Source organism: Camellia sinensis, chromosome 10, assembly GCF_055761805.1.
Source record: "Camellia sinensis isolate YWXY chromosome 10, ASM5576180v1, whole genome shotgun sequence".
NCBI lineage: Eukaryota > Viridiplantae > Streptophyta > Magnoliopsida > Ericales > Theaceae > Camellia > Camellia sinensis.
The window spans coordinates 183,283,720-183,355,808 of record NC_138970.1 but is presented as its reverse complement, the minus strand read 5'-3'; the positions used below and the strand labels follow the sequence as shown (position 1 = coordinate 183,355,808).

Sequence of the window (72,089 nt, the reverse complement as noted above, 5' to 3'; positions counted from 1 at the left end):
CTAGTTACAGGTGAGTACGTATCAAAGTAATCCAGGCCTTCTTGTTGCCTGTACCCTTTGATAACGAGCCTCGCCTTATACTTGTCAATAGACCCATCGGCCTTCATCTTTCGTTTAAAAATCCATTTGCAGCCTAAAGGCTTACAACCTGGAGGTAAATCTACCAACTCCCAGGTGTGGTTCTGTAAGATGGAGTCAATCTCACTTTTGATCGCTTCTTTCCATAAAGGACTCTTAGGAGAAGTCACAGATTCGTAGAAAGTTTGAGGTTCGTTCTCAACCATATATGTCAAGAAGTCTGGACCAAAAGATTTGGATGTCCTAGCCCTTTTACTCCGTCTGGGCTCATCTAAAACCTCAATTTGATCATCACCTGGATCATCAACATGATCATCCTCACTAGCAAGCTCATCAAATTGCTCCAAAGACCTTGGAACCCCTGCATGGGTTCGGCAAGGAAAAATGTCTTCAAAGAAACATGCATTCCTTGACTCCATGATGGTATTTCTGTGTATGTCTGGAATTTCAGACTTATGAACAAGAAACCGATATGCACTACTATTATGTGCATAACCAATGAATATACAATCCACAGATTTCGGGCCTATCCTAACCCGTTTGGGTGTAGGAATCGCCACTTTTGCAAGACATCCCCACATTCGTAAGAATTTATACGAAGGCTTAACACCTTTCCATAACTCATACGGCGTCTTGTCCACCTTCTTCTGGGGTACTTTATTCAGAATGTAATTTGCAGAGAGAATTGCTTCCCCTCACAAGTTCTGTGGCAATCCAGAACTTATCAACATTGCATTCATCATTTCCTTTAGCGTCCTATTCTTCCGCTCAGCAATCCAGGTAGCGGAGTTTTCCATAAACAACTTCTCACCGTTTGTAACCGGTTCGAAAGTTGTAAACAGTTTCTGCTCAGAGCAGATGTGGCGTGTAGCCCCAGTATCAATCCACCATTCTCTTGGGTTTGAACCCACCAGATTCACCTCAGAGACAATGGCAGACAAGTGCATATCATCCTCCTCATGGGAGTGCTCTTGTAAGTCTGCCATATGAGCACGAGGTTTGGTCTTGTATGGCTTCTTCTGCTTGCGGCAGTCACTAGCCCGATGCCCCTCGTTACCACAGTTGTAACACTTCCCAAAGAACCGATAACCAGGTTCCTGCGGCTTGTAAGCCGACTTCTTTGCAACACCACCCCTTGGCCCCAGCTTAGAGCTATTGTTCACAGGGGGCTTCTTCTTTATCCCAGAAGATTTGCCATGCTCAACGACATTGGCCTTTACTGAGGAGGTACTCCCTCCTTTCTTTCTATTATCCTCTTCAATCCGGAGTCAGACAACCAGCTCTTCAACAGACATTTCCTTGCGCTTGTGCTTCTAGTAATTCTTGAAATTCTTCCAACCATTAGGAAGTTTCTCAATGATCACAACAACTTGGAATGACTCGTTCAAAGGCATCCCCTCAGCATGAATTTCATGCAAGATCACTTGGAACTCCTGGACTTGGCTTATCACAGTTTTAGAATCTACCATTTTAAAATCAAGGAAACGGCCAACCACAAATTTCTTTGCCCCGGCATCCTCAGTCCTGTACTTTTTGTCCAGAGATTCCCATAATTCTTTTGCTAAGCTCTTGGAACAAAACACACTATAGAGTGAGTCTGCCAAGCTGTTGAATACATAGTTCCGGTAAAAATAGTCTGTCTGCTTCCATGTGTCAAGCGCCATGACTTTCTGCCTGTCAGGCTCATTCTCTGCCACGGCTGGAGGATCCTCACTCAAAACCTTGGCAAGGTTTAACGTGGTCAAGTAAAACAACATCTTTTGCTGCCATCTCTTAAAGTTTTCCCCAGCAAATTTTTCTGGGCGCCCATGGTGACTAAGCGGTCCTCCCGAAATAGCCGGAGTAACACCAGGGTTGACCACAGAGGTCACAGCAGTAGGGGTTGGCAATCCAGTTGCCCCGGGGTTCAAATCCCCACTAACATTAGCAGTAGCAGCAGCATCAGTGATAGTTTCCATTTCGAAAATTACACCAGAATATCACTTCTGTGTTTCCAGAAATTAAACTTAACCCTTAGAAAATCCCTTAGAAGAAAAATTAATTCAAAAATTAGTCTCACCACAAAACCTAGAATCGAACATGGTCAAGATAGTTCCCAGGAAGACTGGAGGGGTCACATCGGTCCCACTTAAAACCCAGTTAACCTTTTGACAAAACTTTTAAGAGCATGTTGACTCCTAGTCCGTGATAAACAAATTAAGAATTAAATTTTCTTAGGGATGAACTAGGTTAAAGCAAACCAGGGTCCAAAACTTTTACAAGCAATGTAAAACCATTGCTACAACAATATAAGCAAATAAAACTTGCTACTACAAATTGGTAAACAAATCAATTACATCTCAAGCAAAACATGCTTCAAACATTTTTGTTTTTACATCCCAAATTCTATTCATTTGGTTTTATATTTGTTTTTCACATTGGTATCCCTACAAAGAAAGTTAGTAGCAAACCACAACAAAATACAAACAAATAATCTAAAAAAAATTTAATTATAATAAATAATTGAAACCATCTAGCCAACTATTAATTATATAAGTAACCAACTAATATAAGGTACCAAAACAAAAAACAATTTGTAACTTCAAAATTAAATTACAACTTTAAAATAAAGTTCAATACTCATGAGTCATGAATAAAATTAATTCATAATAAACATTTAAACTAATAACTCCAAATAGATAAGTCAAATTCAAAGTTAATGCACCCAATTAAATAATTCAGATTAATGCACCTAATTAAATAATTTAGATTAATGCACCCAAATAAATAATTTAGATTAATGCACCTAATTAAATAACTCAGATTAATGCACCCAATTAGATAATTTAGATTAATGCACCCAATTAAATAATTCATATTAATGCACATAATTAGATAATTTAGATTAATCATGTACACAATTCATAAAACTCTATAACTCCAAATACATTAAATTATGTAATCTAGCCTAGAAAATAATAAGCATGTAACAAATTGAGACTAGAATAGAATTAGCATGTCAAAATTGCAACATCCATAAATTATATTTTATAACCTTAAAATTCATGCAAATCATGGTAGGGAAATGATGAACCATACGCATAAAACATACAATTAAGTATGCAAATTATAATAGAGCATTCTAATTAAACTAAGCAACTAGAGAGTACCATTGCATAATTTACAATTATTGAAATAGTGAGCAATTCCGCAATAATTCTTAGTAACATTATACAAAGCTAACCTAATAGTCTATATAAATCTATTCGATCAATTTCATAGAAAAGATATATAAAATTTGTTTTAAGCTTGTTGTTCAAAATTGTGAAATTAAATAAATAGATTTATGAAGAAAACAAATTATATACCAAGAACATATGCTGATAATTACAACTAATTTTCAACAGAAATACACAAAAAAACAATAAAGGGTAAAGAGACAAAACCGAAGCCTGCACGGAAGCAGTTTCCTTAAAACAGATTTCGCCGCCTCACGGGTCGAGTGCTTGAGGAAACCCGGCGCCTGTCTCCCAAGATACGACGGTCAAAACCAGCTACGGCAGAAGCACTATCTGTCTAGCTTAGCGAACAAAGCAATGGCAGCACTCTCTCACAATAGGAACTATCAAGCAAACTGACATGTAAAATGGAAGCAAAAATTTCTATATTGAAACTTGACAGGAGGGTCTCAATTTATACATGTATAGGGAAGAGAGGAAAAGCCTCTAGCCTTTAAGGCTAGTCATTAAAACACCAAGCATCCATAGCCCCTTCCACAAAATGAAAAGTATGGATGCCCCAATGATTCACACCCTTTAGCCAAGAAAAAAGATTTAAATACTCTTTAAAATCCTATTCATAAATCTAACATCATGAAGCAATTTATTGGCAATTTCTTATTCAAAACCTAATGATTTTTGGCTCACTTGGACCCATTTTAATATTTAATTAAAGTCACCATACTTTAATATTAAATTAAAGTCCTCAAAAATCATTTTTTCCAAGAAACAAAACAAAACAAAAACGTGGGTGCATGTGAAGTGTGTTTGGATAAAATTGAGATTGTGGTGTATAGGAGGGACATGACTGTATATAAGCTAAAACCCAAAACAAAAACAAAAAAAAATTGAAAAGTCAAGGGGGGCACGTGACCCGCCCTGCCCGCCCCGCCCCGCCGCTCTCCTATGTCCCTCTACCTATGTATGAGTTATTTGTCATTTATTTTGTAGAAAATTCGATATTCCTAACATTACTCTTTTTTAACCAATTAATTAAATAAATTGAGTTTGGAAATGCTACAAGCAATTCAAACTGCCCGATAATAATATATTAGTACATATATACATTTGTAATTTGTTTAATTTGATCTCTTTGTTTGACTAAGTTGGTTAGAATTAAAAAAAGCACAAAACAATAAAAAAATGCTAGATAAATAAATAAAATAAAATATTATATCTAAATCGTAATCTTTTTTTTTTTTTCACAATCATTTTTTTTTTTTAACAAAGGTCAAAAAAGTCCAAAAAAGTTTATCCAACGAATTTTTTATTCCTAAACTAAAAAAATTTCAACACCAAAAATCCAAAAAAAAAAAAAAAAAGGTTTGGCAAACGGGGTCAAAAAAGTTGCACTAGAAGGAAAAATATATGTACTTAAGTCTGTACCTAAGATGTAATAGCTAAATATTAAACTTTTGGCCCAACTAAATTACATAATTATTAAATTTTAATTTTAAGTATTTATTTTTATTTAATATATGAATTTATTGGGCAAGATTAGAATTTTAATATGACCTAGTCTTTGTCTATCCCTCCTTACCATTAGGGTTGTAAATAAACAGAATCGTTCATAAACAAACTCCAGCTTCGCTCAATAAGGACTTATTTGAATCCGATTTGTTAAATTTTTATTAAGTTCAAGTTTAAACTTGTTAAAATCTTAATAAACAAATCCATAAATACTAAAACTCGGCTTGTTAGCCCATATGTTTAACATTATTTAAATAATATAATAAATATATTATTTATATATTGAATAATATAAATATATATAATATGATAAATAAGTTATTTATATATTTAAATAATATAAATAATAGGTAGATTTATTTATATGTAAATAATAACTGATTATATATAATACATTTATATAATAGTGGTGATAAATATTATTATTTTGGTAAGATATTAACTTTTCTTTTAGTATGTTCATGTATGTTGTATATATAATTGTATAATGAAAATTTTAATTGTAAATTTAGTCTCATACATCAGTATAAATTTATAATTTTGTTGACTCGTAAATAAGTTCGAGTTCGAGTCAAACCTAAGTCAACTCAACTTGAATTCAATTCATTAAATTTTTATTGAGTTTGAACTCAATTCTTTATAATCTTAATAAACAACTCAAAACATACTAAAATTCGTTTGCAGTTATACTTATTGTTAGTGAAAATACTAGAAAAAATTATATTTTATTGATAAATAATGCAAAGAAAATGAGATATAAATAGATCAGACTGAGGCACGGATATCTCGTTTTCTTTAAGGAGATCAAGCCCACTGCGGTAGGAAGAACCCGAATGCCGATGCAGCAGTGTAACAACCCTCATCACCGTTTACCGATAATTACCAATTACTGCTAAACTGAGACTGATTGTGATTGATAACTGAAGTAATTGAACTGATTGAAATACTGAACTGACTGACTGAAATCTGGAACTGAATTGATTAAGTATATCTGTTTAATTGTATGTCTATCTGTTGACTGTTTGATTATCTGTTCATGCCTTTGTGTTTAAATTGCGAATTGAAGGCCTTATCGGCGGCCGAATCTGAAATTGATTGATGATTTGTGATCCTCAGAATTAATAGGATTTTATGGCATATTTATCTGAAAACTGGTTAGGTATGATTAAATTAGATTAAATATTGATAAATTGCATAGTTGGCCTTATTTACATTGGTGCCACCTAGTGGCCCACTACTTGGACTATTGTTGAGCCTTATTACACTCTATACAAAACATTTTCATCAGCCTTTCCTTGTCTCAACCGACCAAGAGAGAGAGAGGGAGAGAATTGATTTGTTCTTGAGAGAATTGCTTGGAAATTAGGAAGATTAAAGGAGTTCTTGCAACATTGAGCCTCCATACCTCTAATTCAAGACTTAGGTAAGGAAATTCAACCTTTTGTTGTTGTGTTTATGAATGTTCATCCAAGGTTCTTGTGTTCTTAGTGATCTAAGCCTAGAACTAACTCAAGTTGTTGAATTAAGAGCTCATTCCATGCATGCATGCCTATATTGTTGAATTTTGAGTTGATTCTATGGAGAATTGTCACATGCATGCTCATGGTTTTGTTAAGTCAATGTTTTCATCTTGTTTTTGTAAGAGTTAGCTCATTAGAGCATGAAATTGAAGCTTTGAAATGGTTTAAACTCATGCATGTTTGCATGTTCTTTATGTTCATGAAAATGTGGTTCGAATTGAGTTGTTTGAAACATCCTTGGGCTTTGATTTTACAATTGAGCTTTGGAATCATGTTAAAGTATGAGTTTTGATGTGTTTTCTGGAAAATTGGTCCAAGAGGATCGAAATTTATGGTTTAAAAGTTGAATTTGAGCTTGAGGTTCAAATATGGGAATTCCAGATTTTGAACTCACGCTCGAGCGGGGTGACTGGCGCTCGAGCGTGAAATTCGTGCTCCCAGCATTTTGTTCTGTTTTGAAGTCCGCTCGAGCGGAATAATTAACGCTCGAGCGGGACATTGTGTCTCATGCTCGAGCGGGTGTCGAGCGCCCAATCGAGCGTGATTTTAACCTATCCAGCACTTTTGATTGTTTTGCAGAACGCTCGAGCGGGTAAGTCTACGCTCGAGTGGAAACCTTTGTCTGCATGTCCGCTCGAGCAGAGTAACCTACGCTCGAGTGTGACCCCTGTTTTCTGAAACTTCTGAAAATGTTTTTAAAGTGCATCTTTGCATCCTCATCTCATCCTAGGCATTATTAGGCCTAGTTTAAGGCATATTAATGAGGATATAGATGTAGAACACACCAAGGCAAATTAGGGATTAAGTTATTATTTTCCCAACTGTGTAGCTTAGTGTGTGTTCAATCTGTAACTGTGTAGGGTTGGCGACTGGGGACGCACTCTAGCTTTACTGTAGCCCAGAACTCTGTGAGTAACAACTGTGTAAAGATATGTTCAAAATGATTATCTTCTGAACAATTGCACTGTACTGTTTTCTGAACTGATACTGTTAATTGGATGAATGCATGTCCTATATTCTGAACTGTATTGTGGCATCCTTAGCAACTACTGTTTACTGTTACTGTTACAGAGATCTCTGTCGGTTCCCTTGTTGGAACCACTACTGTTACTGATTGATGGCCATCATTTACTGTTCGGTCTTTTAAGACCTACTGTTTACTGTACTGTTATGCTAATGGATGTACCACATATGACTGAATGACTGATATACTGAATTAATGAACTGTTTTCATTACTGTAAGGACATTCATTCTCAAACCCTTTACGCATTGTGTTATTCACTGGGCTTTAGCTCACTGCTCATATATATATGTAGGTGTACAAGCACCAGACCGCAGCTAGAAGCGTCGGGATAAACTCCAGTTTTGTCGAGCCAACCTATGTGCCTCAATGCGAGGTTCCGAGCCTGTCAAGCTACGGCTTAGGGGTGTTTTTAAATTTCCTGTCTGTCTCTATATCTGATTTGTACGACTGTATAGACTGTTACGGTACTGTTTAATAGGGATTAGGTCCCTGAACTGAATGATTGTATATATGTACATACTGTTTTGTCTGACTGTATATATTTGAATGAATGAAAAGTCTTTTTGCATACAGACTGTCACAGCTCATTGGACATTGTTTATTTACCGTATTGGCTTCCGCCAGCCCCTGTACTCTATATTACTGTGTTACTGTTAAGCAGGCCTTCGGTAATCTTGGATTACTGGCCGGTTACGGTGCTAAACCTATAGGGGCGGGTTTGGGTCGTGACAAGCAATCACAAAACTATGACTTATCCCCTTTAGGATATAACAGCCCGATCACTTGTCGTATGGTTTAGGCTAACTCTGCACAAGATGGTGAACCTAAAACTCCACCAAGAAAAACACCCTTCTTTGCTAGTAATCTCTCTTGTATAAAAAATAGTTGGTGTGTTGGTATAGAAAAGAATAGATGATAGGAACTATTTATAGGCTACTAGGACTTTTCAAAATACACCAAAAAATAATAATGACCATGAACCTAGAGAAAAGAAAGAGTGAACCTAAATATTAACTCACCACCAAGTTCATGAATTCTAATTAATCTTCATTCATGAACAAGATGAGATTCACGAATAAAACAAAAGAAGATTCATGAACAAAAATATATAAATAAATAAATAAAAGATATTAAAATGGTCTAACAATCCCCCACTCATTTTAATATCAACAAGGACAAAAGAGATTACCAAACAAAGATAAACTAGTATGCATCATGAAGGTGTGCTCTGCATTGAACCTTCATTAGTGAAACAACAACCTCTACTCCAGAGTCAGTAGTGGTCTCAGACTTGAACTATAATTACTTAGGGGAAATAAAGTATTACTGCTCACACATAATAATCTAGGTGTTGACATGAGCTTTAATAGCCAGCACATTACGACCTTGTGTTTATCTCAGTTTTCATAAGCATATTTGAAAATAAGCTGTGTTCTCATAGAAAACGGCCCCACTTTCATGCTCACATAGATGAAATCTGTCAAGGATGTTCCTGTAATTTACACATCCCACTCAATAAGAGCTACAGAATTTCATTAGGAGTATCAAAAACTCAACCCTCCAACATTACAAGACAAATGCATTTACATCATAGGGATGGATAACAAAATATTAAAGGGTGCATTTTTACAACCACCATATGATTCGTTCTTCCCGTTGAACCTAGTTATAGGATCTCTGGTCCCCAGGTTCGGTGTCCTCATACATGGTTTATGATTCTATAGGCTTCAAACCCATCCCCCTCGATGTATTCCAGACCCTATCTCTCGCCAAAGCTTTGGTTAATGGATCCGCAAGATTAAAGGTACCTTCCAACCATCACCTTCAAGTTAAATACATAAGAAGAATTCGTTACTATCACGCCCCAAAATTTGGACAATTAAATATTAAATTACGACTAAACCCCAATTAATATTCCATCATCCAAATCCTAGGGGTGAAACAAAAAAAACTAAAACGCCAACCAAACCATCCACCATAAATTCATAACTAACAAATACCTCAACATTAAAGTAGCAACAACTAGTCAAAATAACTTAAATAAAGTACGGTTACAAGCCATGCCAAATTATTCTAATACGAAAGTCATAAAAAAATAATAATAATAATAATAAATACATAAACTACTAACAAGCCTAAGCTCAAAAAAACAAAAAGAAATCCAAGAGATATGCCCAACAACTTTAGTTACTTCTCGTCACCACCGTAGTCTCAACTAATCCTGCAAAGGAAGCTCAGTTGCGCTCCAACAGAATACACCCGAGTTGCCAAGAGACAAAACGGGTCAGTATACAGGTATACTGGTATGAGTACAAGAATTGACACCCACGTGTCCACCAGACACAAACAAAAAGTACATTATTTCTTATCACGGGACAAGACAAGTAGTTCCAACCGCACCGAGACAAATGGGTAGTTTCCCGAGATACGGTGGCATTTAGTTTCTTGTCCGTGTACAACGAAATATAAATTGATTATAGAATAGACAATATAGAAATAAAAATATGGTGGGTCAGCCCTGCATAAAAAGTTAGTAAGACTCACCATCCTGCAAAACAAATAAAGTTAGTATAATTTAATCATAAGTAGCTTATCGAAATAAATATAAAATTACACTGTTTCATACTTAAATAATTCGAATTGATCAAAACTCAAAGAACGAAAGTTGTACAGAATCAAATTTCCTAAAAGACAACGTGAACGAATTTAACATAAACTGAACAGGTTAAGAGAAAAACTTGATCTAAAAATCTAGACGGAATTCAATCGAAAAATATGAAGCTGAAAATGAACAAAAACTGCCATAAGATGATTTTTTTTCGAAAAAGTTCAAAACATGAAAAGTGTGCAGAATAATGTTTTACTTCAGTTTACGCGAAACCAATAAAAATGAACTCGTTTCGTGATTAAAACAGCCTATAAAAATTTGCATTACCAGAGTGAATCAAACCGACAATAGCCAAGGTCATCCGATTATAAGTTCTAATCGATCTTTTAATAAAAAACTACAACACAAAAGTTGTCCAAAATCACGAATACATGCTTCTGCTCAAATTTCATAATTTATCAAGATCGTTTACTATTTTTTTTTTCCATGTACATAACAGTACCATACACACTATACTAATAAATTCATAATTAAATTCTTTGTTCCTTAACTCCACCACTTCGGCTCTCCCCTTCTGGCCTACACATATATCCCATGTGCCTCCCGTATACCTAACACCGCTCCGAAGCCAAACTTGCACGGGGATATCGTCCCGAGTTTGACTCACACTCCCCGAATGGTTAGCATATACGTACGCGCGCAAATCAAAGCACTCGTCTACTCATGAGAACGAGGCAACAATATATATATACACAACATCTCACACATGAGAATAAACATAACAATGCCGAGCCTAAGGCACTCAAATAAATCTCATAATCCTCACTTTTTTTTTTATACACTCTTTCTCACCATCACTCAAATAAAACAACAATCCATGGAGTCATGGTGGAGTATAAGGAATTTATCTATATGTTCTTAATTAATATTAATTTCATATAACCATGAGTGTAATTACAATCATAAAATAAATTCATATAAAAATCCTAAACATGGCATACACAACTAATCAAACTAATTAAAATCAATTCATCATCTACATGCAAATACAAAATCAATCCAACATCAAATAAAAATAAATAAGTAAATAAAAACAATGAATCAATCTATCCTCTAATCAATATCTATGGATTCTAAATTTATTTTAATTTTATATAATCATGAGTATGATTACAATTATAAAATCAATCCATATAAAAACCATAAATCTTGCATATACAATTAATCAAAAAAATTAAAATCAATCAATTATCTAAAAACCCTAAACCTTACATAAACAACTAATCAAAATAATTAAAATTAATCAATCATCTAAAAACCCTAAACTTTACCTACACAACTAATCAAAGTAATTAAAATCAATCAATTATCTAAGAACCCTAAACTTTACATACACCACTAGTCAAAATAATTAAAATCAATCTATCATCTTTATGTGAATACAAAATCAAACTAATATCAAATAAATAAATAAAAACAAAGAATTAAATATAAATCAAGGGAAGTGGATTTTGTACTTACAATTATTTTTGAAGATCAAAGAATCACTCAAAGAATTAATAAAGTCACCCAAAATAAAACCCTAAACCTTGCATACCCAACAAATGCAAATAATTAAAATCAATCAATCATCCAAAAACTCTAAACCTTACACACACGTCTAATCAAAATAATTAAAAATTAGTCAATCATTTAAAAATTCTAAACCTTACATATCCAACTAATTAAAATAATTACAATCAATTAATTATCTAAAATCTTAGACCTCACATATACATCTAATCAACATAATTAAAATTAATCAATCATCTAAAAATCCTAAACCTTACATACTCAATTAATTAAAATTATTACAATCAATTAATCATCTAAAACCTTAAACCTTACATATACATCTAATCAACATAATTAAAATTAATCAATCACCTAAAAAAAAAAATCTCAAACCTTACATACCCAACTAATTAAAACTATTACAATCAATTAATCATCTAAAAATCCTAAACCTTACATATATGTCTAATCAACATAATTAAAATTAATCAATCATCTAAAACAATCCCAAACCTTACATACCCAACTAATTAAAATTATTACAATCTATTAATCATCTAAAAATCCTAAACCTTACATATACGTCTAATCAACATAATTAAAATTAATCAATCGTCTAAAAAATCCCAAACCTTTCATACCCAACTAATTAAAATTATTACAATCTATTAATCATCTAAAAATCCTAAACCTTACATATACGTCTAATCAATATAATTAAAATTAATCAATCATTTAAAAAATCTCAAACCTTACATACCCAACTAATTAAAATTATTACAATCAACTAATCATGTAAAAATCTTAAACCTTACATATACGTCTAATAAACATAATTAAAATTAATCAATCATCTAAAAATCCTAAACTTTACATATACATCTAATCAAAGTAAGTAAAATTAATCAATCATCTAAAAACCCTAAAGTTTACCTACACAACTAATCAAAGTAATTAAAATCAATCACTTATCTAAGAACCCTAAACTTTACATATACTACTAGTCAAAATACTTAAAATCAATCTATCATCTATAAGCCCTAAATCTTATATCCGCAACTAATCAAAATAATTAAAATTAATCTATCATCTTTATGTAAAACAAAATCAAACTAACATCAAACAAATAAAAATAAATAAATAAATAAAACAGCGAATTAAACATAAATCAAGGAAAGTGAGTTTTGTACTCACAATATTATTTTGAAGGTCAATAAAATATTTAGAGAACTAAAGAAACCACCAAAACAAAACCCTAATTTTTTTTTTTCTTTTTTCTTTTTCTTTTTTTTTCTTCTCTTTCCACGCCACACACACAGCACAACACACTATTTTGATTTCTCTCTCTCTCTCTCTCTCGGCTCTCTCTCACGGCGGCCTCCTCTCTGATTCACTTTTCTAATCTTTATTTTCTTATCAACTCCTATACCTAGTTGATTACTTATATAATATATATATATATAATAACCTAATTTCCTTTTCTAATCTAATATGGTTATTATAATATATTATATTATATAATACACATAATTACAATATATATAAATATAAATATAAGATAAAATATATATATATATATATACCTATATGTATAACACCTCCTTTTCTTATATAATAAATATAAATATATAAATATTTAGATTAATTATATATAATTAAATAACAAATTTAATTAATTAATCACCACATTAAATTCATTAAATATCACATTAAATTTTCATGTGGCCACACAATTAATAAAGTCAAAAATAAAATAAGATAATAATAATCATAATAATAAATAAATGACTTAAGAAAATTAAGGTCGCTACAAAAGTCCGATTTTTAAGATATGACATCTACCAGAATACAATCTTACCTATTAGTAGATCCATTGAATTTGCTTCTAAATTTCCTGATGAAATCTTAGATAAAACCCAGTTACAAAGATTCTTAAGATCATTTAATTATATTGCTGAATTTTACAAAGACCTTTGAAAAATTTGTCAATCGCTTTTTGATCAGTTGAATTATAATCCTCCTCCTTGGTCTTCTACTCATACTGATATTGTTAAGCAAGTCAAAAAATAAGTCAAGTCTCTTCCATGCCTTGGTATTCCTACTAAAAATTCATTTAAAATTATTCAAACTGATGCTTCTGATATTGGTTATGGTGGTATTCTTCTACAGAAAATCACTCATCAGTCATCTAAACAGATTGTTCATTACCATTTTGGTGTCTAGAATAAAGCACAAAAAAATTATAGTACTATTAAAAAATAAATTTTATCTACTGTTTTATGTATTAGTAAATTTCAAGATGATATTTTAAATCAAAATTTTTTACTCCGTGTTGATTGCAAATCTGCTAAATATGTTCAAAATCTTGCTAGTAAACAAATTTTTACACGTTGGCAATCAATATTAAGTATTTTTTATTTTGATATTGAATACATACCTGGCTGTCAAAATTCTATTCCTGATTTCCTTACCAGAGAATTTTTACAGGGGGGATAGAGGATGGCAACTCCTTTTATTTCCTACCATAAATCCCAAGTTACCTATTATAAAAACCTCATTCACCAAACTGTTTACCATATTGTTTGCCTCAAATTAGCCAAAAAGTCTACTAAACGTGCTCAATTTATTCGATTTCACACAATTCGCAGTCGCCGTCATCTTCTTGCTCACTATATTAACTGTGTTGATTATCATATGAGCAAATTAGATATCCTTAGTGGATGCTAATTTCAGTCCACCTATTTTACAGATGTCTGCTCAGAGACCTTTGAGACCTTCTAGTAAGGCTCTTGTTCCTTCTAGTCCTCCAGTTCCTCCTTTGGAATTAGTCACCAGATATCATCCTACTGAATTAGTCAATCGTTACCAAGTTCTTGGTAATATTCCTAAACGTAGTTATACATCTACTTTGGCTACTGACCCCTTTGCCTCTTCCTCTCAGTCAGTTACTCCTTACTCTCCTAACCCTATTAAATCAGCCTGTTCTGATTATGTAAAATCCCATATAACTAATCTTTTTTTCAAAGAACCCAGTCACTCAAAAAATCATACCGTTCTTGATCTAGTAAAATCCTATTTTCCTCTTGGATGACATTTTGTTCCTCTTTATCCAGAAAAGTCAATTACCTACTACAAAGACATCTTGTTTAACCGTCAGTCCATTGTTATTAAACCTATTTATGCTCGGACTTACACTAGTAAAATTGTGTACCATTCATTATATATTCACAATATAGTCTCTTTGAATGAATGGGGTCCTCATTTTCAACTCCGAGATTTACCTGGTCATACAATTCAATATAGTTATTATGATTATATTAATGCTTGATTCAAAGTTCTCCTGTATCAAAATGAGTCAAACAGTCACTCTTGGTTCCTCCAGTTTGATCATAAACTCAAGTTAGAATTCCCCACTTGGTTTCTCCGTTGGTGGACTTAGTATGGGGCTATTAATGATGTCTTCCCTTCTATTTTGATTGAACAAATCAACTATTTTTCCACTGTTTTTTCTTTCAGTCCACAGCAAAAGAAATTCCCTACATTGCTCATTTTTATGTCCAAATACAAAGTCCCATGGATATTTAAATGGCTATATGCTATTTCTGATGACATAATAATTCACCAACACTCTGTTAAATGGTGGGATAATTTCAAAATTCCACGCATTATTGAACAAGTTTAGGCAGAATTTCCAGTCAACCTTCATGCTCCCACACTCGCCATGGTTAATGCTCAGTCGAACCCAACTGCTTCATTAAGTCAAGGAAGCCAACTTCCTCTAGTCAATCTTGGAAGCCCAACTTCTAGTTCTTCCAAGCCCAAGTCAGTAAAACCCAAATCTGATTCAACAAAGTCCAAGGCTAAGTCTAAGCCCTTATCATCTCAGGCTAAGCCCAAAGTCAAATCCAAGTCATCTAAAGATGAGCTTCTTCAAATAGCCCGTCTACTCATGGCCCAAGCCAAGTCAGAATCTGATGAAGCCAGTTCAGAAGAAGGTTCAAATGGTTCACACTCTTCTTCAAGTTCAACTAATCAGAATCCTTATGGGCCCCAGTTTCAAGATGCTCAGGACCCATATGCCTGATACAGTTATTAGAGTCTATACATATATTATTATCAGCTTCAATCAATACTCTTCTTTTGAGAAAAGCTGCTGATATATATATATATATATATTGATTCCCTTAGTCACACGTCTCCACCGAAAGCAATGAATAGTAAAAAAAGTCAAATTTATTATTCACTATTCATCAAGAAAGTCAACTTTACTATTCACTATTCAGCAATCAAACAAATTCAACACAGCCAAAAGCAGCCATCATTTCTAGTCACTCATCGAAAGTTGCAGACAGCTCCATGTGCTCCTTTCAAAGTCAGATTCCTTCACAAGGCTCACAGTAATTCCTTTCATCCATAAAAGAGCCTCATCAGTCAAGAATAAGGCAGAGTTAGAAAAAATTGAGGGTGCTCATTCCTCAAGAAAATAGCTATCTCTGTAATTTTATATTTTCAAATTTGTTTCAAGTCATGTATTTTGAAGAACTGTTTGATTCATTCTAGTAAACGATTGTAAGTTTTATTATTATAATAGTATTGTAATATTATTTTGAAGAACTGTTTGATTCATTCCGGTAAACAATTGTAAGTTTTATTATTATAATAGTATTGTAATATTATTTTTATTGTGTACTTCTATTTAGTAATAATTTCTTCCCTTGCAGGAAAAAAACTATAATAATTGGTTTGGTTGGTTTTGTTGGTAGATATTATAAAATTGTGAGTTCAGTAGAGAACTATGCAGCAATATTATCAAAGTTACATGATGAAGGAATAATTTTTGAACCTAATAATGGATTTGGGCTACTTCTGATAACTTTTGCAAGTGTTAAAAATTTTAATTATTGAATGTATTAAGAAATTTCCATGTTCGGGATTGTATTCCCGAACTTGAAAAAATGAAAACTTTTGCAAATGTTAACAATTTTGACAGTTCAATGTGTTAAAAAAATTTCATATTCGGACCTGCATTGCTGAACATTATTTATTTGTTCGGGAATGCCTTCTTGAACAAATAAACAATGTTCGAGCATGTGTTCCCGAATTTCAATCACATGTTCCGGAGTTCAGTTCCAAAAAAATAACAAACATATTTTATTATTTTTGTCATTTTTTTCAAGAAACTTACCCTCACAAGACCAATCTCCTCTAAGCTAAGAATAATATCAAGGTTATGAACCTCCTCTAAACTTTTATTGTTGTACTTCTCTCGTCTTATGGGGTTGTGGTTAGCAAAAAAACTTCCACTCATTGTCATTATCAGAGAAGTGTAGGTAGTCAAATGGTTGTCATTGTTACTACCGAAATATTGCTGCCGAAGGGTTTTCAAGGTTTTAAGGGTTGGTAGGTGTGGGGACATATTTTTTGGGTAGTCCACGTGGCCGAGGTTGTTAGCCGAGGTGCTACGTGGGCAGATCATGTTTATCGAGATATTTGGGGCACTGCCGAGGTATTCTGCGGCAATACCAGAATCTGAGATAAGCAGATAAGGGACAAGAGTTCTAGAATGGGAGAAGACTTCAGTTTGGATAAAGATAAGACTCTTAGAGAGTTTATCCTAATCCTCCTGGGAGTCCAAGATTAGCAGTAATCCTAAGTCCATTAGAGCTAGGCTTCTATTAGGACTAGGATTGAGTTTACTATAAAAGAGAGGCACCCCCATGGGTCTAAGGTATGTCTTTTATGCTCTGTCTAGTGAGTTAAACACTATTGGCTATCTTTGAGAGATATTGAGTACTGACTTGATCGTCGGAGTGCCCCCGGGTGGACAAGCCACCGTCGGAATCTCTTCTTTCTGTTGCAGGTTGTTCGGGCTTAACCTGTTCTGCCGGTGTTCTCCAGTTGAGTACTAAGTTGGCAGTGTGGCCGGAAATTGACACACACAATTTGGCGCCGTCTGTGGGAAAGAAAGGAGAATAGATGGCCAATGACGGACAAAAAGAGAAGGTTGGGGACGACACCCCTACTGAGAGTGGGAAACATATTGACCTTGACGTCGAAGAAGACAACTACAACAAAAAGACTCGCGATAAGAATCACGGAGGAAAGGACGTCGGCCAGAAGGACGGCATACCGAAGAAATCGGACCGAAACGGGTATTATAACGAGGACGACCTCCAGGTATAGAAAGATAGATGCCTGCGGAGGGATAAAGAGGTGAAAGAGATGGCGAATAAATTGGTAGACCTGCAATCAATCATCAATTTTGTGATGCAAAACAACGTCATGCAGCCACCGTTCCCGCTGCAGGACATGCCGATTCCAGCGGCCAATGCCCAGAAAGGAGGGCAGAAAACAGTCCCTGCAGTCCCCCAACACACCAGGAGGGAAGAACACTCTCGCCGACCTTCAAGGGAGGTCGGGCGAGGAGGGTCGAGAAGAGAAGAATCTCAAAGGATACACCGCACCAAGGAAGAAGACCCCAAAGAACATCGGCATGTTTAAGGGCAGGAGCTGTGCTTCAACACAACTAATGAAGAAAGGTCAAAAAAGGCTTACAACGATGCTGAGAACAGTGCACCGAAAAGATTAAAATCAGGAGATAGCCGAGCTCTTGGGCGGACCAAGGAGGACTTGAGAAATCACCTAAAGAAGAAGCAACAAGATGCCGAGGTAATCTCCCCGGTCAAGCCGAGAACGCCGTTCTCGGTAGAATTGGACAAATTGGAAGCCCCGAAGAGGTTTAGCATGCCAAGATTCCAGATCTACGACGGTAAGTCAAACCCGAACTTACACGTTGGCTTGTACCTAAACTCGATGGCATTATACACCGAGAACGAGCCGTTGCTCTACAAGGTGTTCCCCTCGTCCTTTGGGGAAATTGCATTAAATTGGTTTCACAAGTTGCCGAAAGGAACTGTGAAAACCTAGGAAGGCCTGGCCGAGATGTTTGTGGCCAGGTTCGTGAAAAACAAACGATAGCCATTGAGGGTAGACGCCTTAATGGACCTGAAGATCGGCAAGGATGAAAGTCGTAGGGCCTACGCCAAAAGGTATTATGAGGTATTCAACCGAATATCAGGATGCAACCAAGAGGTGGCGGTCATGTCATTTAAAAATGGCTTGAAAGATGACAGTCTGCTTCGAAAATCATTGGCAAAGACATTACCAAAAAGCATGGAGGAGCTGATGGCCAGGATAGAAAAGTATTCCAGAGCCGAGGAAGACACGCCGGGAACAAAGGCGTCTAAACGAGAGAAGAGAAATGGTTCGCCGAAGCAAAGCCGAGATAATACTGGACACGAGAAGACAAGAGCTTAGCCTAAGTGAGCAGATCCCAGATTCCAGATCTGGAATCCTAGATCCGAGAAGACAAGATATCGGCTTAGATGATTAAGTCCGAGAAGAGAAGAGCATGGCCTAAGTAAAAGAATTTTTTCCACAAAGGAGTATGTGGAAGCCATGCAGGGGGCAGATCCCCTGCCCATAGAGCAATATCAAGGTCAAAGCCACGTGCCTAATGAGAACTCAAGTGGAAATTAAGTTCACATTAGGGGGCAAAGGGCTAAAGAATGGTGCTTGGGAGTTGGAATTTCACAAGCCGAAATGCTGTTTAACACTTGTTGAAACTTAAAAAAAGTTTACAAGTTGAAGTTAAACCGAAATGATGTTTAACACTTGTTGAAATTCTAAGAGAATTTATAAGTTGAAGTTAAACCGAAATGATGTTTAACACTTGTTGAAACTTGAGAAAAGTTTACAAGTTGAAGTTAAACCGAAATGATGTTTAACACTTGTTGAAATTTTGAGAGAATTTACAAGTTGAAGTTAAACCGAGAAAAAAGATTGATTTAACACTTGTTGAAATTTTGAGAAAATTTACAAGTTCAAGTTAATTCCAAGGTGATGAGTGAAAGAAGTATCTATACACGTGCCGAGGTGACTATGTTACCAAGACTTGGAAGATAATGGAAGACAAAAGTCTTAAGAAGTAAAAGCAACACTTGTGAAAATATTTGTTATAATGTTTTCAAGTGTTAAACCAAGGCCGAGATAAACAAGACTAGAAGTTGTGTCCGAGGTATTTTACCTCAAAGAGATTACACAGTGAAGGTGTACCTTGAAGACATGCAAATTATTTTAAGTATAGAATGCATTCAGAAAAGGAAATAAGGCACTTTGGCCTAACATTAAAGAATAAATTGTTTGAGTAACAAAAAAAGTACAAGGTACAAAGACAATACATGTTCAGTACATGGTGAAGATCAAGATACAAGTTAAATGATCAAAAGACATGAACGAGTAAAGCAATGAAGCCGAAGTAAAGTTTGCCGGGATCAGACGGTGGCCATAAGCAAGGAAGTGCAGCAGAAGCCTCGCCAGAGGGGAAAGTGAAACTGGTTGCAGAAAGCTTCGCAAAAGCAGCAATAGAGGATTTGAAAGAGAAAGTTTAAACAAAAACGAAGATGCAGAAGTGAAAAGACGGAGAGAGTGAAGAGATTTTGATCAAATACGCAGATGCAAGGCGACTTAATGACGCATATCAGACACGGCTCAGTAAAGGAAAGATGCGTGGCAGAAATGGTTGAAAAATTGTACGTACCAGCTCATACGCATGAAGAAAACTCTTGAAGTTCTTAATTTAATACCTTGGCTAGAAGGACAGTTTCCGCTGAGAAACTTGAATGAATTTGGTTGTTGGTTCCAAAGCCTTGATGAAAGCAGACTATAGGTCTGGGACATATTGAGTCGACGAGTTCTGACTTCGGCAATAAATGATGAAGCAAGCTTAGCCGATGTGCTAGATGAAAGAGATAATATAGGTTCCATCACCTCAGTTTGCCGAGGTAATAGAACCTAGGAGGCAGTTGTGGGGACATATTTTTTGGGTAGTCCACGTGGGTGAGGTTGTTAGCCAAGGTGCTACGTGGGCAGATCATGTTTACCGAGATATTTGGGACACTGCCGAGGTATTCTGCGGCAATACCGGAATCTGAGATAAGCGGAGAAGGGACAAGAGTCCTAGAATGGGAGAAGACTTCAGTTTGGAAAAAGATAAGACTCTTAGAGAGTTTATCCTAATCCTGCTGGGAGTCCAAGATTAACAGTAATCCTAAGTCCATTAGAGCTAGGCTTCTATTGGGACTAGGATTGAGTTTGCTATAAAAGAGAGGCACCCCCATGGGTTTAAGGTATGTCTTTTATGCTCTGTCTAGTGAGTTAAGCATTATTGGTTATCTTTGAGAGATATTGAGTACTAACTTGATCGTCGGAGTGCTCCTGGGTAGACGAGCCACCGCCGAAATCTCTTCTTTCTGTTGCAGGTTGTTCGGGCTTAACCTATTCTGCCGGTGTTCTCCAGTTGAGTACTAAGTTGGCAGTGTGGTCAGAAATTGACACACACAGTAGGTTTTAAAGGTGGAATTTGGGGAAGATGGATGGGTGGTGGTGATGGAGATGGGTGTTCTCATAAACCCTAATTCATGCTGTAGTGGGTGTGTAGGTTTAATTGTGAGATGGTGTGTCCCAAATTAATGATGTCCTTTTTAGTAATTTTATTTGAGATTATTATTGTAATAAAAAAAGAGTTAAAAATTAGGGGATTCAAAATAATTTATGAAGTACTAATAGTAACACTCTTAGTCAGCATAAAACTGAATTATATGGGCTCAACTCATGATCAATGTAATTAAAACTTGTTTGAGATACCCTCAAAAGGTAACCAAATAAAGTTTACGTAAAGTTTGACAATTATTATAGTAGTTTCGTTTTATTACTTTTTTCATAAAAAAATTGAGTAATGTTACAAATTTCAAAATTTCTATCAAATATCTCACATAGGTATGGTAAAAATTTTGGTAAAACTTTTGAGATCTCTAGCATTTTTGAAAAAATTTACTCCATCAGTTAAATATTAGTCTCTTTTAGATGATCTAACTTTTTTTAGTAGTATAATTATTACATTTCAAAATTATCTTTGACTTTTTTTTGGGAATATCAATTATCATAATTAATAAACTTAAAAGAAAGGCAAAATAAAAAATTATTTTAGTCCTTGTTTTTAAAAAAATGGTTTGATATTCTGGAACAATAAAAAATAGAATAAGAGACTAATATTTTAGAACAAAAATATTACTTATTTAGGAAGTGCTAGATTAGTATATTTTTTGATTTTTTATGAAAAAAATGAGAAATGTGGGTTGGGGTTGAAGTGATATAGTAGATAAATGATGTGACCCATATAAGAGGTGATATAATCTACATAAAATGATTGTAACTTAAATAAGATAATGTGCTAAAACAGCATGTCATGCCAAACAAGCTCCTAAGAAATACAAAGTAGAACTTTAAAAAACATTCTAAATTTATGTTTGGAACATTTAGAGCATCTTCAATGGGTTAGCTAAAAGTGACAAAAAGTAATAAAAATGGGACTTATTTGTGTGTACACTACAAGAAATAACACATTTGCCGACCAAAAAATTAGTCGATAAAAGCCCATTTTTAGTCGGCAAAAGTTATTTGCGACCAATTTTTTTGGTTGCCACTTTGGTCGCCAATTGAGGGTCGGCAAAAGTAATTAGCGACCAAAACTTTTGTTAGTCGGGAAAAGTTAGATTTGCCGACTAAATTTTTGTTCGCTAAATATATCATTATTGCGACTAATCCATTTAGTTGCTAAGACACTTTAGTCGTGAAAAGTAACATATTCCCGACCAAACATGTTAGTCGCCAATTGTCACATTCCACGACCAAAAAATTCGATCGCCAACTATCACATTCCACGACTAAAAAGTTTTGTCGCCTATTGTGACATTCAACAACCAAAAATTTTAGTCGCCAATTGTAATATTCCACGACCAAAAATTTTGGTCGCTAATTGTGACATTCTACGACGTCTTAGTTTAGTTGCCAATTGTCACATTCCACGACCAAAAAGTTTGGTCGCCAAAAGGAATGTTTGCGCCAATATACAACAAAATAAACCTATAATTTATAATAATCTATCCAATCCATTCAATACAATCTATAATTTACAAAAATCAATCAAACCAACAATTCACCTGAATCATGAACATTTAACAAAATATATAAATCATTAAATTCTGAACTTGTTTAATTAAAGTTAGCAACTATTACAAATTTTCTTCCACAAGTAATTCCAAACTACATATTCCTTCAATTAAAAATCCACTTGTAATCATATAATCATCCAATTCACATCCATCTAGCATTAAAATTTAAAACATATTTCCTAAGTGCAGAGTAGAACTCCTTTTCTAGAGCATCAATAGCTTTCATTGATTGAGCAGAAAGAAAATTCTTCTAGCAGTATTCATATCTAGCTACGTCTCTTTCAGCTTCTTTCCAGCCCTCATAAGCCCGGACAAGAGCAAGGTGATCATTGTAATCACATGAAAATTGTGCTTTTGGTGCTTCTGCTAGCTGCAAAGAGAAAGACACACAAATCAATTAGTGAAACAGATAAGATAAGATACTCAATTTTCCAACAAAAGCTATCTATTAGTGAAACCACAATGCCTTGTTACACGTCACTCTAAATAATCTAGACAGGAGTTACAAGTTAAAAACTAGATAAATTATAGAATGGATTGGGAGGCAAAAAAACACAAAATTAAGGATATGGTAAAAATAGATAAAGTTGTATCTCTATAGAGAGAGAGATAAATTATAGAATAAAATGTCCATAGACAGAAAAAGAAAGATAAATTATGGAATAAAATGTCAATAGACTAGTGCGATAACAAAGATGTATAAATAGGTCTCTTTTATGTGCACAAAGGCATCACCCACTTCACAACCATTTGGTCCCCACACCATCTAACTACAGACTGTGGTAAGTCTTAGTTCATTCTAATTCTCTCTCATCTTTTTCTCTTTATTTAGTTATGTTATCAACACAGAAACCAAATACAAAATACATATGGATAAATTTTTAAGTGTTAGGAGAGCCCACTTTTAAAAAATCTTATATAAAATTTTGTGATCGGTTTCTGTGTTTCTGGACTTGTTCCTGTGTTACAGACAAAAATAAACACATAATACATATAAATAGACAAGAATTTAAAAGGTTGGTTTGTCAAAAAACTTGTCCATTCACATATATTGTGTTCGATTTTGTGATCGGTTTTTGTATTCCTAAACTTATTCATATATCAATTGTTGACCCTACATCAACCAAAGAGTATCTGAAAAAGAACAGAGCTAACGTGCAGTGTGTTTATTCGTATTCCTAAACTATTTGTCAGACCCCTGTTCAGAACTGCATCCACTCAAGGGATGTAAGATTCCCAATAGTGCATCAGCAAGGCCTGTCCAGGAAGCTCCTGCAAGCTGCAATTCTACATTCTGGTTCAACTTTTTAGGTGCAACACCCTCATCTAGATTATCGTCTATTCCTTTTCTCTTGTCTAAGAACTTAAGACGAACATGTTTTGGTTTCAGTTTGTCTATACCTCTTGGAGAAAATGGGATTGGTTCCGACTCTTCAATGGTATTTTTGACATGCAAGCTCGAGAATGTGATGGCCAATGCCTTCAAATTAACGCAACCTCATCACCAATAGCAATCAATACTTCCAAGAGCTTCTCCATGTCCAGAAAAAAAAGAACATAATGTCTAAAACTTCTAATAGGATAAAGTTGGTTGTTCATGAGAAACCAAAATCCAAAAATAAATAAATAAAATGCTTACAGTTGTTGGGGCTGCAAAAGAGTCCCTGTTCAAATGCCCATCGCGAGGTACTCAGTAAGCCCATTGTGCTCAAATATGATTTGAGCAAACTTAAAGTCTTCAATGTGACTAACCGGCACAAGAATTTTCAGCTTTATCAAATAACCACAAATATTTGCTGCTAGCCAAAATCTTCAATCATGAGAAGTTTCAAGAGGAAATGGTTTCATCAAATTAATGAGATGACAAGTAAATTAAGAAATTTCAATACAACCATATTCAAGATAATATGATGTGTGCATTGGAGCATAAAAACATAACTCAATGTCAGAAGCCTCAAAAAAACACAACCACCCCTCAAATTCAACAAGAACAATATTATGGAATTGCAATGCATCAGGGAAATAGAAAAATAGCAAAAACCATGACATTAACACACACCTTATCTTCCCAAATGCAGAAAAAATCGTGTGAGTGACCAGCATTGAAGGCTTAGATGAAACTCTTGGCTCAGCAAACCAGCGAGATGGAACACCTTTCAACACAATTGTATCAGGCAGCTGTTGCCGCCCACCTCTTGAATATCCTACAACCAAACAACACATACATACATCCATTATTATCAGTAGTTCTCACAAAATTATTAAGCATTTAGAAGAAAAAATATTGCGTTAGATTACAGAATCCATTATTGTAGACAGCAAGACCAGTAAGCATAAAAAATTCAAGACTATGGATAGAATCAAGAACAAACCTCGATTACCAAACGCATTACGCTCTTCCCACTCTTTCCTCATTCCAAAATCATCCGATTCCGGAATTGAAGCAGTCAATCTAAACTTAACACCTTCAAGATTCAACTCAATCCCGTCGGTCTTACCAACAACCGATCTTCTCCAGTCCAGAAACTTCTTTTCGAGTTCCTTAACATCGTCTTCTCCATCTATACCATGAAGAATTTCTGATCTGGAAAACTTGGATAGAAACCCTAGGTCGCGGATGAAGCGAGCGCCGTGAGCGACAAGATCATCGCGCTTGCGCTTCTTGAGGTCCTTGAATTTGCGAACAACGATGTCGTCTTCGAGAACGGTGAGAGAGAAGGAGGATTTGAGGAAGTCGGTGAGGGAGCGCTTGAGTTGCCACTCATCGAAGGGCTTAATGGAGTGGTCTGCATAGTGGATAGTGAAGAGGAGCTGAAGAGGGAGTGTGTTTTTAGAGAGAGAAATGGGAGGAAAACTAATAAAAACACAAAAAATGGGGGAAAATTAGTAGCCAATTTTTTTTTCATTACTTGCTCAATATTTCAAAATTCCCCCTCTAAAATTTGTGACAAAATAATTTTTCCACCAAAAGATCTCAAAATATTAAAAATTATAGGCCATGAAAACATACTCCTCACCAAATGATATCAAAATATTTAGACTCATTGGTGACGAAAATATATTCCTCACTAATAATTTTATAATTTGTGACATATTTTTTCCTCACCAAAAGTCTCAAAATTTTAGCACCATCCGAACAAATTTAGACAAAATTTTTTTTATGATGAAACTTAATTTTTTTCTCACCTAAAAAGAAGTATTTATTGACGAAATTAAATTTCCTCACCTTTTACTTTTTTTTATTTTTATTATATATGACAAAATTTATAATTTGTCACAAATTAATCTTATTTCGCGACGAAAATTAGAAGGACAAGGGGTGCTAAACAAAGAGAGCTAACTTGTGTTTTGTTTTGTGTGTGTGTGTGTGAGAGAGAGAGAGAGAGAGAGAGAGAGAGAGATAAGAGGAAAACTGATAAAAACAAAAAAAAAAGAAAAATTAGTAGTCTATTTTTTTTAATTACTACCCAATATGTCAAAATTCTCTCTTCAAAATTAGTGACAAAATAATTGCTTACCAAAAAGACTCAAAATATTAAAAATTTCAATTCTCGATCGACAACTGATGTGATGTTAGATGTTAGATCCTTGTCAACTGATATTCACCGGAGAGAGATGAAAGAGATGAAGAGAAAGAGGGCGGTAGGATGTCGACTATGAGAGACCGATCGACAACAAGAAGAGAGAAAGTGAAGGGGATCGGCGACGAGAAGAGACCCCTGCTATAGTCCCTTTTTCATCGAAGAGAATAATGAAGAGAGAGAGAGAGAGAGAGAGAGAGAGAGAGAGAGAGAGTCTCACCGTCGTTGATGAGAGAGTGTGAGGGGGTCGGTGATAAGAAGCTTTTGGATCGAGAGAGCACAAATGAAGGAGAGATGAGAGAATGAAAATGATGGAGAGAGAGAGAGAGAGAGACCAAGTGGTCTGATGATCCCCAAAAAAATAATTATTAAACAATAATCTCAAGTGATTTTTATTTTTTTAATAGTGGAGTGAATTATATATATATTTTTAAATTTTTGATTTTTGTTTAGTTAGGTATAATATAAATATTTAATTCTTTTTATAAAAAAAATTTAAAACTCATAAAAGACAAAAAAAAAAAGAAAAGTGCGTGACGTCGTTTAACAATCGGCGACCAAAATTTTTTTGTCGCAAAAAAATTTCAATTCCCGTCCCCACATTTCAAATTTCCCTCCCAAACTTTTGGCAACCAAAAGACCAGATTAGTCGCAGAAAAGGTATCTTCGCCGACAAACTTTTTTAGTCGCCAAATCTCAATCAACAGCGACCAAAATATTAGTCGCTAAATGTACTAATTTGGCGACTAAATTTTTTTGGTTGCTGAAAATAAGTTTTTGGTGACCAAATTTTTGGTCGCCAAAGAAAAAAAAAAATTTTATTTTCCATTTGGCGACTAAATTGTTTTAGTAGCCAAAACTCAATATACGACGACTAAAATATTTTTAGTCGCTAAAAATAAGCCAAAAGATAAAAAATAATTTTTTATTTTCCATTCGGCGACTACATTGTTTTAGTAGCTAAAACTCAATATACGGCTACTAAAATATTTTTAGTCGCTAAAAATCAGTTTTTTTGCGACCAAAATTTTGGTCGCCAAAAGATAAAAAATAAATTTTTATTTTCCATTCGGCAACTACATTGTTTTAGTAGCCAAAACTCAATATACGGTGACTAAAATATTTTTTGTCGCTAAAAATAAGTTTTTGGCGACCAAACTTTTGGTCGCCAATTCCACAACCAACTTATTTTTGATCTTCTGTGACCAACTTATTTTTTGGTCGCCAAAATGTGACCTTCCGCGGTCAAATTTATAGTTGGTCGCCAAAACCATACCACTTTCTGCAACCAACTCATTTTTCAGTCGCCAAAATATGACCTTTTGCGACCAATTCATATTTGGTCGCCAAAAATAATGATCATTCACGACTAATTAATATTTGGTCGCCAAAAGGTAACTTTTAGCTACCAACTTTTATATTGGTCACGGAAAGTGGTCGCTAAAAGTGCAGATTCTTGTAGTGGTATCAAGTGTTTATTAGTTTAGAGGGTGAGGGTGTGCTTCAATGGTGTAGCTAAGATTAGAGCTAGGCATAAAAATAGACGACCCACAAAACTAGCCCGATCCAACATTACCTGTATTGAATTGGGTGGTTTTGACAGAAGCTTAGGATTGGATGTGGGTCTAGTTTTAAGAAGAAATTTTGGTTCGAGTCCGATCTGACCCGACCCGCACTAAGCCGACCCACTTTTATATCAATTTAAAAAGAATGTATATTTCTTTTTATTATTTGAACCCTAACAATAGCAGCCCAGTAGCCACTTACTCTTTTCTTATATTTCCTCTCTCTATTTTGCCGGCTACTAAAAGCATAACAAGAGGAACAACTTTTTTATATTTTTTCTTTATCTTCTCTCACCCTCCTCTCTCTCTTTGCTCACAGTCTCTCTTCCCCTGTCGCCTTTCGTACATCAGCCATGTCGTTGGCCATACCCTGCTCGCTATTGGCGTCTCCTCTTTCCCTCATCGCCATTACCCCCTATTCCAATCATCATTGCCTAATTGTGAACTAGATTTGAAGATTTCCAGATTTGGAAGATGTAGAAAGAGGAGAAGAAATTTGGAAGAAAGTCAAAAGGAGAAGAGTTCCAGATCTAGAAAGAGGATAAGACTTGATGTGTTTTCTTCTTCCGAAGCCCAAAAAAATAGCAAAACATTCACAACTTTTATTTTGTTGGAGTGAAGCCAATTGATCCGAGACAACACGAAGTTCTGCGTAAATATTTTTCTCTACATTTTTCTTCACATAAATTTTCTCTTATAGCATATACTAGTTTGAATAGATGGATCGTGATTAATTGCTTTTAGGGTTGGGAAATCTTACTTTCTTGTTGTGGCTATAGAGATTGTTGTAGCATGTAAGAGCAGAAATATTCATTCCTGATTGATAAGTGTTTTGTTGTTGTAAATGTTTTCTTCATCTACATTAAGAATATATATACATTATAATATTTGATGAGAAAAGCTTTTATTTTATTTTATTTTATTTTTCATAGAATTCCATTAGATCAAAGTGTTTTCTTATTTGCCTTATTTGTCAACTATACATTTTAGCCAAAAAGTTAAAAGGTCACTATGAGTTGTCACATCACTTTCTCCATTTTTGTACATATCTTTTCATAAAAAGATAAAAAGTTACTAAAATAGTATGTTCCTAAACGAGGCTTGAAGCCCTAAAAAGACATTTTGAATAGACAATAAGCCAAAAAAATAAATAAAGAAATAAAATGAAGAAAACAGATGACTAACCCGCTTAATCCACCTACATAACCAATTGACTGATACACACAAACTGCATTCGCAATTCAGGCAGCTACATGTCCATTTTTCACAACCCGCTCTACTATGGGCTTGGTGAAAATTGACCTGAACCCAGATAGAACAGGTCTGTGGCCAACCCTAGTCAAGATGTGTGTTATTAAGTAAATAATCTGTATATATAAGGCTCGCTTGAAAAATTGGCTATTTTAGTTGGCTTTTTAATTTTTTGACTATTTTCTTATTAAAAAAATTGTGTTTGGAAAGTTAATTGGCATTTTTTTATAGTTGATTTGATAGTTGTAAGAGAAAAAGTAAAATAATTATGGTTTAGATGTGATATTTTATCTTATTGACTATTTTAACCAAAAAAAGGTCACCAAACTCACTTCTCAAACAGTCCTATAGTGACTTTTACTAATTTCTCTTATCTGTTTGTCATTTTTCTTCTTCTCATTCTTCTTTTTACTCATTATTTTTCTTGTACGGCTACACAATAGAATTATTAACTTTTTACCAATTTTCTAAAATACTGCATAACTTTTTGTGGACTACTCATAGTCTTAGCAAAGTTGTTAACTCATTTATAAAAGTGAAATAAATGAATACTTCTTTATTAACCGTGCAAATCAATTAGTAACTGACACAAATGCAAGATTTAGAGATAACATTGGAGATGCTCTTTAAGACTTGGATGGACACAACTTGCTATAGGGCCACTGGTTAGTGTAATTTCAAGAATTTGAAGGAAAATTGTGTAATTATATGAAACACTGAGGACAGTCTGTGTAATTATGGCATTGACTTTTGGATCCGGAGCGTTTTTAGACAGTGCTGCGGAGAAGTAGTAGGGAGGGGGAGTAGTGTATGTGTGTAGTAGTGGGAAATCAAAATAATCCACCAAAAATTTCAATTCAAATTTCAAACCCCCCCGCCCCCCAACCTTATTCCCATTCCTCGAAAACTCTATTATTTAAATAAACATTAAAATCTATTATCTCACATCACACCCTAAATCCAAAAGTTGAATTGGATTGAATTGAAGGGTCTCCTTCTGTATCTTCATCTCCATCTTCTTATTATAAAAGTTATATATCACTCGAGTCGAGTCGAGTCGAGTCGAGTCATCGCCGTCTCTCTCTCTCTCTCTCCGCTTAACCTTCACTTCACTCCAATGGCGCACTCTAGCAACCTCCCCTGCGACGGAGACGGCATTTGCATGATCTGCAAGAAGAAGTCGGCGGACGACGAGACCATCACCTGCAAGACATGCGTCACACCTTGGCACGCCACTTGTCTCTCCACTCCCCCTCAAACCCTAGCCGATACTGTCCAGTGGGAGTGCCCCGATTGCTCCGTCATCGCCGATCCTAATCTCATCGACAAGCCGGCCGCTGGATCTGAATCCTCCGGCGATCTGATCGCGGCAATTCGAGCGATTGAGTCCGATCAGTCCTTGACTGTGCAAGAGAAGGCTAAGCGAAGGCAACAGCTCATGAGCGGAGGCCCCAATTCGACAGATGCTGAGGACTCCAGTCCCAAGGACAAGCTCAATGCTGGGGATAACGATGTTCTACAACTTCTCGATCGGAGTTTGAACTGCTCCTTTTGCATGCAGCTCCCTGAGAGGCCCGTCACGGTATGTGCCTGATTCATCCATCTTGATTGTTTTGCCTTATCGTTGACTTCGAAAATCGCATTATCATCAACTTCTTCAAATATTCTCACCAAGCAAGCATTGGTTATATGTATTCTGTCAGTTGCAATTTGTCGTGGTGCTTCTGGGATAGTGATTCACTAATACACCTATGATTTAGAGAGGCTTGATATATATGTCAAAACACAATTGCATTCTATCATCTCTGTATTTTTGTTAATATGCATAAAATTTATGAATATTTGGAAGATTTTTGCATCTGAATATTTAGATGATTCGTCTTGATGATAAAAATGTCACGTCTACACAAGCAATAACACCTTCTTCTGTATTGGTTTAGGTTGTTCATCTTGCTATTTTTGGAGCTTGATATAATTCCACCATTTAATTGGAAAAATATGTAATTATAATTCTACATTGCAATCTGAAAGAAATTGCTTGAAGCTGATTTTTTTGGGTATAATGGTTGATGTGGTCTGGCTTCATTCAGTGACCCATGGCATGACCAAGTTATAAAGCCCTTCTACACTGTTGCCCTGCAGTAATTGCAAAAAAAGTACTCATCTTGGAAGAAAAAAGGACTTGTCTAAATAGGAATTTGTAGTTGAACGCAGTTCTTATTCAAATGTATTTGGTTTTTTTGTTTTTATTTTTTGTTTTCTTGTATTTATAATTTATTGACTGTAATCTGAAGAGTAATTTTACTGGAGAGATTATCAGCTGGCTAACTTTCATGGGTTTTCCTGTTGTTTCAGACACCCTGCGGTCATAATTTCTGCTTGAAGTGCTTCCAGAAATGGGTTGGGCAGGGAAAGCGTACCTGTGCAAATTGCCGTAATGTAATCCCAGCCAAGATGGCAAGCCAACCTCGAATCAACTCTGCACTTGTCATTGCCATCAGAATGGCTAAGATATCAAAGTGTAACGCTATGGGGGCTCCATCAAAGGTCTACCATTTTGTCCACAACCAAAACCGACCTGACAAGGCTTACACCACTGAGCGGGCAAAGAAAGCAGGAAAGGCTAATGCTTGTAGTGGGAAGATTTTTGTCACAGTCCCACCTGATCATTTTGGACCAATTCTAGCAGAGAATGACCCAGACAGAAATCAGGGTGTGTTGGTGGGTGAGACTTGGGAGGATCGAATGGAATGCAGACAATGGGGAGCTCACCTTCCTCATGTTGCAGGGATTGCTGGGCAAGCAGATTATGGGGCTCAGTCTGTGGCACTCTCTGGAGGCTATGAAGATGATGAGGATCACGGTGAATGGTTCCTCTACACAGGAAGGTATGCTCATGGGTGCATTAGATATGTCATTGTTTAAGTAATGGCCATTATAGGTAATGTGTATATTTTCACTGGCATCCCTATACATTGGGTTTTGGTGTCAAAGTTGCTCCTTGTTGAACATTTTATCTAACAAGCTGTTGTTGTTAAGTCATACATATTTGTCATTAGTGGCGCATTGTCACTTGATTTGATCTTTACATTGATGCTTATCTTGTAAAAAATTTGCAGAGTAAGATTTATCTAAATGGTAGTACTAAGTCAGGCTATTCATTGATGAACAATCCAATTTTGTATGGCTGGGCATAAACATCATTCCTTTGCTACTATAAATGCTTTCTATTTCTGTTGTTCTTTTCATGCATGCATTGAGGTTGATCTATTTTCTATTTCTTTATCTATCTAAACCCTATCTATCTATACATATATATTTGTGGACAGTGGTGGAAGAGACCTCAGTGGAAATAAAAGGACGAGCAAGACACAGTCATTTGATCAGAAGTTTGATAAAATGAATGAGGCATTACGGGTCAGTTGCCGAAAAGGTTATCCCGTCCGAGTTGTGAGGTGAGTTTTGTCAATATTCTTAATATTGCATCTTCTAGTGAAATTGAATATTGAGTCTATGTTCTTGAAATTTCCATGGGATGGACAAGGATAGAGGAGTTCTGACCATAGTATATAATTCATTGCTTTTGGAGATTGGTGATGGGTAGCTCAGTTATGGCGTTAGCAGTTTACATGATATGTGGGTGTACAGTTTGTTTTCATTCTCACTCTGCAGGCACCTGATATTTTGCTGGGTTTAGAAGAAATGCTCTTTCAATTACAAGAATGTCATGCTACTTATCATCTGGCTAATAGTTCTGACCATAGTATATAATTCATTGCTTTTGGAGATTGGTGATGGGTAGCTCAGTTATGGCGTTAGCAGTTTACATGATATGTGGGTGTACAGTTTGTTTTCATTCTCACTCTGCAGGCACCTGATATTTTGCTGGGTTTAGAAGAAATGCTCTTTCAATTACAAGAATGTCATGCTACTTATCATCTGGCTAATTTTTATGACTCTGGGTCAATCTTGAGTGATGTATCCAAAATTGATAATTAATTGTTGGATGCATTGCAGAGTCTTATTTGTTAATTTGATCTTGTTGAAAATCTGCCTATATTTTTGACCGGGGCATTCTCTGATTGACAGGTCTCATAAGGAGAAACGTTCCTGCTATGCACCAGAAACAGGAGTACGATATGATGGGATTTACAGGATTGAAAAATGCTGGCGCAAAGCTGGAATTCAAGTAGGATAATTGCTAGTAATTGTAATTGCATAAATAAAAATGAAAAATAAGGCCTGGCTCTTCCAAATTTGTTCTGACAGTTCTCCTGCATCAGGGATTTAAGGTATGCCGATACCTTTTTGTTCGATGTGACAATGCACCAGCCCCATGGACAAGGTTTGTCATTGTCATTATTGCTATCATTATTACTTTTCCTGTGTGTGTGTATGTGGATGTTCAACTTTTTGCATTCGATCTGCAGTGATGAGCATGGTGACCGCCCGAGGCCTTTGCCAACCATTAAAGAGTTGAAGAATGCAACTGATATTTCTGAAAGAAAGGGAGTTGCCTCTTGGGATTATGATGTGAGCTGCCTCTCCCACCTTCTTTGACTAGACTTTCTTTTAGGCCTATTCTTAGGAAAACTGATTATATTATCTGGAAACAATCAAAGTACCCAATCTTTCCTTCCTGGTATGGTGGTACTGCTAGACATTGTGTTACGGATATTTTTGTTATTCATATGCCCTTTTTTTGACAAGTAGGAGGAAAAAGGTTGCTGGATGTGGAAGAATCCTCCACCAGAAAGTAGAAAACAAGTGAACAATGAATATTTAGAGGATGGAAAGAGAACACCCAGAGTTAGACGTCAAACAGCAGCCCTGTCCATACGAGAAAAGCTTCTAAAGGGTATAATTTCTTATTTGATCGTTGCTTCTAACATGGATTTCCCTCAAATTTCAAATTCCAATTATGCATGATTACAAATGAGGTACTTCACTGTGCAGAATTCAGCTGTCTTATCTGCCGAAAAGTGATGACTCTTCCCATTACTACTCCATGTGCTCATAATTTCTGCAAGGCCTGTTTGGAGAGTGCCTTTGCTGGTCAAACTTTCATGAAAGAGAGGACACGTGAAGGCGGACGGACATTACGAGCACAGAAGAATATTAGGAAATGCCCATCTTGCTCAATTGACATCAGTGACTTCCTTCAGAATCCGCAGGTAAGCATAGCAAACCTGTTCCACAATATGCTGTACCTAATGAGAAGTTCATGGCAATAAATATGACTATTTGTTAATTGCTCTAAAAATTTTATTTTATGGCTGCCCTTGATGACACTTTTATTATTCAATCACAGGTTAATAGAGAGTTGATGGGTGTGATAGAATCACTACAGGAGCAGAGTAAAGAGACAGAGGAAAATGTGTGCGAAGAAGCTGACGGCACTGATGAGAAATCTGACGTGGTTTCTAGCGATACAGAGCTTTGCAATACAAATGCTGACATTCCAGAAGACAAAGAAGGCATAGATAATTCTCCATCCAAAGTCCAACCGGAGCAAACTGACAAGCTAAAGAAAGAAAGTGGTGCTGAACAAATACTACTGGAAAACCCTTTTGAGAATGATGCAGCCAATGATGTTGAAATCTCTGGTGAAAAAGAATTAAAAGAAACTGCAGTTGATGCTAAACCTAAGAGAACTTTGAAGCGAAAGAAGGCAAATGATGGGATTTCCTCATCAATGCTGGATAAGGGAGCAAAGACCAGAAGCCAGAAGGCTAAACTAATGATGGATGATGATGACTTTGCATGACTTACATTTGATTTGCAAGGATTTTTGCCCAGTTGTTCAACATTTTGGATTTTGTATTATGATGTTTAAAAGTTGAGGTGGCATTTTTATTTTTTGTGGAATGCTTAGAAACACAAGTAATTTGGTTCATTTTGGAAGACAATTTTGTCAGAACCAATAGATAATTGGGCAATGTTTCAAAACTGCATTAGTTTATATATATAATCACATTAAGGGCAATTACTTTGTTTATCTTTGTTTTTGGTGATGGCTTTGAACTTGAAGTTTTTTTTGTCCATTTTACTTTTGTTTTCCTCATCTTCATCAAATGATTTTGATATTGGAAAAGATAAAATTACAGGAAAATATTTTACTTATGTTTTCCTCATCTTCATCAAATGATTTTGATATTAGAAAAAGATAAAATTATAGGAGAATATATTTGCCGAAGAAAAATGCTATGAACCCACCAATATGAACCCATAATTTAACCTAAATGTATTTGTGTGGTAGAGATCAAATTCATGAAATGTGAAGTCCATGAGCAAAATGAATTTAAATGATTGATTTCTTTTTCTAGATAAATTTTGGTTTGATAAGGGTGGATTTGTAATATAATTGTTGTTTGCCTAAAGTCATAATAAGCAAAGGTCAAAGTTTAAACTCGTGTTACCCATGGCTTCATAAATTTATATTAAGCTGGAATTTTGAGTCAAGGGGGCTTAGTCCATGAGTGGTCACACTATTTTCTCAACCTGCACAGACCGATGCCAACCCTTACATTTATAGAAATCATTCTCCATTGCTTCCACTTGAGTAGACTATTTTATCCGGACCAAAATACAAAATGCTTTATACAAAATTGTAATGCACTAATGCAAAATGGTGTGTGCTAGCAATTATAAACTTTTGTCAAGGGATGGTTTTCACTTGTATTTAGAGTTAACTTCTCAATCTGTTATATATATGTAAGTTAACAGCCAACAAATTCGGACAAACTCAACTTGAAGCAGCTGATCCTCTAAACAAAACAGAAGTTTTGTGTCTTTTTTCTTTACCATAAATAAACATACATACAAATTTATATATACAAAGAAGCACGTCTCTCTTCTATGTTTCTTTTTACACGCTCTAAAGCTTATTAGAACTACTCTCCCAGACAACATTACCTGTACCTGAAAATGTTCAGCCAAGCGTTTAACAATTTCCCAAGTGAACCAACAGATCATTCTCATTTCTGCCTAATTAAGATTCCGACTGAACTTTTGATTGCTCAAGTTTCTCAATTAAAGCCTTCTTTTGCTCCTCTGGCAGAGCATTGAACATGAAAACAGACTTGTCTCCAATATCGTCCTGGAAAGTAAGCAACAGAATATCAGAAATGCCATAGATATCTTACATGAAATACAAAGATATTAGCTAGACAGAAGATTATTCCTCGAATTCAATGAATGAAAAAGGTCTACCTTAATAGGCTGAGTGAACTTCCTCCCTGCAAAAATCACGAAAAGTGCCATCCACATACCCAGTAGAGTTACTTTTACTCCATCATCCATCAAACCAGTCTGTGGATTCCAAATGAAGCTCATAAGGGTCTAGATGAAGAATTTTCAATCCAGGAATAGAAGTCTATTGCATAATACATCAACCAAAGAGCAGAGTTCTGAAGTAAAACTACAAAAGGTTTTCATGAAGCTCGTTTTTGACATAGCAACCAAATGCATTTATAGGAGTTCTGAAAGTCCAATAGTTTGATAATCTCAATGTCTAGTGAAAGAATTGCATGATGACAACAATCCATTTTAATATTTTTACGGGCAGTTTCCTTATCTTCCAGCTAGTGCTTCAAAATAAAAAACATACATGCCTTGACATTGCCATTTGGTCTGAAAGAGACATCTGATTGTTAGGATTTCCTCTAATAGATCAGTCAAATTTTACCAAACTTTTCATTCTAAACCTTAGGTATAGAACTTCCAGTTTTGTAACATAAACTACCCACAGAGGAGTTGTTAATTGATAAAATTAAAGAGCGTTAAAAGGGGCTTTGAATAGTTGAAATATTTAAGAAGAGTACCAGGTGCCCAAGAAGAACTGAGGGAATGACAAAAGTCAGGATACCAGCTTCCAACTTTCCATAGCAGAGGCCTGTTTCAAGAATACCAGTAACCACATGTAAGGATTCCCACATGAAATTGTGAGGGTTTCTTAATAAAAAATATATGACACAACAGGATTTCCTGATTCATTTATAAACAGCATCTCCGATAAGAAAGGAATGTTGAATAAATAGGGTTTTATAAGATACCTCCTCGACAGATTACAAAACAAAAGTATGGTTGTGCTACTGGTTTGATGGATCCTCTTGTGGCACAAAGATTGAAAAATGATGGATGATGGAGTAATCAACAAGGATTTGACAAGATCTTCGATTCTCCAACAACAATCAACAAGGATTTAACAAAATCTTCCTATTTTTTAACTCACCATCTTAACTAGATAAAACTAAGACCTACATTTGGAGGAATTCCTGCCCAATTAAACATTCTCCTACAATCAATGGCTAACCGTGTCTTCACAAATGGTTAAATTATACATACGTGTGTGTATATACACAATACACACATCATGTTCACACAAATTCCCCACATACCACATCTAGTTCATATATAAGGTATTACTGCCTTCTTCCATTGTTCTATATAGTATTTTGTTTTGGTAAGTTTTCTAGGTAGTATTTGTCCTAAAACATGAATAAAGGACATATCCATCCTAAAGCTACCGGCAGTTATTAGGTTCAGTAAACGGAATTCCTTCTAACCACAAAGAGATGAAGGAAACATCTTAGTTATCTTCTCATGAACTTGTTTTGTAAAATTTTGATGGAGACAAGTATAAGATTTCTACATTCCATACATCATCTTCGCAACTATGGCCATCAAAATTTATACCAAATCAAATTTTATGGAATAATTCCTTTACTAGGGCCAATAGCTCATAGGATTAGAGCACATGGAAAATCCCTCCTTGCACACAATTGTTCCAAAAGGGAAGGAGTAGAAAAATCATGATTGGCATAGCAGAACAAAAACTACGGAACTTGGGTGTGGATCTTTTGTCGAAATGGAATGGCACGGGTTTTTCATCCAAATATAACATTACAGGGAATGAGTGTGAATATGCATATCAAAATATCTAAGTGGAAAGTGGAAAGTAGTGATTCATTCATTCATGACTGAACCATGAAAGAAAGAAAGAAAGAAAGAAAGAAAGAAGGAAGCATTAAACATGTTTGAAAATTGTACCTTCCTTGAGGACAAGTCCGGTGAGGGATGCAAAGAGTGGACCAACAAACCAGACAGCGGTTGGGTTGTCAATAACATATTGTATTAAGTTATGACCAGTGGGTTGAGCAAGGCTGAGATAGGTTGCCAAGGATCCTAAAACACCAAGTGCCCACAATGCTTGAAGAGTGCGCTTAATCTCAGTGACATAGATGTGAATCAACAACAATGATAGACCTAACCCAGTAGCTCCAAGGGCATAAAAGAAATCAAGATTCTGCTTTATTAAATCAGTGAATGACATGTTATCGGGAAGAAAAGCTGTAGAAGCAGCAATAACAAAAGATGCAGCAGCAGTCACTAGCCCTGATCTGTATGAAATCACCTGTTGGATTGCAGCAAGACAGACAGAGACAGACAGACAAGTATCACCAACCAACCACAATTCTTCTAAAATATAACCCCTTTCTTCTTTCTTACTTATATATATATATATATATATATATTTTTTATTTTTGTGTAATATATTTCTTAAGATGGATTGAATTCTAAAGTAGGTTTACATACAGGAAGAGACAGGGTTTTGAAGCTGGCACAAATTAAATACAAATTCTGTAATGACTGCAGCAAGTTAATTTTCTCATGGTATGACGATTGAATTGAAGGCACGTAATCATAACATACAATACAGCACATTTATCTTGTTGGCCATGTTTGATTCACAAGGACTAATAATGAGGTATTAATAATCCTATCAAATTAGCATAGTATTTACTGTCCAATTAGATTTATAGAATAAATTAATCCTACAAATTTGTTGAATTAATTATCATGAATTAATAATTCTAAACCAAAATATTAAAACAATCTTAGGATAATTGGCTATACCGATTAATAATCTCAATTTCATACTCTAATTCATCCAATCGAATATGCCTTTGGGTACTAAAATACGTACCTCACGAACATCAGAGGAATCGACAGTCCAAGGACCATAAAAACCTTGATACACACTAGTAGTGGTAGTAGTATCAGAGCTTTCTCCGGCGGCCTGGCACTTTATGGATTTATTTGCAATCGAAGAAGCCCCCCTACTATATGACCATGATGATAATGGAGACGGACCACCACTACCACAACTCTGAATTCGATTTAGCAGCGTCAGCGACACTGATCTAGGTTTACAATAACAACAACAAAAAGAAGAAGAAGAAGAAGAAAGCTTGTTGGGATTGGGAATCGGAGGAAGGAAGGAGAGAGGAGCAGCTGCAGCTGCAGACAACACTCGAGCGCCCATAGCGAAGCCTTTTTGGGAGAGGAGAGCAGAGAAGAGACTTCAGACCAAAATAGCTTAATAATTATAATTAATTATAAATTTACTAACAATTTTCATTTTATAGTAATAATTTTAATTTAATATAGCATCCGATCTGAATAATATCTCATCCGCTGCTTACCTTTTGTTTTTAATTTATTTTTTTGAATTTTCAAAATTTTTTGCTAGTAGATAAGGTAAGGTCCATCAATCCATACCACCACGAGAAAGGATTGTGTGGACGTCCTTTGTTCCCCACCAAAAATCGCAAATTAGATTTTGATTTAGATTTAGATTTTGATTTTCCTTTTCCTTTTCCTGTTTTTTGGGTAAGGTACTACTGCCCCATATAGGTAAATGGGAAGATAATTAAATTTTTAAAAATTACAAATAAAAAAATAATTATAAAATCATGAAATCTTTAAATAATTTGACAAAATTATCCATTTCATTTAAAAATAACTAACTCTTCTAACTTCCTTTTCCTCCTCTGTCTCTCACCATCTCCACCGCTTTTCTACCCATCCCAACACTCCTCCACTTCTTTCCTACTAAATTCGTTTATTTTATTTAATAGAATTATACTATTTATTTTATTAATCATTTACTGGACGATAAAGCTTCGCTAAGATGTCCATAGAATTGTAAAATTGTTTTGAAAATTAAAAAAAAACGTAATGTTAGATAATATAAAAAAAAAAAAAAAAAATTATGAAATACTATATGAAGATTTTTTTTTTTTTTTTTTTAATCTTTTAATTAGTGTATGATGTTTTATTATAGGTGCAATTCAATGGTGAAGAATTTTCATGAAATATTTTATGATATTTTTTTTATCATCTCTAACATTACTCACAGTAATATGGTTACTTATTGAGCCAACAAAAAAAAATTATTAAATTTTAAAAATTTGTTCAAATTTAACTTAATTACACAAATTAAAGCCAAGCCATAGAAGACGAAATAGAAAGTACATATCATAATCAACGTAGGGTGGAGTGTTTCACTTGAATTTGAATACAACTGTAGTGATGCTCAAATTCAACGAAGAAACTCTGCACATGGTGTCTCAGGCCACCACTCACTTTCCTTCATAATTGAACAAAATAGTCAGGCTCAAAGCAATTCTTCGAATTGCCTTCATAGGTAAACTTATTTATCTATTCTATACCCAACCAACCTCCTCTGGCACTACTTCGACAGCTTGACCAGCTTGGACTGGTATACTACTCCTTTTACCGTGTGTTCACACTACTTTACCTCATTTGTAAACTTTCATGAACTTTTTATTTTATTTTGATGTGAATGGGAAATGAATCTTATATATAATAGATGAAAACTTATATAAAATAATAATGTGTTTGTGATATTCCTAAATAATATTTGTGAGTAATGTGTGATCCTAAATCATCTCACATAAACAAGGATTCGAGTTGCAACAATCCAACACTCACAACAAGCAACTTCATTTATATAGAAAGCAAAACTACTATTTTGGCGACCATGCCCGATACTTGAAAAAGATGAGAGAACAAACTCAAAATAACCTCAACCACTTTACATATATCTCAATCCTATATATATATATATATATCATTGCACAAATTCCAACATATTCTATTATTTGAGTTCAGAGAGCCACAAAAAACACTCAAAAGTGCAGAACCTCTTGTTCTTGTGCCTCAGTGTCTTCATTGTCTCAAATTTTTCATAGCAATTGAAATACAACTCAAGAAAAAATTCAAGTAATCGTTCATGCCAATACATAATAATGAAGTACTTGGACAGCAAACTCACTTTGAAATAACCAGGTGAAAGAAATAAAAATCCCTCATGCTCAAAATCTTGAAATACTACTTACTAGGTGCCACTGCCAGTACCAAAATGTTTCCCATGATTGAGAAGATCAGCACTGGATGAACTTTGGAACTGCGACGAAAAACTCAGAAACTCATCTGATTCTGAGGTAATCGAGGGCATCAATGGTGCTGTACTTGTCATCGTTGAAGACTGTGAAACAAAGTGCTGTTGTTGTTGATTATAGAGAGCTGACGTGAAGTAAGGGAAATCAGCATCATTGCTAGAAAGAAGTTGTGCATATTGATCAAGGTCTGGATAAGCTTCTTGTGATGACATTGACATCACAGGAAGAGGAAGAGGATGATGATGATGATGATGAGGAGCTGGATTAGGAATGCTCTCATGAAAGGCGGTCGAGTCTCCATGACTCATGAAGAAGCCATAACCAGTTTTTGCTTGAACTCTTTCAGGAAAATTGAGCTTGGCTTTGGTGCCTTTGAATCTCAGAGCAGCTTCATCGTATGCAAGGGCTGCATCCTCCGCAGTGTCAAAGGTGCCAAGCCAAACTCGGGCTGCTTTCTTTGGATCACGTATTTCGGCTGCCCATTTGCCCCAAGGTCTTTGTCTCACTCCTCTGTAATGTCTTCTCCTTATATTTCCTTCACAAAAATCATTTAGCCACGGGTTCAGCATTGCTAGCATGCATGCATGACAAGTGAGAATCTCATGACACGCTTTTGGATATGTACCTGGTTTTGCAGCCTGGCTAAATGGTTGCCATGGTTAGATTTGTTGCTTGTACTCCATTTTAACTTTCATATTTTGAAACAAATTCACTATATTTGCCGTGGAAGCAACATTTTGAGTTTTTACATTATCATGTTTTGGAAAAGATTAGAGAAAATTGTATTATACTTTCTAAATATGAGTCATATATAAATAGTTGATGACAATAAGAAATGCTGATATAAGCAGCTTAATGCGATAATAATAATTATGTACAAACCCATAATAATATCGAAGTAAGAATTTAAAAAGCCGGTGTGTATATTATGTGGGCAATTTATGACATAATAATTCCATAAACTCACGTACCAAAATTTAAAGGATAATATTTGAAGTGCTGCTGGCTATATAAGACATAATAGGTATTGAAATGTAGAAATGAAAGGACAAAGTAGTAAATTTGCTGGCTGCACCAGACAGAATATTTAAGTGGCATGCATAATAACAAAAGTTAAATCCTATAATGTCATGCACATTCAATAGTCGATTATCTCATTTGAAAAATTGAAAGTTGTTCACATACTTTCAAAGTGAAATAATAAAAAATAAATATAAAGTTAGAGTCCAATTTTGCTATGAAAAGTTCAATTATTTCAGCAATGTGGAAAAAAAAACTAAGGCAAACCTCAATACTGATGATTAGAAATTATTGTATTGAAAGATGGTATTCAGTGTCTAAATTGACACAGCTTATTCTTGATAGGGAATTTGGGAGCTCACAAGCGCACAACAATATCGGCATAATCCATTTAAAAATGTTTTGAAACTCTAATTTTTAATCTCTAAAGCCAGCTCTAATGAGTTAGCAGTGGGCCCCACCCACTGTGATGTGATGTTTTGATTTTAGTTTGCTTTTTATTTTTTTATTTTTTTTCTCCTTGCCATGTTATTAGTACTCCATTAGAGCACCAAAATTAGTGCTCTGAATCATTGTTGTAATCCATTAGGGAGAAACTTTAGAGTTCAAAAACGTCACATCAAGGCCCAACATACATTATTTGGATCTCATATCTATTTTAAAACTTAAGCCTATAAGTGAAAGTGGAAAACCCATCTAATATATATTAAGACTATCTTTTACTCTTTATCCGATGTGGGATTCTACCTTCACACATGCTCCAACAATCTCTCCTTTATGTGTGAACCAAACATTGAGCCATACCCTCTATCGAGTCTAATCTATCATCAACAAGTTCATTGTAGATCATTACACACTCTCCCTTAATCTTGATCTATAACTCTAACGTAAAGTCTAACTTGGGCCACCAGCACACACTCCATGGTGAGCCACCATACTCTATTTGAGAACTACCTTGTGGTGGTCCAACCTTGTCACGTGTACTATGAATACATCGATACTCCAGAAGAGTCCACCAAGAGTCAACACAAGCCCACACCCACCTACATCGATGCTCCAGAAGAGTTCACCCACAGATCGTCTGCCATTGACTTTGATACTAGTAAGTTGTTAGGGAATTAAGGAGCCCATAAGCGCATAACAATACCGGCTCAATCCATTAGAGAGAAACTCTAGAATCCACAAACGCCATATTAAGGCCCAATATATATTATTTCAAACTTATACTAACTTAAAAGTTTAATTCTATAAGTAGAGAACCCATCTAATGTATATTAAAACTCATCTATTTTACTCTTTATCCGATGTGAGATTTTACTTTCACACATGCTTCAACAATTCTAATTAATCTGAAGGCAATCTTGAAAAGGATGAGGATTGATGGTTGCATTTGTTGAAAATTTAAGGACAAAGTGATCAGATATCATTAGGGATGGATTACTATGAACAGTGAAATTTTGCATAGCACCAGTCAATGGAGTAATAGAAGCCACCTTAGGACTGAGAAAGATTTGTAAGAGCAATGCATGCATGCATTGTGTTGTTAATGCATAACTGACAGTTTTTATTTTTTATTTTTGTTACAACCTTGAAAATAATAATATGTTAGTCACTGTGGTAGTGGTGGTGACTGACAATTTGAATAAAGTAGTAGTGGCAGCGGCAATAATAGAATGATAAATATTTAGTTACAAACGGTTAGTAATTGTATAGAGTAATAGAATTAGACCTAAAAAACACATGGATTAGAGGTGATAAATATCAAATTGTGTGATTATAATCGAAAAAATAAAGGTAACACCCATGTTAAAACATCCCTTTTCCCCTCATTTCTTTGGCATATTAAAAACATGACTAAAACTAGGGACTTCTAGTTTTTGGTCGGTGAGAAGATTGACATTGGACCAAAAGTTACATGTATATAAATATATGAAAGAGAATTGCCACCTATTAGACAGAAACATGTGTCTCTTTGTTGGAATTTGGATAAACAACAAGAAGCATGTCTAAAAAAAGACATGATTCACACCACCATTTCTCCATGAGAGAGAGATTGTGGAAAGCAACATACAATGAACTTGGCTAAAGCTCGAAACACAAGGGAGATGAATTGTTTATGATAAAAAAATTGAATATGCATTTGCCCCCATTGCTTTTGTACATAACACGGAAGATAAAGTTACTAAATAAATATTAAATTGTTGATCATCAAGTTTTTTAAAGGTTGGGCACTGATTGAGAGAGTTTTAGCTTATAGAAGTTTAAATGGAGTTCTATACCTATGACATTGAAAAAAAATAAAAAATAAATAAATAAATAGATCAAAACTTCCCATTATAAGTGGATTTCACCCATTAAAACTCTCTTTTTAGAATTTTAAAGCATTTATCTTAAAAGTTTAAGAGTGATGAGATTCGAATACAAATAACTTTATTATTTATATCTTCGACCCGTTGCCACACCCTCTTTCATAAGTGGATCAAACATGACACACATTTAATCTAATATTATGTTAAATTATTAATTATCATTAATTATCAATTGGGTAAATTATACTAACAGTTTCTATAGTTTGAGGCTCGTGTCACTTTAGTCTTTGACTTTCCAATTGTGACACATTTGACCATGAATTTTAAATTTTGTTTCAAATATAAGGACAATTGAAGATACTATTGCTCAATTTGAAGGGTAAAGTCGTCAATTCAATAAAATATAAACTAATTTGACAGAAATAAATGACAAAAATATTTTTGAAATTTTCAAAATATTTTCTACCCACCAAAGATAAAATTATATAAAATTGATAAATCTTTTTGACATTTATTTATTTTTTATTTTTGCCAAATTAACTTTTATTTTGTGTTTGGATGATATTCATGTAATGAGTGGTTGTCAGGCTTTTAAAGTGTAATTGATATATTTAATATATGAAATGTTAATAGTTTTGGATTTTTTAATTTAATAGTTTTGGATTTTTTAATTTAATAGATTGGTTTAATAATGATATTAAAATTGTCACCATATTTGACTTTTAGAAAAATAGAAACTAATTTAATGAAAATAAAAATAACCACCCATTATATGATCATCATCCAAATACATAATAAAAATTAATTTGGTAAAAAAAAAAAAATAAATGTCTAAAATATTTATCAATTTTACATAATTTTATTATTAGTTGGTAGAAATAATTTTTAAAAATTTAAAAATATTTTTTTGACATTTATTTTTGTCAAATTAATTTATATTTAATTAAATTGACGATTTTACCCTTAGAATTGAGCAATTGTGTTTTTAATTGTCTTTATTTGGAACAAGATTTAAAATTCAGGAACAAATGTGTCATAATTGAAAAGGTAGGAACCAAAGTGATATAAGGCCCAAATTATAGGAACTGTTAGTATAATTTGTCCTTATTAATTTATTCAAAAATGTAAACTATTAGAGAAAAGAAATAACTTTATTAATTACCGTCTTCAGAATAAGGAAAAAAACAGAAGAAAAAAAAAAAGAAAAAGAAAGAAAAAGAAAAAGAAAAAGAGAAGATCTGAACAAAAGTCATATATGCACAGAAGAAAGTCCCGAGATAGAGTTAGATCTCACCCCCACTTTTCACAATTCAGTAATAGAAGAAAGTAAGTCCGAAGATCGAGTTAGATCACCCCAACTTCTGACAATTTGAGTTCTACAAGAAACAGATTTACTCGCTTCACTCTAGAATATGAGCTACTATCTCTTCGATAACTGGACAAAAATTAGTAATTGGGTTTGACTTGGACGCTAATGAGTCCAAAATGAGAACTCAAAACTTAGCTCTACAACATATGATTAAAACTTCATATGCAAGTTGCAACACTGCTCACATCCATTTAAACTCAAAAATATGCTGCTATCTGGAACTGTTTTGGCTAGTCCGCATCTCCAAATGAACAACGTTGAATCTTAGGCTTGGACAGTATGAATCTCCAAATGACAGGCACCACGCAAGTGCCACTTGAGATTTACCTTCTTTTTTTTTTTTTTATTGTTTCAGTCATTTACATTGTGTTTGATTGAGAAATTTGAAAGGAATTTAAAAAAAAAAAGAAAAAATATGTAAAATTAAGTGAAATATAAGTATATTTTATTCACATTTTATTTACATTTTCTCTTTTCTTTTTCAAATTTTTTTCTAAATCTTCCAACCAAATAGAATCGGACTAGCCAAACCAATTCTAGACATCCTCAATACATATATATATATATATTAAGAAGAGATTTTTAGATGTAATAATGCATGAAACATTATTTGAGATAGAAAAATTTTAAACTGGACACAACTCTCTCTCACATGGGATGTGAGACATTGGTATCCGATTCTGTTATTAGATTTAGATTATGTGCACATAAAAGAAAGTGTTTGAGAGGTAGCTATGCCGAGGTAGTACCTTGATCTTGAGACGTCGGGTCATGCCCTTGTCTCATGGCAGACTCCGTGACAACCGATGCACCTGAGTCCGATTGCACCCCTACAGCTGAGTTATCTTCATGACTGGTTCCGATGATACGAGTGAGACCCGAAACCATTGTGGGAGTGTCTTTCTCACCAAGAACGGATGCGTAAGAAGGAGGGAAGACATGCTGATGTTGGTCATCCTCTTCTTTCTCCTTCTGTGCTTCCATAGGAAGTGGCCTCTTTCCATGCCTTCGATCCACCTTTATTTGATGTTTTTAATAGTGATTAATTTGCATTCAAGCTCAGAACTTATGCTTAAAATTATTGCACTTGCTATCTCTGCTTAGATCATATGGAACCTGGAAGGAGCTAAGTAGATCTTGTGTCTCACTCAGTCAGTGTGGTGTGGTTAAGATCAAGATAAGTTGCAAGGATCGTGCCAACGCGATGATGTTGTGGCTGTGTTTGAAAAGCAGTGAGGAGTAAGAGAGAGAGAGAGAGAGAGAGAGAGAGAAGAACAAGCAGAAGAAGTAGGGTTTTATTGGTGATTGTTTGAGTTTATCTTCATTTTGAGTTAATTACACCATATTCCCTGTGTAATAAAAAAATTATAATTAATCCCATAATTTTTATATAATTACACCAACACCCCTCCACTTTAATGCAGTTAATATATATACAAACTTACCTAAATTCATAACTCTCAGATTGCTTTGGGGGATGGGAGTAGAGCTCACTTTTGGTTGGATAAGTGGATTGACATTGTATGTTTTAAGGAGGAATTCCCTAAACTCTTCTCTCTATCTGATGATAAGCATGGGATGGTAAGGGTGTTTTTTGAGAATATGAGTGCAGCTAATGATTAGAATTTAGAGTATAGAAGAAATCTGTTGGCTTGAGAGGAGAAGGAAGTCTATAGATTAATCTGTTTGCTTAGGTGTGCACCAGCTCTTTGCATTGACAAACCAGATGCATTGAAGTGGATAGCAGATTCATCTGGACTGTTTAGTGTAGCATCAGCTTATAAATGAAGTGAATCTCTTCTTGGTCCTGTTTTGACAATGGCAAGCTCTATTTGGAATAATTTTGCTCCTCCCAAAGAGCAATTTTTTGGGTGGTTGGCGTGGGTTGGTAAGGTGAAAACTTCTTGTTTTTTTCATAGAATTGGTATGCTTGATGGGAGTGTTGATTTGGAATGTGTTTTCTATCATGAGGATGTTGAAACTGTGGAGCATATTCTTCTTTTATGTCCTTTTGTTTGGAGGCCGTGGTCAAACATTGCAAGATGGTGGGGTTTTCAATGGGTCTTGCCAGGTTTTGTAGATGGGCTACTGTAGTGGTGGTATGGTTACAGAATGTCAAAATTGGAGAAGAAAATCTAGATGGTCATCCCTTTGGCAACTCTTTGGTCTACATAGAGGCATAGAAACAAGTGTGTTTTTAATGAATCTCAACCAGACTTTGAAGCTTTATGCAACATTGTAAAAGTTAGAGTAGCTTTGTGGGTCAAGGCTTCACCATTACATGTGGCAGTTTCTGTGACTGATTTGGTATACAATCTGCAGCAGGTTAAGTTTTGTCTCAAGAATAGTGGTTTAGTGCGTTTTTGTGTTGAGAGTTTATCTGATTGAGTTTATTTGTTTTGTATCAGAAATGGTAGATAAGGTTGTATAAGGTCTAGTTTTTGAGGTATGATCTAGTTTACATTACAGATACAGTAGTTTCTATCTGTTCTGTTTCTGTGAGTATAGTGGTTTCAGTCCGTTATATTTTTGTGAATATCTGGACTACAAATAGATTGAGGTATTACTGTTTTTCTACTTATTGAATGGTGGCACATTGGTCTTGCTTTTGCTGGAGCATGCTATTGTTGATCTGTTCTATGCTAGATTGCTATGCTGTTCTGTGATGTTCTGTCTCCTTATTACTTGATTTGTTATGTTCAGTCTCCTTGTTACTTGATTTGTTATCTGTTTTTGTGAATATCTGGACTACAAAAGGGATTGAGGCAATGCTGATCTTGTGCTTCGGGAATGGTGGCACTTCTGCTAGTTGAGTGCTGCATCAAGAATGGTGGTTGAGTCAGCTGTTAGTTATGCTTTGTTGCTGGTCCTATTTTGTGGAGTTGCTAATGCTTTTGGTTCAGGTTCTATATGGAACTAATATGCTAGCTAAAGGTGGTTGATCTATTTTGTTGGACTGCTATGCTCAGTTGTGGACTTTTTTTTTTTTTTTTGTTAGTTGCTCACCAACTTAGAGGGTGCTAACAAATGATAGGATGAGCTTTTTAGTGGAAACATAATTGGGATGATTTAGCTCATCGTGATACTTTTGTACTTGCTTCTCTTTATTGATATTCTTTGTTTTGTACCTTGTATGTTGCTCTTCCATCAATAAAGTTTCTTTTTTTGCCGATCAAAATATATATATATATACACACATACAACAACAACATCAACAACCAAAAAAAAAAAAATTCAATTGCTAAAGCCTACTAACGAGTCATTTTATTTTCACACAACATTATTTTTCCCGTCCACATATTGACTACATTTGGATTAATTACAAAATGACTACTGAGGACATTAGTACACAACACATGGGTTTTTATTCGGTATTTTGTGTCTCACCTATGAATTTTCATTCAGTACGAAATTTCTAAACCAAAAATATATAAGTTTTGAAGTGTACGAAATGAGAAAAAATCATGTATGAAATCGAAGTGCCCCTTAGCAGGGGCGGAACCATGTATGGGGCAGGGGGTTACGTGCCCCCCTAACTTTTGAAAAATTATACTTATGCCTCTAACAAAAAAAAAAAAAAAAAAATTCAATTTAATCCTTTTAAATAATGTTTTGAAATTTTATGTCACTATTTTCATTATTCTTTTTTTAAATTTTTTTTTATATTTAATTTGTCACTTTAAATATTTAATCATGCAAAATTAAATTCTTATAAATTTTATTTTAGATAAATGTTATATGTTATCAATTGAGAGGGAGATTAATGATATGGAATTGGGCCGGACAGATTTGGGCTGGACAAGATTGGGCCGAGGTAGCGCGGTCCTGTGCTGAAAGGATTTGCTCGGTTAAGGCAAGGCGTGGTTGGACCGAGCTACATAGCTGCATGGTATAGAGGCCAGTCAAGTGAGATGTCCGGCGCCAGGAAAGGCCTGGTTGGATTGGGGTTCACGAGTTAGCTCGGCAGGAAAGCCGACGGCAAACCAACATGAGCTGTCCCGAGTTCGGCTCTGCCGGGATGCAGCCGAGCTCGGTCCTCATTAAGCACGGCGAGCGGAGCGCTCTTGCCAGTTGCATAGCACGGCCGTTGATAGCCGAGAAGATGCAGCCCGGCTGCCGAGCTCCCAGTAGAGTGGGCTGGCAGTTTGGTTAGGTGGTGTTCAGCAAGATTTGTGCTGACAGATGGGATAGCAACACCACGTGTCGAGAGACGGATGAGAGTAGATTTGGGGCGCAGAAGGTATATAAGCGAGTCTGCGCCCCCCATGCTGGACGGATGATTTTTGGTGAGACATACACTAAACACAATTCTCTCCCTTCTCTCTATCTATCCCCTGGTGTGTGTTCTAACTTGACCGTCAGAGGGGTTTTTCGGCCACACACCGCTGGATAGCTCACCGCCTTTGTGTGCGCAGGTGATCGGATAGAAACGGAGCTTGGAAGAAGGGAGTAAGGGCTTGCCTAAATATTTGCTCCCCGTACAATTGGCGCCGTCTGTGGGAACTTTGCAGATAAAACCTTGTTTTCCACGCTCATCTGATCGCCATCCATGGCAAACAACGATGAGTTTCCGTTGTCCGCCATCGACGGAGTTACTCCGGAGTCAGGCAGACGGAGAGAGGGGCATCCCGACATCCTTTCGATGGCGAACCTGGAGACATTCCCAGGAGAAGGGTCGGGAGACGTGCGAGATAAGCGCGGTAGGAGTCATGGTCATTCACGGAGTCCCGACGGTCATCGGCGACGGAGAGAATCGCACGCCAGACGTCTGGAACACAAGCTAAGAGACCAGGACGCCGTCATCTGGCGAATGGCGACGGAGATGGAGGAGCTAAAGCGGCATATTAAGGGGAAGAGTGTAGCTGGAGTGGGAGACAACAGTGAGCGCACCCAACCCTGCCATTCAAGCGGTCAGAGTCAGCGACGCACTTTGTCCATTTCTATTACCAGAAATTACAAGGTTGGTGATTCCGACGTGCATGCAGAGAAGTCTAGCGCGAAGATAGCACTTACCAGCCCTCACGTCCAGTGACGACGTCGAGGTACTCTTACTCCGCTCATTCAGAGGATTTGCGGGCGGTCTTAAAGGAGCGGGCTCGTCGGCGGGAAGCTCAGAGGATACCGGCGTTCCAGCGGTTATCCTACGGGGTTCACGCCAGCGAGGAGGTCGGAATGCCTCCACCCTGCCAAGCAGCGCCACTCCTAGTGGATTCAGATTTGGCAAGGTTGAGTGCCACCCCTTTCTCCTTGGAAATAGAAACAACACTTCTCCCGTCGGGCTTCCACCAGCCGAAGTTCACATTGTACGACGGGAAGACCGATTCCTACATGCATGTAAGTCATTTCCGACAGGTCATGGCCGGATATAGGCGGAATGATGCTCTTATGTGCCTCATCTTTCCGTCAAGTTTGGGCGAACTGGGCTTGAAGTGGTTTGAAAGGCTGCCGGAGGGGAGTATTGAGAGGTGGTATCAGCTGGTCGAAGCCTTTGTCACGCGCTTCAAAACCAACACCAAAACACCAAAAGAAGTTGATCACCTACTGAGTGTCAAGATGGAACCGAGCGACACATTGAAGGCGTACAACTCCAGATATTGGGAGACCTTCAACGAGATCTTGGATTGCCCGGTCAACCTTGCAATCACTCAATACAAGCGTGGTCTCCCGGTCGGGCATAGACTGCGGGGGTCGCTTACCATGCACCAACCGACGTCCATGGGCCAGCTCATGCAGCGCATCAATGAGCACATCCGAGTCGAGGATGATGCGTCAGCATCTACTGTGAAGGCCACTCCGGTAGCAACAAACAAGAAGACATCAGGCAAAGTGCACGCAGTTGGGCAAGAGTCCAGCCACTCAAGTGACCGAGCGGAGGAATCGGACTGTGGCTCGAATCGCAAAAACCGGGGTAGAGGATGTCGGAATGACTGGGATGACTACCCTCGAGATGACGTAGCGGAGGCAAACAGAAGGTTGAAGGCAAGGACTGGCATAACCACGGTCTTCAAGATTTCAATCTATCGCATACTTAGTGAAATCCGAGACGAGAAGTATGTCCGGTTTCCTGCTAAGTTAGGCGATGGACAAAAGAGCTACAATCCGCGGTATCGTTACACATTTCATCGGGAGTGAGGCCACCGGACTGAGGATTGTTTGCCTTTGAGGCAACACCTGGAAGAGCTAGTCGCGGCCGGACACCTAGACCTTTACATTGATGGGGACGTAAAGGCGAACCAGGCTTCGGTTGAGCCCAGGGGACAGGATGACCGAGATGCGCCACCACAAGGAGTTATTAATGTCATCCACGGCATCGTGGAACCGGAGCGTGTTTGCGAACTCCGTGGAATGATCAAAAAGGCAGAACATATGAGGGAGGTTTTTTCGGTACAGCCTGCCGTCAAAAGGGGGAAGACCGTAGAGAAAGATGTGATTAGTTTCACCTCAAGGGATCTAGAGCGTATTCAGATGCCGCACAACGATGCCTTAGTAGTAACACTCCACGTCAAGGAATTCGATGTCAAACGGATCTTGATCGATCAGGGAAGCTCGGTCGAGATCATGTATTACGACGCGCTCAAGCAGCTCAAGCTGCGGGAAACAGACTTGGCTCCGGCAACTTCGCCACTGGTTGGTTTCAACTCACAACCGGAGTGGCCTTTGGGAAAGATTATCCTACCGGTCAAAGCGGGATCCGTGGTCAAGCAAGTAGAGTTCTGGGTGTTACAAGTTCCTTCTACTTACAATCTAATCCTTGGAAGGGGATGGCTTCACGCCATGCAAGCCGTAGTGTCGACCTACCATCAGGTGATGAGATTCCCCTCGGCTATGGAGGTAATCGAGGAGATTTGGGAAGATCAAGGCATGTCCAAACAGTGCTTCGTGGCAGTGAACGGGAGCCGGGCTCCCAAAGGCTTCGTTCAAATGATAGAAGGACCGGAAGACCGGGGAGTTCTTGACGATGTGGGCACCAAGGCAGAGGACAAAGCTGTTAAGGAATTGGTGGAGGTGCGAGTTGATATGGAGCGGCCGGATAAGTTCTTTCTGCTCGGTTCCAGCCTCACGGCCCAAGAAAGGACCGAGATGGTTGAGTTTTTGATGACCAACATCGAAGTCTTCGCATGGTCGCCTTACGATATACCCAGCCTTGATCCAAGTTTTATCTGCCATCACCTCAATGTCTTTCCCGGAGCAAAGCCAGTCATTCAGCGAACAAGGAGATCGGCGCTGCATCACGCCGAGGTAGTTGCAGAGGAAGTGAAAAACTTGCTCGAGGCACGAGCAATTCAGGAAGTGCACTATCCTCGGTGGATTTCCAACACAGTAGTGGTGCCCAAGAAGAATGGGAAATGGCGAGTTTGTGTCGATTACAAGACAGTCAACCGAGCTTGTCCGAAGGATAGCTTCCCTTTGCCCCGTATTGACCAGCTTGTGTACTTGACGGCTGGACATAATCGGCTCAGCTTCTTGGATGCCTATCGCGGCTACCACCAGATTGCCATGCATGGGCCCGACCGAGAGATTACTTCCTTCACAACTCCAAGGGGACTCTTTTGCTACCGAGTCATGCCTTTTGGTTTGAAGAACGCCGGGGTAACTTTTCAGAGGATGGTGACCAAGATGTTTGCTCCTTTGCTTGGGCGGACAATGGAGGCCTACATTGATGATATGGTGGTTAAAAGCCGGCATGCAGGAGACCACTTATCCGACTTGGCCGAACCATTCTCAAAAAACACAAACTGCGCCTGAATGTGTCTAAGTGTGCCTTTGGCGTGGGATCCGGAAAATTTTTGGGGTTCCTAGTCACGAACCGAGGCATCGAAGCAAACCCCACTCAGATCAGTGCCGTGCAAGATTTGAAGCAGCCCAGCTCGACTAAGGACGTGCAGCATCTGGCCGGGATGGCCGCTGCGCTTAATCGATTCATAAGCCGGTCATCAGATCGCTGCCGTCCTTTCTTTCAGGCATTGAAATCAAAGTTCTTGTGGGACGAAGATTGTGACCGGGCTTTGGCTAAGCTCAAGGAGTATCTTTCCTCTCCGCCACTGTTGGTTACACTAAAGCCAGGCGAGGAACTCTATCTTTACCTTGCCGTCTCACAGCATGCCGTCAGTGCGGTGCTTGTCTGAGCTGAAGGAATTAAGCACCTCCCAAACTTCTACGTCAGTAAGACCTTGCTACCGGCAGAGTCGAGATACTTGCCGTTGGAAAAGCTTACGTTAGCATTGATGATGGCTTCAAGGAAGTTGGCGCACTATTTTCACGCCCATACCATCATCGTTCTGACTGAATTCCCCCTTAAGGCCTTGTTTGAACGGGCAGACTTCTCTGGCCGAATTCTCAAGTGGGCGGTCGAATTGGGTCAATTTGATATTAAGTTCCAACCGCGCACTGCTATAAAAGCCCAGACCTTGGCCGATTTCGTTGCGGAATTCTCACTTAGAACTCATTCGGTGTGCCCGGTCGACATTGCCGTGGCAGATGATGAGGTGAACGCAAGCATGACCGAGACACAACAACTTGGTAGGGTTGGCAACGCGGACTTTGCGTGTCCCTCCGGTACATCCTCAGTTTGTACAAATCCACCGCACGGTGATGCGATAACGGAATTGGGAATCACCGTCCAACCTGCTCTGTTCGGTACCGCATCACAAAGAGGGGAAGAAGTGAAAGCACTCAGCACAGAGCCTGCGGCCGGCATAATACCGTAACCTGGAGATTCGCCTACGGACTTGGGCATTGTAGATCAACTTGCCGAGTCCGGTGCCGAATCACCAAGGGGGGCTGAAGTGGAACCAGTCGGCACAGAACGTGCAGCCGAACAGCTGAACAACTGTGATCTCATCGACTTTCAAAACTCACAGGACCCTTCAGAATGTTGGAAGCTCTTTGTGGGGGAGATGTGGAAATTTTTCGTTGATGGAGCGTCGAACCGTCACGGTACCGGGCTAGGTATCGTTCTTATCTCGCCGGATGGCCTAACTATAGAACATTCTATCACCCTTGGCTTCCCAGCATCCAACAACGAGGCTGAGTATGAGGCACTTTTGGCCGGACTCAAGAACGCCCTTCAGATGAAGGCTTCCGAGCTAATGGTGTACAGTGACTCCCAACTTGTGGTTAACCAAGTCGCTAGGATTTATGAAGCAAAGGATGACAGAATGGCAAAGTACTAAGCTCTGGTCAGGAAACACATCAAGCAATTTCAGGCAATCAGAGTTCAATAGATTGGCCGAGAAGAAAACAGCCGAGTTGATGAGCTGGCCGGCCTTGCTTCAATGGTTGATTGTACATCTCCTAACCCCCTGTTAATTGAATTCCTTCCATGGCCAAGCATAGAGGAAGCCGGGCAGACGGATGTACTCTGCGCCGCGCTAGGTCCTTCCTGGATGGACCCTATAACCCTGTTTCTCAAAGATCAGACTCTACCAGCCGACAAGAAAGAAGCGCACAAAGTCCGAGTGAAGTCAGAGCGGCTTTGGCTCTCTCCATCTGGAGCGTTGTATAAAAAGTCCTTCACCGGTCCTTATCTGAAGTGCGTGCACCCGAGTAGCGTGGAGGCCTTCTTGTACAAAATTCACGAAGACATCTGTGGCAGTCATGTAGGGGGCAGGTCCCTGGCCTATCGAGCTATTTCGCAGGGCTACTGGTGGCCGTGCATGCAGGCCGACGCACAAAAATATGTCGGTAAGTGTGAAAAGTGCCAGAAATTCGCCCATCAGATTCACCAGCCGGCCAGGGAACTTCTTCCCCTCACCAGTCCTTGGCCCTTTGCAATGTGGGGGCTAGATATAGTCGGGCCGCTACCAACCGCACCAGGCAACCGGAAGTTCTTCATCGCGGCCACAGATTACTTCACCAAATGGGTTGAAACTGAGCCCTTGGCAACAATCAAGGAGAAAGACGTGAAGCGGTTTGTCTGGCAGAATGTGGTCACACGGTTTGGCGTCCCCAAGATTTTGATCTCTGATAACGGCACCCAGTTTGACGGTCGCCTATTCAGAGGATTTTGTGAAGATCTAAAGATTGAATTCTACAACTCTACTCCGACTTACCCGCAGTCCAATGGCCAGGCCGAGGCATCAAACAAGATCATCCTGGATGGAATGAAGAAACGACTGGAGAAGGCAAAGGGAAAATGGGCTGAGGAGCTACCCATCGTCCTTTGGGCATACCGAATGACCCCGCGGTAATCTACCGGGGAAACTCCATTTGCTTTGGCTTATGGCATGGAGGCGGTCATACCTTTAGAAATTGGCATGCCCACCCTAAGAAGTGAAAGTTTTGAGCCCGAACTGAACGCCGAAGCCATCACCCTAGAACTAGACCTAGTGGAAGAGCGTCGGGAGAAGGCCCTCATCCACGTGGCCGCCTACCAACAAGAGCTCTCAATGAAGTACAACAAAACGGTACACCCCAGACCGTTCAAAGTAGGTGATTGGGTTTTGAGGAAAGTTATGGGCAACACCCTGGTGCTAGGTGAAGGCAAACTAGGGGCAAATTGGAAAGGACCCTACAAGATAACCGGTCTGGCGAGCAAGGGGGCATACCACTTGGAGGATCTGGATGGTAGAGGAATACCCCGGCCATGGAATGTGGCCAACCTCAAACTGTATTATTTCTAGCTTTAGCTTTCTTTTTGTGTAAAGGAATTTTTTGGCTTACACTTCAGAATGTAATTCTTTTTGTCAATATATAGAAGTGTCCTCTTTGCTTTGGCATTTTGATTATTGCTCTGTTTTGAGTTTCCCAACCGAGATGATTTACTTCGGTTAGAAGAGTTGATGACTTGTTCAACTTAGGATTCCCAACCGAGATGATTCATTCTGGCTGGAAGAGTTGATGACTTGCTCAACTTAGGATTCCCAACCGAGATGATTCACTCCGGATGGAAGAGTTGATGACTTGCTCAACTTAGGATTCCCAACCGAGATGATTTACTCCGGTTGGAAGAGTTGATGACTTATTCAACTTAGGATTCCCAACCGAGATGATTTACTCCGGATGGAAGAGTTGATGACTTGTTCAACTTAGGATTTCCAACCGAGATGATTCACTCCGGCTGGAAGAGTTGATGACTTGCTCAACTTAGGATTCTCAACCCAGATGATTCATTCCGGTCGGAAGAGTTGATAACCTGTTCAACTTAGGATTTCCAACCGAGATGTTTACTGCGGTTGGCAAAGTTTATGTTTTGCTCAACTTAGTATTCTCAACCGAGATGGTTCACTCCGGTTGAAAGAGTTGATGATTTGTTCAACTTTGTTATTCCAACCGAGATGGTTATTCCGGTTGAAGAAGTTGATGTTTTGTTTAGCTTAGGTATTCTTAACCGAGATGGTTTATTCCGGTTGAGAGACTTGGTGATTTGTTCAACTTTGTTGATCCAACCGAGATGGTTATTCCGGTTAGAGAAGTTCAATTCTGCTACTTATACCGTGATGTGAATTCCGGTCAAGCCAGGTGGTTCAAACCGAGATGTTTTGCTGAAGATAGAGTTGGAGAAAACCATGCAAACACTTGATGAAATTAAAGCTTTTCATTGATAAAAAGTTAATACAAAAGGTAGGGAACTTAGCCTGGTTACATTTGCAGACAAAGAAAAAAGAAAACTAAGCCAAGGGGGAGAGGTCTGGGAATTCCTCATCAGCTTCCAGGTTGACCGTTGCTGTCTAGTCCTGGGCACCGGTTCTAGTCTGGCCGGGCTGCCCCTGCTTGGTTTGGTCATCTCCCTCAGCGTCTGCCTCGGCTTCTTTGAGTCCTTCCTCGGCCTCAGCTTGCAGCGCGCTGAAGACGTCATTGGCGTATGGAATGAGGTAGGTCGGTAGGAAGACAGCCGGTGGAGAGGCAAACACGTCAGTGTCAGGACCTTGACCGAGCTGTTGACAGGCAGCCTTCCATCCAGCTTTGAAATATATGTCCTGGGTGGCGAAGACTTGTTTTTTATAGTTGTCTTCCGCCTCTTTAAAGCTGGCATTATTGGCGTCTTCGCAATCCTTCTCCCTGGACTTCGAAAGCGCGTCCAGCTCGGCCTGGAGCTCGTCCCTCTTTTTCTCGGCTTCGTCAAGTTGGCCGAGCAACCGGTTATTGTCGGTGTTGGCGATTTCAAGCTAGGACTTTGCTCGGCCAAGCTCGGTTTGGAGGCTTTAGACTTGGCTGGCAGTGTCGGCTGCCTTTTGCCGAAGTCGGTGGATGCGCTCCATGACTAAGTGTTGTTTTTGGATGGCCTGCAAAAAGAAAACTTGATTAGAGAAGAAACTGTGCAAACACTTGGTAAAAATTTCAGCAAACGATTGAGACTTACCCTGGCCATGGACTTGACTGAAGACTTCACAAGCCGAGTGTCCGGAACGTGGTCGCTGCCGACCACATCGCTCGGTAGGAGTAGGGCTTTTGAGAGATCAAAGGCAAGCAGGTGCTCTTTGTCACCCTTGATCGAAGCGTTCGCCGGGATGTCTTTTCCCCGGTGCTTAAGCTGCGGTCGCCATGCTGGAATTGGGTCTGCGGTTTCTGTGGGTTGCTCGGTGGTGAGCTCGGCAACCAGCTCGGTAGATGGGTCTGCGCGAGGCCTTTTGCCAGCCCGGCGAGCTTCTTGCCTGGATTGCCCGGTAGCTAGAGACGCCAAGGCAACCACAGGGCCGCTGGATTGACCGGCAGCTTGGGAATGGGGAACGATGCTCGGTATTTCGCCCACGGTCGCGGTGAGCAAGCTCTTGATGTGACTCCTTTTCGCCATCTCCTCGGCTTCAGTTAACTGGATAAACGGGACGTCTGGCAGAGTTGGGTCTCGAGGAGGAGTTGGAGCACGAAGAAAGTCTATAACTTTACTCCGACGTGGTGCTGAGTATCTGTAAGTTGGAACGTAGCCGAGCAATTCGTTACAATCTCGGTGGCTGTAGCGGAGCACGGTCCGAATTGCTTCTATGTTGGGGTATTGGTAGTTTGCTTGCAAGGCTTGAATTGCTGCAAAAGGAACAGGAAGAATGGTTAAGTGCAGAATAATAAAGTGAATTGACCGAACAAGACAGCACGACTTACATGTGGAGCCGAAGTTCTTGCTTATGAACCAGCCCGGTACCTCGGCTGTTTCATAATTGCCGGTTACCCAGAAGAAATCGTCATCGTGCAAGTCCTTGTCTGGTGTTCCGGTCACGATTTTTTCTTTGCCCGGCCTAATCTTAAGGTAATAGGCGAGGCCGTCGCTGGTGTGCCCCAGGGTGTACTGCCGTAGTATCTCGGCTAAACCTAAGTTAGTGCCTAGCCGGTTATTAAGCTCGTGCACGCCGTTTATTATTCGGTATGTGTTGGTGGACACTTGAGTGGGTGCTAGCCCGGTGCGGCGCAGGAACTCTGTAATCAATGGGTTAAGGGGGAAACGAAGGCCTCCTTCGATGATTGACAGCACGGTAAAGGGGCACTGCTCTCTGCCCCAAGGCGTTGTCTCAATTTCTGCAAGCTCAAGGTGGACGTCGGCCGGGATGCCGTACTCCTCCCTGAACGCGGCCAGAGCAGTCGGAGTATCTACCAGGAACCAGAATTTCCCCATGTACGGCCGGCCTAAGTTAGCTCGGCTTAGGAGGTTTGGCACAGTGGTGATTGGAGGCTGACCGGTCTTTGTTAACCTCAGTAATGGTCAGTGGTCCACTTGGACTCTGCAGGAAAAGGATGACAAGTGTAAGAGGAAGCGCGGTCGCGCAAAGCGAGCTTGACTTTAGCTCGGTCATGAATAGTGCCACACCACCTCGGTCGTAAAGACTAACCAAGGAGCTCGGTCGCCCAAGCGGACCAGATGTTAGCCCGGTCGAGCGACCAAGTCCTTTGGCTATCCCGGTTTTTACTAAGGTTGGGGCGAACAGGTTCTTTGCTCGGTCTAAGCGGTTTTTTGGATCTAAAGATGACCTGGAGCCCGGTCGTCCCCAGATCTTCAAAGTTCATCAAGGAAAATGAAGAACACCATGAACAGTAAGGGGTTTGGGACGATTCTGTATGCCTAAATCCCAAAACTTAAGGAATAGGTGCCCTAAAGTGTAGAATAACAAATGTAATAGCAAAAGCTCGAAGAGACTTACCAAGATTTGGTGCAAATACAGTTCCTTCCAACGCAAACACAGAGCATGAACGAGAATGGAAGCTTGGCGAGGGCACAGCAGCTTCAAAGTGCTTGGAATGCCAGAGAGTCAGAAAGAATCAAAGGAAGAAGGAAGATGCATGTTTATAGGGGCGGTGAGGCCGCCCAAATTCAAAATTGAGGGGACGGCTGGGTTGGCTGCTCGAGGACCAATAGAGGATTGACACGTGTCCCCATTTATGGCAGCATCAGAACTGAAGAGACAGGATGAAGAGTCGAGGGGTTAACCGGGCAATTTTTGGAGACAAGAATGTCAACCAAGGAGTTGAACCGGGCAAGTTTTGAAGACAGGAATGTCAACTAGCTTGGTCTCCATTTTGCATACTGAGGACCGAGGAAGTATTACCCCAGTCAGGATAGGTAATCTCAGTCACGCTTCAACGGACGGAATTAAGGGGTAATTGAGAGGGAGATTAATGATATGGAATTGGGCCGGACAGATTTGGGCTGGACAAGATTAGGCCGAGGTAGCGCGGTCCTGTGCTGAAAGGATTTGCTCAATTAAGGCAAGGCGTGGTTGGACCGAGCTACATAGCTACATGGTATAGGGGCCAGTCAAGTGAGATGTCCGGCGCCAAGAAAGGCCTGGTTGGACCGGGGTTCACGAGTTAGCCCGGTAGGAAGGCCGACGGCAAACCAACATGAGCTGTCCCGAACTCGGCTCTGCCGGGATGCAGCCGAGCTCGGTCCTCATTAAGCACGGCGAGCGGAGCGCTCTTGCCAGTTGCATAGCACGGCCGTTGATAGCCGAGAAGATGCAGCCCGGCTGCCGAGCTCCCAATAGAGTGGGCTGGCAATTTGGTTAGGTGGTGTTCAACAAGATTTGTGCTGACAGATGGGATAGCAACACCACGTGTCGAGAGACGCATGGGAGTAGATTTGGGGCGCAGAAGGTATATAAGCGAGTCTGCGCCCCCCATGCTGGACGGATGATTTTTGGTGAGACATACACTAAACACAATTCTCTCCCTTCTCTCTATCTATCCCCTGGTGTGTGTTCTAACTTGACCGTCGGAGGGGTTTTTCGGCCACACACCGCCGGGTAGCTCACCGCCTTTGTGTGCGAAGGTGATCGGATAGAAGCGGAGCTTGGAAGAAGGGAGTACGGGCTTGCCTGAATATTTGCTCCCTGTACATCAATTTTTTGTCACTGATTTATATCACATCTTATATGAATATTTATAATTGGTTCATTTATTTACAGATAACTATTACACAATTAATGACAACTAATAATATATTACCATTTAATTAAATGATTCAAAATGGCAACGAAAAAAAGAAAAGAAAAGAAAAGAAAAGAAAAGTGATATATAACAGTTCCTATGTATTATTTATTCACATTTCTCTTATTGCTTTATCTATTCCTCTCTATATTTTTTTTTGTGACTTTGCTCCCGTATTTTATGAAGACATGATTATTTTTTAAGCCGTGACAATCAATATATAAAATTAAATTAATAACAATAAAGATAATAATTAGTTAATTTGAACTTATATTTAAATGGGACATTTATACACAAGTCCTGTTTTGACAATTAATGGTAGCTTAGGTCCTATTCACAAAACTTTAAACTTATAAGTCCTATGTTAATTTTATATGATCAATTTACTCTTACAAATTGAAAACCCCAAACATTTTCCCCATACTTTCTCTGACTTTCTTTCTCTCTTACCATTTCGTTCCTCCCCCCTCTCTCTATCTATAATTCTTTTAACTCTTTCACTTCATATATGAATCACTATTAGCAGATCCATAAAAACAAAGCACTCGCGGTAGCAACCTCACTTCTACTTGTCAATTCTCCTCTCTTAGCCTCTTCATCTCTCTCCCTTGGTTTCCAAAAAACAATATTTTCTTCACAGACCCAATTCTAAGCTCGATCCCAATCCAAACCCAGAATTAGACCCATTCGCCTATCAATCGTTGGGTCTCAGGTCGATGATTTTCGGAGAAAGGAAGAAATAGTCATCGTTGCCCATCGCTTCTCGCTATCGTAGTTGCTCACTGCTTGTTGTCACCGTCCCCGCCTCTCACCATTGTTACCTATTCATCTATCTGGAACCAGATCTGGACATTTTCAGATTTGGAAAGTGTAGAAAAATGAGGATGAAGGAGAGGGTAAGAGAGAGAGAGAGAGAGAGAGAGAGAGAGAGTAGATTGATAATATTTTCAATTTTAACCTTGAAAAAATTGAGAAATTTTTCAAAACTGATAATATTCTCAGTTAGTATTGGAAAAAACTGAAAAATTTCTTAGTTTTGATAATTATAAATTGAAATCATTCTTAATTTTAAAATTGAGAACATTCATAATTCCAAAACTGAGAACATCTCAGTTCTTACATTCACAATTCCGAAACTCCAAAATTGAGAACATCTCAATTTTTACATTCACAATTCCAAAACTCCAAAACTGAGAACATCTCAGTTCTTAGATTCACAATTCCAAAATTGAGAACATTTCAGATCTTACCTACAGACCAGATCTCCAAATCTTAAATCCAACATTCTTAATTTTGATATTTGATTTTGTTACTTTGCTTCTGAGTTTATTAAGTCGTCATCATTCAACTTACAAATTGACGTGATCTATCAAAAGGGTAGGAATGTCAATTGCAATTCAAAATGGGACTTGTGCGTTCAAAAACTTTTACACAAGACTTAAGCTACCACACATGCTGTCATTAGGACTTTTAAGTAATTAATCCTATTTAAATATATCTTTTGCAATCATACTAATTTTTAGTCTTTCTATCAAATAAAAATTAAGTTAAGTTAGACTGTGATTTTTGTTGAGATTTCAATTCAATAGTGTCATTTCTAAGTTAAAATCTTAGCTCCACTATTGACCTTTAGTAAGATACTTGTTCAATATATATGTTCATTATAACTTGGTATATCATCAAAGGGCAAAATAGACAGATTACCAAAATCTTGGTGGTGTCATGGTCGACCAATTATGTGACAAACAGTCAATTGATGAAAATGTGTACAAATGTAACATGGATACGAAACGTAGGATGTCGATGTAATTTTATCGAAATTATTGGATTAATTATAATTTATTCATTTTTCTGAGAAGGTTAATGTAAGTTATCTTTTTATATAATTTATTTTATTTTGTGTGTGTACGGGGAGCAAATATTCCGGCAAACCCGTACTCCTTTCTTCCGAGCTCCGTCGATGTCCGATCACCTGCGAGCAAGTAACGGTGAGCTACCCGGCGGTGTGTGGCCGAAAAAACCCTCCGACGATCAAGTTAGCACACACCTTAGGATGGATAGAGAGAAGGGAGAGAGTGTTTGAGTGTAAGAATCCCTTACAGAGACGTTCGTGTGTTGCGTATGGGGGGCGCAGACATGCTTATATACCTTCTGAGCCCCATATCCACTCCCAGTCATCTCCTGACACGTGGCTCTGCTATCCCATCTGTCAGCATAAACCATGCCATTCATCACCTAACCTCAACTGCCTGTCATCACAGCTGGAGCTCGGCAGCCGAGCTGCCCTATCCGTCGTTGTGCCATGCCGTGCTCCATACCCTAGCACTTCACTGGCCAAGACTGAGGAGGACCGGGCTAGGCGGCATCTCGGCAAAGCCTAGCCCGAGGTGCCTCCTGGGGTCGGCCTTTCTGCCGGTCAGACAACTTCCTTGGATGTCCGCGCCTTCCCGGGCGCCGGTCACTCGGCCTATCTGGCTTCGGCCATCCTCGGACCGAGCATCCTAGTCCGACCGAGCACTGCCTTGCCGAGCAGTTTCTGTCCGGTCCGGGGTGGCACACACAGTCCGAACTCTGCCCGGCCCAAGTTCTGGCAACCCTTCTCTGGGCGAACAATCGATCATCTCGGCCCAATGCACTGCTGGGCTTTCAACCTGCTCGGTCAATATCTCGGCCCAACTCCAGATCACAAATCACCCTCTCAATTGCCCCTTAATTCCGTCCGCGAAAGCGTGACAGGGATTACTCACTTCGACCGAGATAACATTTCTCCGGTCTTCAAGACGCCGAACCTCGTCCGGGCTAGTTAACATAATTGCCTGCAAACTTGCCCGGTTACACTCCCCAGCTGACATCTTTTCTCCAAAAGTAGCTCGGCTGGCTCTTCGCCTCTTCAACCCGTCACTTCAGTCCTGACGTCGCCATAAATAGGGACACGTGGCGGGCTGCCATTGGTCATCGAGCAGGCCACCCGCCGTCTGTGTCAGAATTTGAATTTGGGCGGTCTCATGCTTACATATACACGACCCCCATCATTTCATTTCTTCCTACTGTTGCTTCCATTTCTGACGATTCTGAAGCTCAAGCCTTCTCCTCAAACTCGACTGCCATTCTTCGTGTTCGAGGGACACGACCCTGTCCTTCACTGGTAAGTCATTCCACCCTCATTTTGTTGCTATTTTCCTTCATATTGCACACATTAGGGCACAAAAACGTAGTCCTTAGGGCATAGGCCATAGAAAACGTCTCAAACCTCCTACTGTTCTTGGTGTTCTTCGTCTTCCTGAAGAACACTGAAGAACTGGGGCGAACCGGGCTCTCGGTCTTATTTTGATCCAAAAAACCAATCAAACCGGGCAAACAACATGTTTGTCGCAACCCCGGCACAAACCGAGATACCAAAAGGACTTTGTCGCTCAACCGGGCTAACATCTGGTCTGCTTGGGCGACCGGGCTCCTTAGATAGAGTAGACAACCGAGGTGGTTTGGCACTCTTAAAGACCGAGCTAAAATCCAGCTCCTTCTGCGCGACCGCGCTCAAACCTAACACTTACCATCCTTTTCCTGCAGAGTCGAAGGGGACCACCGTCATTCCTGAGGCTCTCAGGACCGAGAAGCATCCAATAACCAGTGCCAAACCCCCCAGCCGGGATACACTAGGCCGGCCACAAATGGGGAAATTCCGCTTCCTAGTGGATACTCCGGCCGCACTAGCTGCTTTCAGAGAGGACTACGGCATCCCGGCCGATGTTCATCTCGAACTGGCTGAAGAAGAGACCACACCCTGGGGCAGACTTGATCAATGCCCCTTCACCGTGCTCTCAATTGTCGAAGGGGGACTCCGTTTCCCGCTCAATCCTCTTATAACCGAGTTCCTTCGTCACACCGGGCTGGCACCCACACAAGTGTCAACCAATACCTATAGAATAATCAACGGCGTTCACGAACTGAACAATCGGCTAGGCACCCACTTAGGTCTAGCCGAGATACTAAGGCAATACACAATGGGCCACACCGGCGACGGCCTAGCGTATTACTTGAAGATTAGACCGGGCAAGAAAAAAATTGTGACCGGCACCCCGGATAAAGATCTTCACGACGATGATTTTTTCTGGGTGTCGGGCAATTACGAAACAGCCGAGGTGCCGGGCTGGTTCATAAACAAGGACTTCGGTTCTTCATGTAAGTCATTCAAACTTGCTCATTTTAGCTTAACGTTTTACCTTGTAACTAATCGGTTTCCTGTTTCCTTTGCAGCAATCCAAGCCTTACAAGCCAACTACCAATTTCCAAACGTTGAGGCAATTCGGACCGTGCTTCGGTATCCCCACCGAGATTGCAACGACTTACTTGGCTACACCCCGACTTACAGATATTCTGCTCCGCGCCGGAGTAGAGTAACTGACTTCCTCAGAGCTCCTTCGCCACCTCCAGATCCAACCCTACCCGACGTCCCGTTAATCCGGTTAACAGACGAGCAAGAAATGGCCAAAAGATCTCGGATCAAAAACCTTCTGACCGCGACCTCAGCCGAGATACCAAGTGTCGTCGCTCGCTCCCCGGCTGCCGGTCAATCGAGCGCCGCCGTGGTTGCTCTTGCTTCTCCAGCTGCCGCGCAATCTGGCCAAGAAACACGCCGGGCGGGCAAAAGACCAAGGGCCGATCCTTCTACCGAGCTCATCACCGAGTTGGCAACCGAGCAACCGGTCGACAGGGTCAGCTCCATCCCGACATGGCGGCCACAGCTGAAGCACCGGGGAAAAGAGATCCCGGCAAATGCTTCGATCAAGGGAGACAAGGAGCACTTACTCGCCTTCGATCTCTCCAAGGCTTTGCTGCTTCCCAGCGATGTGGTTGGAAGTGACCATGTCCCTGACACCCGGCTGGTCAAATTCGCCGTGAAGTCCATGACCAGGGTAAGAAGTTCAATCTGTTTCAATTTTCGTAAGTGTTTGCACGGTTTCTTCTCTGATCAAATTCTAATTTTGCAGGCCATCCAAAAGCAGCACCTGGTCATGGAGCGCATCCACAGACTCCGACAGAAGGCCAACGACACAGCCAGCCAGGTGGAGAGCCTTCAGGCCGAGCTAGGCCGGGCTAAGTCATCCCTTGAGATGGCCAACGCCGACAATAACAGACTGCTCGGTCAGTTGGAGGCGGCCGACAAAAAACAAAACGAGCTCCAGACCGAGGTGGACGCGTTGAAGAAGTCGAAGAAGAGGGCTTGCCGGGCTGCCAACAACGCCGATTTTAACGAGGCCGAGCAAAATTACAAGAAGCAGGTCTTTGCAACACAAGACATCTACTTCAAGGCCGGTTGGAAGTCAGCCTGCGAACACCTCGGCCAGGGCTCTGACACCGACGTGTTTGCCAACCCTCCTCCAGCTTCACTACTGGTCTACCTCGTGCCTTATGCAAACGACGTCTTCAGCACTTTGCAGGCTGAGGCCGAGGAAGGACTTGAAGAGGGAGGCGGCGAGACAGATTCCGAGGCGGAGGAGGCCGAGGTGCAGGAGCAGCCCGGCAATGAGGAGCCCGGCGCCCAAGAAGCAAGTCCAGCCATCAACCTGGATGCCGGCGAGGATGAATTCACCAACCTATCCCCCTTGGTTTAGTTTTCTTTTCTTTTTTTGTATTTTTGCTTTCAACTCTTTTGATGTAACCGAGCTCTGTCCCTTCCTTTTGTAATGAATTTCTTATTAATGAAAAATTCAAATTTTTGCAAGTGTTTGCACGGTTGTAACCAGTTCTGTCTTCAGCGAAACATCTCGGTATAACTCATCGTTTGAACACTTTGTCGACCGGAATACATAACACGGTCGAAGCACTTCAGCAGAACAAGACAAATTCATAAACCGAAATAGCCACCTCGGCTAACAAAGTCGAACAAATCAACACTTCCAACCGGAGTACATCATCTCGGTTGGGAATCCTATGTTGGACAAGACCCCAACTCTTCCAACCGGAGTACATCATCTCGGTTGGGAATCCCAAGTTGGACAAGACACCAACTCTTCCAACCGGAGTACATCATCTCGGTTGGGAATCCAAAGTTGGACAAGAAACCAACTCTTCCAACCGGAGTACATCATCTCGGTTGGGAATCCTAAGTTGGACAAGACACCAACCCTTCCAACCGGAGTACATCATCTCGGTTGGGAATCCAAAGTTGGACAAGACACCAACTCTTCCAACCGGAGTACATCATCTCGGTTGGGAATCCTAAGTTGGACAAGAAACCAACTCTTCCAACCGGAGTACATCATCTCGGTTGGGAATCCTAAGTTGGACAAGACGCCAACTCTTCCAACCGGAGTACATCATCTCGGTTGGGAATCCAAAGTTGGACAAGACACCAACTCTTTCAACCGGAGTACATCATCTCGGTTGGGAATCCAAAGTTGGACAAGACACCAACTCTTCCAACCGGAGTACATCATCTCGGTCCGTAACATTAAAACAACAATCCAAGTGCTAAAGCAAAATTACTTCTATAATTTGACAAAAAGAATTACATTCTGCTTTGCAAGCCAAAAAATTTCTTTACACAAAAAGGAAAGCAAAAGCTTAAAAATAATACAGTTTCAAGTTGGCCGCATTCCATGGCCGGGGTATGGCTCTTCCCTCTAGATCCTCCAGGTGGTAAGCCCCCTTGCCCGCCAGACCGGTGATCTTGTAGGGTCCTTCCCAATTTGCCCCTAGTTTGCCTTCTCCTGGCATCAGGGTGTTGCCCATAATCTTCCTCAAAACCCAATCACCAACTTTGAACGGTCTGGGGTGCACCGTCTTGTTATACTTCTTTGAGAGCTCTTGTTGGTAGGCGGCGACATGGATGAGGGCCTTCCCCCGACGCTCTTCCACTAGGTCCAGCTCCAAGGCAATTGCTTCAGCGTTCAGCTCGGGCTCAAAACTCTCGCTTCTAAGGGTGGGCATTCCAACTTCCAAAGGTATGACCGCCTCCATGCCGTAAGCCAAAGCAAATGGAGTTTCCCCGGTAGAACGTCGCGGGGTTGTTCGGTATGCCCAAAGGACGCTGGGCAATTCTTCAGCCCATTTTCCCTTGGCCTTTTCCAGCCGTTTCTTCAACCCATCCAGTATAGTCTTGTTCGATGCTTCGGCTTGACCATTGGACTGCGGGTAGGCCGGGGTGGAGTTGTAGAATTCTATCTTCAGATCTTCACAAAATCCTCTGAATAGGCGACCGTCAAACTGGGTGCCGTTGTCAGAGATCAAAATCTTGGGGACGCCAAACCTCGTAACCACGTTCTGCCAGACAAATCCCTTCACGTCTTTCTCTTTGATGGTTGCCAAGGGCTCAGCTTCAACCCACTTTGTGAAGTAATCTGTGGCCGCGATGAAGAATTTCCGGTTGCCCGGTGCTGTTGGCAGTGGTCCCACTATATCTAGCCCCCACATGGCGAAAGGCCAAGGACTGGTGAGGGGAAGAAGTTCCCTGGCAGGCTGGTGGATCTGATGGGCGAATTTCTGGCATTTTTCACACTTGCGGACATATTTTTGTGCGTCAGCCTGCATGCACGGCCACCAGTATCCCTGTGAAATAGCACGGTAGGCCAAGGACCTGCCTCCTATGTGGCTGCCACAAATGCCTTCATGAATTTCGTACAAGAAGGCCTCCACACTATTCGGGTGCACGCACTTTAAATAAGGACCAGTGAAGGACTTCTTATATAACGCGCCAGATGAAGAGAGCCAAAACCGCGCTGACTTCACCCGGATTTTGTGTGCTTCTTTCTTGTCAGTTGGAAGAGTCCGGTCTCTGAGGAACAAAATCAAGGGGTCCATCCAAGAGGGACCAAGCGCGGCGCAGAGTACATCTGTCTACCCGGCGAGTTCAATGCTTGGCCGCGGAAGAAAGTCAATCAAAAGAGGGTTTGGAAAAGTATTATCCACCATAGAAGCGAGACCGGCCAGTTCATCCGCTCGGCTGTTGTCTTCCCGGCCAATTTGTTGGACTCTAATTGCCTCAAACTGCTTGATATGCTCCCTGACCAGAGCTTGGTACTTCGCCATCCTTTCGTCCTTTGCTTCATAAATCCCAGAAACTTGGTTAACTACAAGCTGGGAATCACTGTACACCAGGAGCTCGGCAGCATTCATTTGAATTGCGCTCTTGAGCCCGGCGAGAAGTGCCTCGTACTCAGCCTCGTTGTTAGACGCCGGGAAGCCAAGCATTATAGAATGTTCAATGGTTAGGCCATCCGGGGATATAAGAACAATACCTAGGCCGGCACCATGGCGGTTGGACGCTCCATCAACAAAAAGCTTCCACATGTCCCCCACAAAAAGCTTCCAGCAGTCAGATGGGTCCTGAGAGTTGCGAAGGGCAATGGGATCACAACTGCTCGGCTGTACGGTGTCAAGTTCGGTGTTGACCAGTTCAAATTTAGTGCCCCTTGGTGATTCGACACCGGACTCAGCAAGTTGTTCTGTAATGCTCAAGTCCGTAGGCGAATCATCAGGTTGCGGTGTGAAGCCGGCCGCAGGTTCTGAGCTATGTGGAACCATTCCTTCCCCCCTTGATGATTCGGCACCGGACTCAGCAAGTTGGTTCGGAATGCCCAAGTCCGTAGGCGAATCATCAAGTTCTGAGCGGTGTGGTTCAATTTCTTCCCCCCTTGGTGATGCGGTACCGGACAGAGTGGATGGGTTGGTGATACACAACTCCGTCATCGCATCACCGGGTGGTATGACCGTGCAAACAGAGGGAACTTTGATGGTGCGCGCTGACTCCGCGGCGCTACCTAATTCAACTGGTTGTTCCTCGGTTGGCATTGCGTACATCTCATCATCTGCCTCGGCAATGTCGACCGGGCATACCGGATGAGTGCCAGGTGAGAACTCGGCGACAAAATCTGCCAAGGTTTGGTCTTTGATAGCGGTGCGCGGCTGGAACTTTACATCAAACTGTCCCAACTCGACCGCCCACTTTAGAATTCGGCCTGAAAAGTCCGCGCGTTCAAACAAAGCCTTGAGGGGAAACTCGGTCAATACGATGATGGTATGGGCGTGAAAATAGTGCGCCAATTTTCTTGAAGCCATCATCAAGGCCAGGGCAAGCTTCTCCAACGGCAAGTACCTGATTCTGCCGGTAACAAAGTTTTGTTGACATAAAAAATTGGGAGGTGCTTGATTCCTTCAGCCCGGACCAACACCGCACTTACTGCGTGCTGGGAGACGGCAAGGTAAAGGTAGAGTTCCTCACCCGGCTCTGGTGTAACCAACAGCGGCGGAGAAGACAAATAATCCTTGAGCTCGGCCAAAGCTCGGTCACACTCGGCATCCCATGAGAACTTTGACTTCAATGCTTGAAAGAAAGGGCGGCAGCGATCTGATGACCGGCTTATAAATCGATTAAGCGCGGCGGCCATCCCGGCCAGATGCTGCACGTCCTTAGCCGAGCTGGGCTGCTTCAACTCTTGCACGGCTCTGATCTGAGTAGGGTCTGCTTCGATGCCTCGGTTCGTGACTAAGAATCCCAAAAATTTTCCGGATCCCACGCCAAAGGCACACTTTGAGGCGTTCAAGCGCAGCTTGTGCTTCTTCAGAATGGCAAACATCTCGGCTAAGTCAGACAAATGGTTTGCCTCATGTCGACTTTTTACCACCATATCATCAATGTAAGCTTCCATTGTCCGGCCGAGCAAAGGAGCAAACATTTTGGTCACCATCCTCTGAAAGGTTGCCTCGGCGTTTTTCAAACCAAAGGGCATAACTCGATAGCAGAAGAGTCCCCTTGGAGTCGTGAAAGAGGTGATTTCTCGGTCAGGCCCATGCATGGCGATCTGGTGATAGCCGCGGTACGCATCCAAGAAACTGAGCCTATTGTGTCCAGCCGTCAAGTCCACTAGCTGGTCAATGCGCGGCAAAGGGAAGCTGTCTTTGGGACAAGCTCGGTTGACTGTCTTGTAGTCGACACAAACTCGCCACTTCCCATTCTTCTTAGGCACCACTACTGTGTTGGAAATCCACCGAGGATAGTGCACTTCCTGAATGGCTCGTGCCTCAAGCAGGTTCTTTACCTCCTCAGCAACTACCTCGACGTGATGCAACGCCGATCTCCTTGTTCGCTGGATGACTGGCTTTGCTCCAGGGAAGACATTGAGGTGATGGCAGATAAAATTCGGGTCGAGGCCAGGCATGTCGTAAGGCGACCATGCAAAGACTTCGATATTCGCCATCAAAAACTCAATCATCTCGGTCCTCTCTAGGGCCGTGAGACTTGAGCCCAGCAAGAAGAACTTGTCCGGCTGCTTGGTATCAATCCGCACTTCAACCAATTCCTCAACAGCCTTATCTTCGGCCTTGGTGCCCACATCATCCAAGACACCCTGGTCCTCCGGTCCCTCAATCATTTGAACGAATCCTTTGGCAGCCCGGCTTCCGTTGACAGCTACGAAGCACTGTTTGGACATGACCTGATCGCCCCAAATCTCCTCGATTGCCCCCATAGCCGAGGGGAATCTCATTACTTGGTGAAAGGTTGATGCCACGGCTTGCATGGCGTGTAGCCATCCCCTTCCAAGGATAAGGTTGTACGTCGAAGGCACTTGCAGCACCCAAAACTCAACTTGCTTGACCACGGATCCCGCTTTGACCGGCAGGATTATCTTTCCCAAAGGCCACTCCGGTTGCGAGTTGAATCCAACCAATGGCGAAGTAGCCGGAGCCAAGTCCGTCTCACGGAGTTTAAGCTGTTTGAACGCATCATAATACATGATCTCGACCGAGCTTCCCTGATCGATCAAGATCCGTCTAACATCAAATTCTTTGAC

General features: G+C 39.4%; 3 protein-coding genes across 4 annotated transcripts; 1 reads left to right on the top strand and 2 right to left on the bottom strand.

The window, feature by feature from the left end:
- The first annotated feature begins 29,718 nt into the window (after positions 1–29,718).
- Positions 29,719–34,967, top strand: VIM1 (Zinc finger (C3HC4-type RING finger) family protein). Its single transcript, XM_028197653.2, has 9 exons — positions 29,719–30,563; positions 31,337–31,869; positions 32,311–32,436; positions 33,071–33,170; positions 33,265–33,326; positions 33,412–33,514; positions 33,695–33,839; positions 33,938–34,155; positions 34,293–34,967. The coding sequence occupies exons 1-9, from the start codon at positions 30,099–30,101 to the stop codon at positions 34,746–34,748; spliced, it is 2,208 nt and encodes a 735-aa protein (XP_028053454.2). The 5' UTR covers positions 29,719–30,098; the 3' UTR covers positions 34,749–34,967.
- Positions 34,968–35,744: 777 nt separating this feature from the next.
- LOC114257848 (integral membrane family protein) lies at positions 35,745–40,218 on the bottom strand. The gene is made up of 5 exons (XM_028197655.2): positions 38,970–40,218; positions 38,033–38,396; positions 36,805–36,875; positions 36,194–36,292; positions 35,745–36,080 (listed from the first exon to the last, which is right to left on the bottom strand). The coding sequence occupies exons 1-5, from the start codon at positions 39,306–39,308 to the stop codon at positions 35,973–35,975; spliced, it is 981 nt and encodes a 326-aa protein (XP_028053456.2). The 5' UTR covers positions 39,309–40,218; the 3' UTR covers positions 35,745–35,972.
- Positions 40,219–40,890: 672 nt separating this feature from the next.
- On the bottom strand, positions 40,891–47,273 carry LOC114257849 (ethylene-responsive transcription factor ERF113). Of its 2 annotated transcripts, none has more exons than XM_028197656.2 (2): positions 46,698–47,273; positions 40,891–41,785 (listed from the first exon to the last, which is right to left on the bottom strand). In XM_028197656.2, exons 1-2 carry the CDS (start codon positions 46,930–46,932, stop codon positions 41,187–41,189), a joined length of 834 nt encoding a protein of 277 aa, XP_028053457.1. In that variant the 5' UTR covers positions 46,933–47,273; the 3' UTR covers positions 40,891–41,186. The 2 variants fall into 2 exon arrangements, with proteins under 2 accessions (XP_028053457.1, XP_028053458.1); XM_028197657.2 differs by having other exon boundaries at positions 40,891–41,888; positions 46,698–47,223.
- Between the last annotated feature and the right edge of the window lie 24,816 nt (positions 47,274–72,089).

Coding starts and splice junctions, on each gene's coding strand:
- VIM1 (XM_028197653.2), top strand. CDS start 30,099: ATGGCGCACTCTAGCAACCTCCCCTGCGACGGAGACGGCATTTGCATG. Junction 30,564..31,336: donor TCCCTGAGAGGCCCGTCACG/GTATGTGCCTGA, acceptor CTGTTGTTTCAG/ACACCCTGCGGTCATAATTT. Junction 31,870..32,310: donor TGGTTCCTCTACACAGGAAG/GTATGCTCATGG, acceptor ATTTGTGGACAG/TGGTGGAAGAGACCTCAGTG.
- LOC114257848 (XM_028197655.2), bottom strand. CDS start 39,308: ATGGGCGCTCGAGTGTTGTCTGCAGCTGCAGCTGCTCCTCTCTCCTTC. Junction 38,397..38,969: donor ATTCCTCTGATGTTCGTGAG/GTACGTATTTTA, acceptor GCAATCCAACAG/GTGATTTCATACAGATCAGG. Junction 36,293..36,804: donor CAGTTCTTCTTGGGCACCTG/GTACTCTTCTTA, acceptor TGGAATCCACAG/ACTGGTTTGATGGATGATGG.
- LOC114257849 (XM_028197656.2), bottom strand. CDS start 46,932: ATGGAAGCACAGAAGGAGAAAGAAGAGGATGACCAACATCAGCATGTC. Junction 41,786..46,697: donor CCCGACGTCTCAAGATCAAG/GTACTACCTCGG, acceptor ATTTTTGTGAAG/GAAATATAAGGAGAAGACAT.